Genomic DNA, 72,089 nt, shown 5'->3' with positions numbered 1-72,089 from the left:
GGAGAACAAAGCAGATCCTATTTATATTCTGGTCGTGTTTGTTCTTTTTTCTCTTTTTATTTTGTTGTTTGAATTTTCTAGTCTCCCTCAGAATATGCTTATAATTTCCTTTTAATGCACGGTATGCTTTATTTTTTTCATACGTTTGACTGATTTGCATTCCTTCAAAGAGGTCAGAAAAGGAAAAACGTTTCAATATGATCTACAAGGTAGTTTGGTGCAGAGACGGATCCATGATTTGAACCCTGTGAGTTCCCGTTTTCCAATTATCTGAAATAATATACGATAATAACTGATCGAGACAAAAGATTTCAGCAAGTTTTTAAATTTGGCTAGCTTCTCTTAATTTAACTTTATTTGTAGTGTTTTGTAAGAAGAAAAGAGAAACAACACGCATGTTGTTTTGTGAAAAAACCATTTAACTGTCAAAAATGGATTTGAACCCTCGTCAACAACCAACAGCAGTTTTTAGTACTCAGTTTCCAGCTAAAATTATTTCTACATTTAATGTATTTCTCAATACAAATACAGAACTCGGGCAAAAGTTACTGGATTCTTGAAAATTCATACTCAATACTGTATATCCGCCCCCGATTTGGTGTACCTAAAATAAGTTTGTCTTACTCAAAACAAATTGGGTGCTTTCTACTTCCTAATCAGGCTTTGAATTTAGAAGTACGCCTGTGATGTTAGTAGATAAGTAACTAATTAGTTCCCGCTTGATATGAGGGTTGGAGTAGAAAGTAACTTTACCAAACCATTGGAGTGAATTACTCTTGCAATAACTTTATTCTGCTTATAATAGTTTGAGTTATCTCTATATCAGTGACTATAAATGAAGCGAAAAGAATAACTACACTAAGGTACTATATATAAAACAAATACTACTCTCTTTTTTATGTTATTTTCTTGGATGCAAAAAGATCATTTGCACTTTTCGTTGGAGCTGAAACTAGTGTCAATCAATGTTCGAAAGCTGGTGATAGTAGAGGATTAATATTTCTACTTTTTCCATTTTATATAGTTATGAGCTTTGAAGGTGAATATGAATTCAGGAATGGGTGATATAGAGAATTATGCAATTAATCAGAGCAAAATTTTTATCTCTTATATCACGACCAAATTTACTAAAACTTCATATCTTAACTTGACTATATATTTTCTTTGTAATCGTGCAAAGTGCCGATAAATTAACTAGTTATATATAATTAAAGTGATTTTTGTTTTGTTTAAATTCTAATCATTGTCGGTGTTTTGAGCCAATATGATGTTTCACCTATTAAATACATTAGGATGAGTTTTCACACATTGAACATTTTTGGTGAGTATAATATAGTTATTTGTTGCCGATAGAAAATATTTATAGCAACAGGAAAAGAAAAGAAAGTAAATGAGTGGAAGAAAGGAACTTTTATTAGACAAAAAAGCTTAAGCTTAAAATTTGACATCTATCTACATGGATTCCACCAACAATTTCCCTCAAAATTAGAGAATATAAAAATAAAATAAAATAAAAATATTTCTTTAATCCTCTTCATTTTCACCGTTCTCCTCAGCTTGGACTCTGCTACTACCGATAGGATTATGTAAATTAGCAGTAGTGGGTAATACCTTCCTGGACGACGTCGTATCAACAAAGGTAGCTGAGCTCATCTCCATTTGACAAACCCTAACGGCCCCAAACAACTTCTCCGGCAACTCCTCCTCCGTCTGCGACTCCACACAAAACCCCATGTCGATCGTCACCGACGTTACGTACCCTAACGCCAAGTGCAAAATCGCGTTCGCAATCGCCGAGCTTCCGATATCCACGTCGATTTCTAAGTAGTTAGGGCCTTTATGATAGTAGCAATTCAACGCTTTTCCGAGTATACAAGCCGAGTAATTGCCGACCGCAGCTTTCACGATCCACGGTCCTTTCACGATCCGGTTCACTATTTTGAACCGGCTGTTACGGTACGCGTCATCGCCGTTGACGAACCGGTAGAGGAGCGAACCCGGTTCGAGCGGCTCATCGTCGTTTGTGGAGAAGTAGAAGACCGCACTGTGGTGGTCACGCCCTGGGACTTGGAGATTCACGGCGAGTATGAAGGTTTTGAGAGACTTGCCTTGGGAGTGACATTTCCTCAGCGCGTGCATTACGCGGTTGTCTTGTCGAGCGAGGACGTGGTCGAGCTTGGAGTTGGATCGGAGCCAATCGACGCCGGCAGGCTGTAGGAGCCACGCGCCGGACGGTACTTTCGCTTTCTTCGTTAAGTAGTTTGCACCTCGCAGGTTGAATAGGTCTCCCGGCGGTGATGCCCACCCGTTTTTTCCGGTGTCCAAATCCACATGCTTCAGTGATCCGCCGGCTATGGATTCTTCCCTCCAGTCACCGACGCCGCCGCCAATGGCGGAGGTAGAGACATGCACGGCAGAGCTCTGCTGGTGGAGATTTTGCTTCTGTTTTTGCTTAGTGGAGCACATTTTCCGGTACCGCTACTGTTGCGTATTGCGATTGGAGTGTAGTAGTAGCAGTAAAACTCCGATGAGAAAGGGCAATTGACTTATTTTGGGTGCATATATTGGAAGGTCGCAGAACACATCTGCCCTTGAGTTTCCAAGAAACTACGATAAAGCCACTTTTTTTATTTTTTAATGGGATTGACAGCTTAGGAAAAGGAAATAGCAAACGTTAAACAGTTGTCTATATATTTTCTTCTTTCAGCAAAACTTTGTTTCTATATTGGAATATATTAATGAGAGGTCCCTCTTCTATATGGCGGCCGGACCAGTGGAAAGCAAACTATGCATGTCAAGTAAACCGGCCGAGCTAAGAGATGGGACCATTGTCCACCAGTCCGAGTTGATGCAGGCTGACGCTGAATGTGATGGTTCACGGGCCGAGTTATTTTAGAACGGAATATTTGCACAAGTAGCCAGTGGGATTACTTCATGTCGTTTGAATTTTGTTCCTGTTTGAGGAAGTTTTGCAAAAATAATGTTAGTATCATTTGCATTTTCCTTATATTGTTAAATTGTTCATCAACTTTAGTTAATGAGCAAAACTTCACTTATTCAAAAATTTGCTACACGTAACAGAAATTTGGTACTATCTTTGTATACGGGTGAAACCGGGGCTAACACATACCCCGATTTCCCAGTGGGTAAGACAAAGCAAGGATATGACTACGTGGGATCGGAATCGAAGCTGAAAACTTCTTGTACCAAGGCCCGAATGGAGTGCTCGCCACCGGGCCTGATAAGACAACGTTCCCCGAATCTAGAACGAGCTCCGAGACCTCGGAAAGCATGGCAACGGTTGCACGAAACTAGCGGAGGGCTGTGATATCCGCATCCCACCGGATATCACGATGTAGATCTCGCCCGATGTCGGTAACGGATCGGTAATTGACGAAAAAAGAGGATTTTTACCTTTTTAGAATTGTACTAGGGATGAAACTCTCCTACTATATAAAGGGAAAGCTTTTTTATTCAGTAGGACACATTGTAACACGAAAACCAAGGCAACAAAAATTTATTTTTCTACTCTCTAGCTATTGAAAAGTTCTTATTTTACTGTTGTTCTTTACACACAATTGGCTTCGAATTGAGGGTCCGGTCGAGGGTAGAATCACTGTCCTACTTTAATCTGAACCCGGCCTTAACGCCACAATTGGTTTGATTATTCCTTTGTCTTTAACTCGTTTATCTAACATTCTTGATTATTTGTGTTGAATCTATCCACATATTCTTAAAACCGCGTATAAATTCAATTGTTTTCCCTTTTTAAGGGTAAATAGTTTGGCGCCCACCGTGGGGCTAAGGATAATAGTGGTGGTTTGATACAAATCTCCATAACACGCTCTATTTTACACTTGTTCTATAAGGTCTCAATTTCAGGTCAGCTTAAAAATGACAAATTCTCAATCTGCTCACTTGAACGTTGAGGTTGAGTCTGGCCATTATGGCGAAAATAACAATCTGGTGCCTAGCAACGAGGTGCCCCCTGCTGATCCCAACGGAGTCCCAGTGGCAAACCCAGTCGATGCTAAATCACAGGTGGCCGTCGATGCCAACCGATCTCGAGAACAGCGTTCGCGGAGGAGCCCGACCAACGGCTCAATGAGCGCCCGAAGGCAAAGGCGACGGGGTTAGCCTACGGTTAATCTTCGAAATGTTGTAGGCTCAACAAGCGGCGATACCACAGATTAAAGTGGAATCAAGTGAAAAGAAAATTGAGGCAAACGACAAGAAGGTGAAGACATATAATTCCAGGGTCGATCAAATTTCGGGAATACTCCCGATATTGAAAGGACCTGATTCCAAGAAATTTGTCCAAAAGCCTTTCCCTCCAAGCGCGACACCAAAGCTAATCCCGAAGCGATTTCGTATGCCCGATATTCTAAAATATAATGGAACCATGGATCCGAATGAGCATGTGACTTCCTACACATGCGCCATCAAAGGCAACGACTTTAAAGATGATGAAATTGAGTCGGTGCTACTAAAAAAGTTGGGGGAAACTCTGTCAAAGGAAGCAATGATATGGTATTACAACTTACCCCCAAATTCCATTGACTCGTTCTCTATGCTCGCAGATGCTTTTGTGAAGGCTCATATCGGGGCCATCAAGGTCGGAACCAGAAAATCGGACCTTTTCAAGGTTAAGCAAAGAAATAACGAGATGCTCAGGGAGTTTGTGTCAAGGTTTCAAATGGAACAAATGGACTTGCCTCCAGTTGCGGATGATTTGGCCGTTCAAGCATTCACTCAAGGACTTAACCCCCGAAGCTCCTTGGCTTTGCAGCAGCTAAAATAAAATTTGGTAGAGTACCCAGCGGTAACTTGGGCCGACGTCCACAACAGTACCAGTAAAAAATCAAAGTCGAGGACGGCCAACTCGGATCCCCTTCTGGGTCTGTTTATCCCATCAGAACCGACGACAGGTCTAAGAGAGTCGTCGATCATGAATCAAGGCCAATCCAAGAATGGTATCAACTATACAGCACAGATCGAAGGAGAAACGGGTCCGGGCGCAACTCTACAAGGAACGAAAAAAGAAGTGATCGAGGGCCCAATAGCCGAGGTCTGATGAGCAAAAATAATTTTGATAGGCCGCTCGGGGAAGGGAAGCACAAGGATTAGCAGAGTATAACTTCAATGTTGATACAGCCAGCATCGTATCGGCCATTGGGGGCATCAAGGAAACCAAGTGGCCTTGATCATTGTAGTCCGACCCTTATCAGAGAGATCCTAACTTGATGTGTAAGTATCATGGCACTCATGGCCACAGGACCAAGGACTGCCAATAATTGAGAGGGGAAGTTGCCCGGTTATTTAATAACGGGCACCTCCGAGAATTTCTGAGTGATCGAGCCAAAAACCACTTCAAGAACAGGGACTCCAACAAACAGACCGAACAAGAAGAACCTCAGCACATCATCAACATGATCGTTGGAGGGGTCGACGTCCCCCAAGGTCCAATAATAAAGTGCTCTAAAGTATCCATCATGAGGGAAAAGCGCACACAGGATTACGTCCCGGAGGGAACCATTTCGATCAGCGACGAGGATGCCAAGGGCATTGTACAACCTCATAATGATGCACTGGTAATATCTGTACTTATCAATAAATCTCGAGTTAAATGTATGTTAATTGATCCAGGCAGCTCGGCCAACATCATCAGATCGGGGGTCGTAGAGCAGTTGGGGTTACAAGACCAAATAGTGTCGGCGGTCCGGGTATTGAACCAATTTAAAATGGCATGCAAAACTACTAAAGGAGAAATAACCCTGCAACGGAAGACCACCGGGACGATCCAAGAGAAACAATTCTACGTGATCGAAGGGGACATGAGGTACAACGCCCTATTCGTAAGGCCATCTACGGAGATCAGCCGCAAAGGAAATGTTCGCAGTTGACGAGGTGATCCTGTGCCCGTGGTCTCGACATCAAAGAACACGGAGCCGACCAGGAAGGGAGAAATTAAATAGCAATCATCGATACCGGTCCTGACCAAACCAGAAGAGCGAGGAGTAGACGAGGAGGATGATTACGGAATTCCTAGATCGTTCATAGCTCCTGATGATTCTAATGCCACTAATTCGATGATCGAGGTGCTGGGGCAAGTCATATTGACCGAACACTTACCCGATCGAAAGGTATACTTGGGCACGGGTTAACCTTCGAGCTCAGGAAAAAACTCATTGAATTTTTTTTAGCTAACATAAATCATTTTACTTGGTCCAATCTTGACATGACAGGGATCCCGCTGGAGGTAACCACTCATAAGCTGAGTTTAGACCCGAAGTTCCATCCAGTTAAGTAGAAAAGGAGACCGCAGTCTGAGGTCAAACATACATTCATCAAGGATGAGGTATCTAAACTCTTTAAAATAGGGTCCATTTGGGAAGTTAAATACCCGAACCGGTTAGCTAACGTAGTGGTAGTACCTAAAAAGGGAAATAAGCTAAGAATGTGTGTGGATTATAAAGATCTAAACAAGGCATGCCCTAAGGATTCTTTTCCTTTGCCTAACATCAATCGGATGATCGATGATAAGTGGGGATATTGACTACTTAGTAGCACCTTTTAGCTTTTGTTTTAGTCCGAAAGTATTGAATTGTGTTCCCGAAACTAATGAAATTGTGCAAATTGCAGGAATGCTGGAAGTTTGGTCTCCCATGATGAAATCCGACTCAAAAAGGAGTGTTCCGAAGCACAAGACAATAAAGGGCACATAAGCAAAGATGTGCGGTCCGTATAAGAAATTTTGCGGCCGCAGAAGAAATTGCGGACCGCAGAATTCCATTTGCGGCCGCAACCCAAGCAGTAGAACCCAACAAGCTTTTCAGCAATGTATGGGCCGCACATGAATTGTGCGGCCGCAAAACTGGGCTTTCACTAACCAAGATTTAAAGTTAAGAGAATATGCAAGAAGACCAAGTCATGAAGCCTTTGTGAAGTGCGGACCGCACAAGAAATATGTGGCCGCAGAAGTTACCTTGCAGCCGCAGTCCAGAAATGTGCGGCCGCAGAATCCTCCTTCCTGCCAACTGAAGAAATCTGCGAACCGCACATGGAATTGTGCGATCGCAGAACCTCCCGAGGGGCATTTTTGTCCGCAATTTTTGGCCCTGTATAAATAGACAAGTTTTACATAATTAGGTCAAGTTTGAACATTAAAAGTTGCTCTAGCCGTTTCTTTTTACTACTTTAAGAAGTTTTACACTATTTTGGTGTTTAAACATTAGATTTCATCATTTTAATATTTTATTATGGGTTTAATTAGCTTTTCTTCTTTATTTTCTTCTAATCCCATTATGAGTAGCTAGATTTTATTAGGGTTGTGACCCAACCCTAGTGTGTAAACCTTAGGGGTGATTAATTTTATGCTTGTTTATGATTAGGTGCTGATTATTTAGCTTAATTCATGCTTCAATTTTAGAATTAATGGTTGCAAACATTGATTCATACCTATTTGACTTAGTATTTACTTGAGAAAGAGAAACCTAGTCTAGGATAACATGGCTAACAAGGAATTAGGTTAATTGAGAGATTGATAATCCTAATTAAAGGGTTCAAACTAGAGATAGTAAGAACCCGACTTGAGCTCATATCAACTATTTTATTTGATAACCATTTGGACTTGAGAAAGCCAAATTGGGCAAAATCACTCTTTGGCCGAGAGGTATTGAGTGGGTAACGTAGAGTTGAGAGCTATAATACACCCCAATCAACAAAATAAGTATTAACGTCCGTATCCCATTAGGCAAATACCTAGGTTTATGGTCATAGCCCTAGGACTTTAAACTATTTGGAAAAATATCAAAAACATTCATCTCTAGTTTATTTACCTTAGCTTGCAATCGTTAGAGTTATAGTAGAAGTAGAAATCAAAACTCTATTGTGGAAGTGCAATTTAGGTAGTCCATTCACTTGCTGCAAATATATACTCCTAACACTTATAACTCCTAGTGGATTTGACCCCGACTCATAGTTGGGTAAATATTATTGAATACTACCGTATCATATCTCTTATTGAGGTGTGTTGTGAACGTCATCAATCGACGCGACGGCCGGGCACGATATACTCAGTTTTCTCGATGCCTATTCTGAGTACAACCAAATTCGAATGGGCCCGGGCGATCAAGAAAAAACTTCCTTTATCACTAAATTCGACACCTATTTTTAAAACGTAATGTCATTTGGATTAAAGAACGCCGGTGCCACCTATCAATGCCTAGTAAATCGGATGTTCGAAGAACGGATAGGAAAATCAATGGAAATTTATACTGACGATATGTTAGTCAAGTCCGTGCGAGCAGAGGACCATTTGAAACATTTGTAGGAAATATTTGACATATTGAAGAAATACAATATGAAGCTGAACCCAAAAAAATGCGCATTCGGGGTCAGATCCGGAAAATTCCTCGGAATCATGGTATCCAACCGAGGGTTCGAGATCAATCTCGACAAAATCAAAGCTATAGAAGACATCACCGTGGTGGAAAACGTCAAGGTCGTTCAGAGGCTGGCCCGGCGTATAGCCGCCCTGGGCCGGTTTATATCGAGGTACTCGGACAAAAGCCATCGGTTCTTCTCACTATTAAAGAAGAAGAATAACTTTTTCTGGACCTCGAAATGCCAACAAGCTTTGGAAGAACTCAAATGGTATATTTCGAGTCCGCCCCTGCTCCACACTCCGAAGGCGGATGAACAGTTGTACCTTTACTTGGCAGTTTTCGAGGTGGCGGTAAGTGGAGTCTTAGTCTGGGAAGAGGAAGGTACGCAATTTTCTATTTACTATATCAATAGAACTCTAGGCGAGGCCGAAACAAGGTAGTCTCACCTAGAAAGATTGGTGCTCGCTTTGCTATGCGCCTCCAGAAAATTAAAACTCTACTTTCAATGCCACCTCATATGTGTCATAACCTCTTACCCACTGAGGAACATCATGCATAAACCCGAGCTCTCAGGTCGGTTGTCTAAATGGGCCGTCGAAATCAACGGGTACGATATCGAGTATTGACCCCGAACCACCATAAGTTTCAATTTTGGCAGACTTTGTGGCTGACTTTACACCGGCCTTAGTGCCCAAAGTTGAAAAAGAATTATTTCTAACCTCGGGGACTGTATCGGGAATTTGGACCCTTTTTACAGATGGTGCCTCGAATGCAAAGGGGTCCGGGCTCGGCATCGTGCAAAAACCACCTACGGAAAATATAGTTAGACAGTCTATTGGAACTGTGAAATTGACTAACAATGAGGCCGAATATGAGGCCATGATTCCAGGTCTCGAATTGGCTAAATGCCTTGGGGCCAAGGTGATCGAAGCTAAGTGCGATTCCCTCCTCATGGTAAATCAAGTCAATGGGACGTTCGAAGTAAAGAGGAACGAATGCGAAGGTATTTAGACAAATTACAGGTAACGCTGCATCAATTCAAGGAATGGACCCTACAGCACATGCCCCAAGATCAGAACAGCGAGGCCGATGCTCTAGCTAACTTGGGGTCATCGGTTGATGATGATGAATTCAGTTCGGGAATAGTAGTACAACTCATGAAGTCGGTGATAGAAGAAGGCCACGCCAAAGTAAACTTAATGAATTTAACCTGGGATTGGAGGAACAAGTATATAGACTACTTGAAGACTGGAAATTGCCCTCGGATCCCAAAGAATCGAGAGCCCTAAGTACCAAGGCTACCAGATTTAGCTTGGTCAAAGGGACATTGTTCAGGAGAACGTTCGACGGCCCGTTAGCCAGATGCTTGGCGTCGGGATATACCGAGTACACCGTGAGAGAAGTTCATAAATGAACTTGGGGAATCATTCAGGGGAAAAATCTTTGGTCCGAAAATTAATCAGGGCCGACTACTATTGGAACAAAATGGGTACGAAAATGTGACGACTGCCAGAGACACACACCAATGATCCATTAACCGGGAGAGCTACTCCACTCGGTCCTGTCCCCGTGGCTGTTTATGAAGTGGGGAATGGACATCGTCATTCCCCTACCATGGGCACCCGATAAAGCTCAATTCATACTATTTATGAACTGAATATTTTTCCAAATGGGTCGAGGCATAAGCATTCGAAAAGGTCCTAGAGAAAGAAGTCATTGACTTTATTTGGGACCACATAATATGTCAATTTAGGATACCGGCCGAGGTCGTTTCCGATAATGGGAAATAATTCATCGAGAGTAAGGTAAATAAAATTTTCGAAGATCATAAGATTAAGAAGATACTATCAACACCTTACTACCCTAGTGGGAACGGACATGCAGAATCAACAAACAAGACCATACTTCAAAACCTAAAAAAGAGGTTAACCGATGCCAAAGTGAAAGTCCTGTGGGCATATCGTACGACCTCGAAGTCTAGTACCGGGGCCACTCCATTTTCGTTGGTCTACGGGGCCGAAGCCTTAATACCAGTCAAAATGGGAGAACCGAGCCTCAGGTTCCAATATGCGACAGCAGAATCAAACGACGAGGCCATGATCACGAGCCTGGAACTATTGGATGAAAGGCGGGAGGCCGCCCTAGTCCATTTGGCTGCCTAAAAACAGCGAATAAAAAGATACTACAACCGAAGTGTCAGCCTCCTACACTTCAAGATAGAGGACTTGGTGTTGAGGAAAGTAACATTACACACCCGGAACCCAAATGAGGGGAAGTTGGGCCGAATTAGGAAGGACCATATCGAGTCGTCGGAATTACCAGCAAAGGCTCATACAAACTCGAAGCAGGAAACGGTGTGCAACTACCAAACAACTGGAATGTGACACACTTAAAGCGGTACTACTGCTACGGTACGAATCAACTATTCTTTGATCATGTTATGAATCGAACTAACATTTGCAGGCAACGACCAAGGATGGATGTGGCTATTATGTCTGAAAGCATGCGTTGCACTTCTTTTCCCTTGAACCAGCTTTGTCCCAAAAATGGATTTTTTGGCAAGGTTTTTAACGAGGCAACAGTAAAATGTGCTAACTTAGATTCGAAGACCGGTCTCAAACCGGAGTCAATGATAGTTTACTTCATATCAACAATATCCGAGCCCTCTCAAGATCGACCTCGAATACTGAGGGCCATTACCCTTAGATTAAAGTTTTTAGCAAGGAAAAAAGAAAAATCTTGTATGTTTGAAGCTAAGGCTTGGTGGCTAGGATTCGTTGTAAGGGCCAAACGGCCGTATGAACCGTATTCACATAGTCCACACTAGCATAATAAATATTTTATGCGCTTTCGATCATGTACTTTACACACTGAGAAATGAAAGAAAGTCTCGCCTTGCTATTACACATTTTCTCGCTTCTTCAATTCCGGATCATCACAACCCATGGGCAACCCCTACTCCTGGACTATCGAGCCCATAAGATACCCTTACTCGGGGACTATCGAGACTAAGGGCTGCCCCTACTCGGGGACTATTTCTCAAAGAAAGTTCGGACAACTTGGGTTACAAAATTCCGGAGGCACCAAACCTATTAGGCGGTGCCCAAATACAAAAGGCTACGACCACCCCAAAAGCGGCTCGGAGACGTCCGAAGCTTGTAATCACAAAAGTAAGGCCTTTATAAAAACTCGAAACCTGCTATAAGGTTACCCTCAGCAAAAACATCGTCTAAAATCACTTAAGCATCTCCGAAAAATGAATGCCTCGTAACTATATTTGATTCTATGCTAAGGCATCAAAACATTACATGAATAGAAATTATAAAAAGATGCTAGAAAAGTAAATACATGATATAGCCAGAAAGGAAAAATTTCATAAATATTCCAAAGTATATTTACAAAGGCCCAATAAAAACGGCATCAAAATAAACAAAACAAGAAAAATATATACATGAGATAAAAACTAAGAAAGTACTAAGGTATCTACGTCGGGTCTTCACCGGGGCCCAACTCGTTGCTAGAACTATTGGAGCCCTCGAATCCCTCGGAGCCCTTGAAACCCGCAGAGCCTTCGGCACCTTCAGGATCGTAGAGCTCATTTGCCTCAGCCTCGGCCTCGAGCCTTTTTGCTTCCTCGATCTCAGCTGATAGATCAAAACCTCGGGCATGGTTTCTTCAAGGGTCTATCTCCAGGACAGTCGCTTCACATATTCAACCTTTGTCCTTTAGGCGGGTCTCGACTGCCTCCACATCGACCTTGTATTGGGCCACCATTTCTTTAGCGTCGGCGGAGGTTGTGACCAATTTGGAATTCATTGTCTCATATTCTCTACCGAGGGCATCTCACTCTGCGACAACCGAGCTCAGTTGTACTCGGAGATCATCATTCAGTTGAAACCATTTGTCAGCTTTTTCCTTCGCCACCCGGAGTTGGTTCTCAACCGATGCCATCTCCGCCTTTGCGGTTTCCTTCTCCAAAGCCAGCTAGGACCATTCTGCCTTTCCACCCTTCGGCCATAGCCGGACCTTCATTCATCTCGGCTCGAAGCTGGTCGATCAGGTCGATCTTCTGTTCAACCTGTGAGGTTGTGTTGTTAGTCACCACGACTAACTACTAGTTTTTAGCTTCAAATATCTTTATCATTTCAACCAGGTCGGCATGTTCCCGCTTCAGGGTCAAAGCTTCCTTCTGAGCCCTGTCCAGCTCGGCCTGGAGGTCTTTGACGGCTCCTTCCTATTGCTCATTGAGAAGCATGTACATGTCCTTCTTTTGGACCTGCTCCTTGAGTTCAAACTCGAGTTGATGATTTCTAAACGGTGCCGAAGGAAGCTCTTATAGTGAAGCACCGAGGCCTACAAAAGAGGAAAATAGTAAGAGATATCAAAACTTAAGTGGAATTCACGAGGGAGTGTAAAAGTTTCGATGTCTTACCCGGTTCAGTGCATGTTGCGCCTCATTGAAAAGACTTGACGCGCCCACCTCGTTCATCTTTGCCTAGTCCCCCTCGATCACCAAGCATCAGAGGTAGCTGGCTATGCCCACTAGAGCGGATAGAACCCGAGCATCCTCCAGGACTATAAGAATGATTGTTGTCTTGCGGTCGGGGTCCACGCTCGATGCGGGAAACTGCTTTACAAGTTTTGGGCTCGAGCTCGGCCCGCTAGCTCCGGAGGGAATGTCCTTCTTTAGGATCTCCATGTTGCCCATCACAGAAAACGCTTTCAATATGGACATGTCCATATCGTCGAAGGAGTGGAGAGGGTCCTCTGCACCATGAACTCCTTCGCTTGACTTTTCCTTGCCCGCTTGGGCTTCTTCAAGAATGGACCCGGTATAAGAGGGTGTCTCAATGATATCAATTACACCAGTCGCCTCCTTCAATACAGGAATGGTTTCTTGGGAGGTCACAACATTTGCCTCCACTTCGGACTCGCAAATCGGAAGAGGATCGGCCTCGTGGCCCCTTTCCTCAGTCATCGCATGCTTCCCGGCAAGGGTCGATCCATAGGTAACAAAGATGTCGTGTTCTTCGGACTCATCCCTAAGCTGGAGAAGAAAGTCAGGGTTCGGTACCCTGGACCTAGTATTCTTCTTGGGCTTACGAGCCCGGGAAGCTGCCCTTTTTTTGTCTTCGCCTCAAGATCCGGGGAGCCCGAGGACTTTCTTTTCCTCTTCTTCTCCCCCGCGGTAGCCCCGGGCTGTTCCGTAACAGAGGGATCAATGAATAAGGACACATCCCCGTCCCCTTCCTGCAGCCTATGTTCAGTGGTCTTAGGAAAACCTTCGAATGAAAGGGAAAAAAGTCAACATTATGTAAGTTTGGGGCGTAATAATAACTATTTAGGGGAGATCCTTACCATGAGAATGGGCCTCCCATCTGCCCTTCGAAAGTTTGTGCCACGCACGCTCGAAGTATGACATCTGCTTGCAGATTCCTTCAATCCACTCCTTGAGTCGGGGGACCGCATTGGAAACTTGGGCAATAACTGTACGACCATAAATATGGGTGATGATAAAAGAAATAAAGAAAAATTGATATTTAAGGAAAGACTACACTTACGAGATGCATTCCACTTCTCGAGGAATGGAAGGAACTCGGGATGGATCAGATCTTCAGTTTTTACCCGAACAAAATGCCCATGCCATCCTCGATCTCGATCATCATTGATGCTCAAAAAAGAAGCCTTGCTGGCATGGCGAACAAGCTTGATTAGTCTCCCTCAGAAAATTTGAGGACTGTACAGACGGAGTAGGTGGTCAAGGGTAAACCGAGGAGATTCAGTGTTGTTCACAACATGGGGTAGGAGGATCACGATCCTCCAAAGGGTCGAGTGGATTTGCCCGAGGCACACCTCGTACCTCTTACAAAAGGCTAGAACTACTGGGTGTACCGGACCCAGCGTGAAGGGGTAAGTGTAAATACTTAAATACCCCTCCATATGGGTAGTAATATCGTCCTTAGGCCCAGGGACAACCACATCCTTGCCTTCCCATTTACAGTCCTCTTGGACTATGGGAAGGGTATCTTCAGTAATGGAGCATATGTATCTACATGCTCCTTCACCCAGTCTTGTTATGCGGAGGCCTTCTCGACCTTGAGGTCATCCCCGATTGAACAACCCCCGAGTATAAAGATTTTCATGGGGGGATCTAGGGCCGCCTCGGGAGCATCCACCTCGGCATCTATGGCCGAGTAGGAAGATGAAGAGGCAGCTTGCTGAGGAAATGATTTGCAAGTTTAGCCATTGTAATCTGGGAAGATATGAAGATTTGGAGAAAAAGTATGAAGATTTGAAGGAAAAGTATGAAGGTTTGAAGAAAAGGGTTTGAAGGTTTGAAGGTGGGATGAAGATCTGGGTTAGAAATGTAAGAACAAATATGAAGATTTGAAGATCAGAGATGAAGATATAAAGGTTTGGAAGAAGTTGAAAGCCGCTAGAAAATTCAAAGGTAAAAGTTATGATCGGAAAGCGAAAAAAGTACAAAAGGTCGAAGCTTTTATAAGGAAAAATATAATCAATACGCGACGTTTCACATTCGAAGGCAACCAGTGGGGGATCGACACGTGTCCAAAGTCAGAATGAAGTGACTGATGGGACGTTTCAACTTATTCGTCATCTCAATTGTAACGTACGAAGGAAGGAATCGGGGTTCATCTATCATTTCCCATCGCTTCAGCAAACCTACTCTCTGAGAAACGAGAGGACTATCTGTATACAGGTAAAACCAGGGTTAACGCATACTCCGATTTTCCCGGTGGGTCAGACGAAGCAAGGATATGACTACATGGGATCGAAATCGAAGTTGGGAACTTTTGTACCGAGACCCGAATGGAGTGCTCATCACCAGGCCTGATAAGACAACGTTCCCCGAACCTAGAACGAGCTCCGAGACCTCGGAAAGCATGGCAACGGTTGCATGCAACTAACGGAGGGTCGTGATATCCTCATCCCACCCGATATCACAGCGTAGATCTCGCCCGATGTCGGTAGCGAATCGGTGATTGACAAGAAAGGAGGATCTTTACCTTTTTTAGAATTGTACTAGCGATGAAACTCTCTTACTATATAAAGGGAAAGCTTTTTTATTCAATAGGACACATTGTAACACGAAAATCAAGGCAACACATTTATTTTTCCGCTCTCTTGCTATTGAGAAGTTCTTATTTTACTGTTGTTCTTTACACGGAATTGGTTTCGAATTGAGGATCCGGTCGAGGGCAGAATTACTGTCCAGCTTTAATTCGAGCTCGGCCTTAACGCCATAATTAGTTTGATTATTCCTTTGTCTTTAACTCGTTTATCTAACATTCTTCATTATTTGTGTTGAATCTATCCATATATCCTTAAAACCGCGCATAAATTCAATTGTTATCCATTTTAAGGGTAAACAATCTTCATTCTATTTCTCTTGTTAAATTGTTCACAAGTTTTGCCATCCAACAAAATTTGCTTTTTTATTCAAATGTTCACAAATTTTGCCCTACTAGCAAGATTTGATATTTTTGTCATTCTACCTATCTTGTTAATTATTTACAAATTTTTGACGAACGGGCTAAACATGCGTTTGTTGTTAAATTATTCACAAGTTTTGTTGAACTAACTCGATTTTTATATTATCTTCATATTTATCTTATAAAATTTTCACAAGTTAACTTTTTTAAATTACTATTCCCTTTGAGTCAAACTTCTTAGTTTTGATCATGAATTCGAACATAAAATCTTTAAATATTTTGAAATAAAATTTACCTATTTAAATTTTGAAACTGCGTAAATTAACAATCTAAAATATTTAAAATTATATATAAAAAATATAATTAAAAAACTCATTTAATTCTTGAAAATTCGAACGATATCACAGATACGGGAAATTAATTTGTGCGATCTTAAATTTGTGAAAAAGAAAAATAATTCTTCTCGATCCTTCAAGTCAATAAACGGTGTTTGATCAAATAATAACAAATTTATACGAGCTCTAATAATTTCTCTCTTGTTCTATTCCAGTCACAACCAATAACACACATGATCCTATATATTTCTCAAAAGAAATATTAAAATTTTAAATTTTCCATGAATGTTTATAAAAGTACTCAACTTAGTTTTTTATTAGAGCTCCAAGATTGAAATCAAGTTGTTGTCTAACAAAAATTAAAACATTTATTTAATTCATAAGGATTGGAATACGAAATAGCCTCAGATCAGCTCGAAAAGACGTGTTATTCAGCCAAAAAAAGAAAAAGAAACTTTTGGATATTATTAATGGCACTACGGGTTTTGGCACTAATTTTTCAATTCGTCATTAATATTTCGGCCTTTCATATGAACAAAGGATACAGTCGTAATTTGATGTAACGCACGGAAAGTAAAAGAGAATCCTTGTGACGTAGTTTGAAACTCTTGATGAGTACTCGTTGTTTGACTTCTTCTTTTTCACTTTGTTTATTATAATTTTGATTTGGCATATTTAATAAAAAAAAGGATGACTTATAAAATATTATGATATTATAATATATCATAATATTTGTGTGATCGTAAAACTTTTATTTTATTTTAAACAAGATATAATATTTGTATAGCTATATAAGTTTCTCAATAAGAAAATAGAGGAATATGTCAATCATTTTGGATTAAACTAATAAAGAAATGATGCCAAACTAAGAGGGACGGAAGGAGTAATTAACAAGATATATTGTTGATCGATAATGATTTATTATTTCTTTTTTTAGTTTTATGTTAAAATTATCAGGAAATTTTTATTTTTTACACATACGAGATTTGAAAATAAAATATAATAACATTTGCAGGAACTTTTTCTACAACTTAAATTATAAAAAGTTACACTCTCCATCCAAATATGTGGCAGTGACTCGATACGAAATTTAAGAAAGAAATAAAAAAATTTAAAGCTATGGTCTAAAAAAATTATAGATATTTGTGTGGTTGTAACTCAATTCATTAAGAGTAAAGTAGGAATTCTAAAGATAAATTATTTCTAAATAATAGAAAGAAAAGTAATATTCTTTTTAGCAATGACTAAAAAGGAAACATCGCTACGTAAATTGGAACGGTAAAATTGTATGGGTCAAAATCTGTCCTAAAATATTTAAGATAAGATAACACTAAAGAAAGAATTATCGAGTTATCGTTAGTCGAGGTGGACCAGGATGCAACAAGACTCATAGCCGAAGAGTCGACGAGAGCCGTGGTCGAGATGTCAATAATGGTCTAGGTCGAACATCGTTGATGAAGCTGTAACGACTAGTTTTCGAAATAGGATATTAAAGAAAATATTCTAGTAGATATTCTCTGCCTTTGTACTATTAGGATTTACTAGGAATATGTCTCATATTAATAGAAAAAGAGACAATGATATGAGGCATGTGATATTCATTTGTAAGAATACATTTTGACAAAAAGATTCTCTCTCTCTTACTAAGATACAAACGTCACCTTGTCACTAAGATTCTTGTCGATATTATTCCATACTTTTCCATCAGATCCGAGAATAATTCGAATACTCAAGGATTTGTCTGTCACTCATCATTGTTAGGAGAAACAACCATCTAGTTCCTCCTTTATTGGGTAAATCATTCCTTCTATTTACTTAAGTGCCATTTATTGTTATTCATTGCTATTAAATACTACATTATTACTCATGTTTTTTGGAATAGTTATTTCATATTGTTATCACAATTCGTCCAGATCTATCTGACGTTTATCACACTCTCGAAAGCTACATCTAGAAATATTATTGTTAACTAAGTTTAACACATAATCACATAAATTTAATTATTCGAACCAAGAGTCATATTTTTTGTCAAAAAATTTGGCGTCGTCTGTGGGTATTTCTTAGTTAAAGCTTTTAGTTTCTTCTAGATCTATAAGTAGCACGGGTCATTAACGTAAAAAAAAAGGCAAGCAAAAACAAAACCTCCTTTCTTTATGTGCACAAATCCCAACATGGCAAGTAACCGAGAAAAAAGGACGAAAGTAATAATTGACCTCCTAACCAAACTCATGAACGCCATCAACGAAAGCTGTGAAACGGCTGACGAAGGTGCGACGCCCAATGCCTCCCCTGGGCGAGATGGGTCACCACCCCCTTACTACAGCATCACAAAATCTCTTGGTAAGGGAGCCTCCATATCTGTGGGGGAAGAGACGCCCCCAGCGTAAAAAAGCTCCTTAAAGTGTAGCTAACTGACACGCTAACCAGCATCCTCAACAACCCGTTTAGGACACGACTACAGAGAACGCAAGGACATGCACGATACGACAAGCGGACAAGCAATGCAACCAGCCTTTTCCCCCACTAACAGGTATTACTCACAATGTCATTGATAGTGCAGGTGCCAACGCCCTTCCAGCCATTCTGAAAAGGATGGAAGAAATGGAGAATGAGAACAAGACTCTCCTAGATCAAATGAAAGAACACCAGAAAAGGGTCGTTAAATACCGGGCGTCCCCAAGTTGTTGCCGAAGAGGGATGCCGGCCAGTTCATCGAACAGCCGTACAGTGATGACGCAGCCTAACATGCTATACCAAAAACCTTTAAAATACCATCCTACCTCAGGATATATGAAGGCACAACCGACCCTGAAGATCATGCGACTCATTACGTCACCGCCGTAAAAGGCAACGACCTCGACAAAGAACATGTGTCTTCCATCTTGCTGAAGAAGTTTGGCAAAACCCTCACAAGACTGGCATTAACATGGTATTCGTAGCTACCAGCACGCTCCATTGAAACTTTTGAAGAAATAGGCGACAAGTTCGTAACGTTCACGCCGGAGCCAAAAAAGCCAAGGCGAGAGTGAACGACATATTTGTTGTTAAACAATCTCTGGGAGAGGGACTGAGGGACCTCCTCGCCGGGTTTAACCGAGTAAGGATGACTTTGCCAAATGTGTCCGAAGGGATGGCGGTCATAGCTTTTCAGAACGAGCTAAGCAGGGATGGTTCAAGGGCAACGAGGAAACTGTTAAGTCGGTTGATGAAGTACCCCCCCAAACCACTTGGGACAAAATCCACAATGCTTATTATGCCGAAATCCGTGCAGGTGAGGACAACCTCAACGGGCCAACCCACTGGTTAACCTCAGTACAAGTGGAATCAAGAAAGGATCGAAGAGACAACGCCGAAAGAGATCATCCAATTCCGCGACCTAACAGAGAACGACACCAACCATATATCAGAATGATCGCCGCCCCCTCCCCCCGCTACGAAGAAGGTCCATCCAGACCAAGGACAGGAACCCATCAGAACGACAGAGGTATTCCCCCCTATTATCTACTAACAATTTTTGTGTGTCACCTACAGAGATAGTCTACGCCCTGGAGAAGCTTAGACCGAAAGTGAAGTGGCCACCAAATATGAGATCGGACCCTAACACCAGAAAATTTGATGCCCTCTATGAGTTCCACCAAGAATGAGGGCACAAGACGGAAGACTGCATCGCCCTAAGGTAAGAAGTCGTAAATATGCTACGAAAAGGACACCTTAAACAGCTGCTAAGCAATAAGGGAAGAACCAACTTCGCCAGAGAACGCGAACATCAAGGATCGCCCAAACCACCCTCACCAGCTCGTACCATCAACATGATCATCGGCGCGACGCCTTTATCAACAGCGTGAAGTTCACCACTACCTACAAACTCAAGCGATCTATCACCCGCGAACGGTACGATGAACTCGAAGAAAGTATCATCTTCGATAAGTCAAGCGCCGACGGTTTGGCTTTTTCTGATAATGATACCCTCATTATTACTCTGTGAATTTTAGATACTGATGTTAAACGTATCATGATAGATGATGGGAGCGGGCCATGCGTTATCCATCCCCGTGTACTTACCCAAATAAAACTCGAGGATAAGATAGTGTCGCGCTGCATTACGCTAACTGGTTTTAACAATGCAGTTGAACGGACATCCGGGGAAATTACTTTCCCCGTTTTGGTCGGGGGCGTAACTCTGGAAACAACATTCCACATCATGGACTAAGACACCATGTACAACGCCATATTTTTGTCAAACAATTTGGCGTCGTCGGTCATTGAAGGCATTAAATATCCTAACATAGTCGAAGCCACAGGGTCAACCATAGAAGACCTCGACCCCGTTCAATTAGATCCCAACGACCATAGCAAGAAGGCCTATATCGGTTGCAAACTTCAGGACCCAGGTAAATTCATTCAATTCTTAAAAGCTAACGCAGATTTGTTTGCTTTCGGCCATGCAGATATGTCAGGCATCCCAAAGGAGATCACCACGCACAAATTAAACATCGATCCATCCCCCCATCCCCCCGGTAAGGCAAGTCAGGCGTAAATTCAACTCCGCAATCAATGATGCAGTGTGCGAGGAAGTGGAAAAACTGTTAGAAAATGGTTCCATCAGGGAATCGAAGTACCCCAAGTGGGTCACCTACATGGTAATGGTTAAAAAGAAGAATAGGAAATGGCAGATGTGCGTAGACTTCAAAGACTTAAACAAAGCATGCCCAAAGGATTTGTTCCGGCTACCTCACATCAACCAACTCATTGATGCAACAGTCGTACATGAGCTACTAAGCTTCATGGACGCTTACTCAGGCTATAATCAAATCCTCATGGAAGAAAAAAATCAGGAAAAAACCACTTTCATCACCCACCAAGGAACGTACTGCTACAAGGTCATGCCCTTTCGGACTGAAGAACGCGGGGACAACTTATCAAACATTGGTGATGAGGATGTTCAAGGATCAGCTCAGAAAGAAATATGGAAGTATACATAGATGACATGCTGGTCAAGTCCAAAAGGGGAAGAATATTACATCGACCATCTGAAAGAAACTTTCGACATACTCAGATGGTACGGAATGAAACTGAACCCGGAGAAATGTGCGTTCGGCGTAGCCTCAGGAAAGTTCCTAGGTTTCCTCGTATCATAGCGAGGGATTGAGATCAACACTGACTAAATCAAATCCATCGAGGGGATACCCGAACTCCTGACCACCAAAAAACAGGTCCAAAGGTTGACTGGCCGTATTGTCGCCCTATCAAGGTTCATCTCGCGGTCATCGGAAAGGTGCCATAAATTCTTTGGCATACTTAAGAAAGATAACGGACTCCAATGGACTTTGGAATGCATCCAGTCTCTCAAGGACCTAAATGCATACCTGTCGTCGCTGCCCTTGCTTTCATAACCAGAGCAGGGGGGGCGTCTTCTTGTCTATCTAGTTCTATCCGAGGTAGCTGTAAGTGCAATCCTAATTCGAGAAAACAAAGGTACGTAATCTCCCATCTTTTACATTAGCAAAACACTAGTCGATGCCAAGACGAGGTACCTGCACATCGAGAAACTGGCTTTGGCCTTAGTCGTAGCTTCACGGAAGCTTAGACCATATTTCCAATGTCATCCCATCTCGGTCGTCATAACTTTCCCCCTAAGAAGAATTTTACATAAACCCGAGCTATCGGGAAGGCTGGCCAAATGGGCCATCGAGCTAAGCGAGCACGATGTCATGTACCAGCCACTAACGGAGATAAAGTCAGAAGTGCTCGCTAACTTCGCCATCGACTTCAGCACAAAATAATGCTTGAAGTCGAAAGGGAAGTCATCCAAACTTCCGCCCAAACACAAGACCTTTGGGTCCTATACACTGACGGCGTATCCAACACATCGGGGTCCGGACTAGGACTCGTATTCGAAGTCCAACAGGCGAGGTAATTCACCAGTCCGTAAGGTGCCCGGACATGACTAACAACGAGGCCGAGTATGAGCCTGTCATTGTAGGTTTGAGACTAACACTCAAGTATGGGGCCAAACGGTTAAAACTACGCTGTGATTCCCAGCTCGTAGTCAACTAAGTCACAGGGACTTTCCAAATCAAGGAACAAAGATTGCAAAAATACCAGACCGAAATATGCAAGCTGCTGCCCGAGTTCGACGAATGTCAGCTCGACCAAATTCTACGAGCATAGAATGCTGAGGCAGATGGCCTCGCTAAACTAGTCGCAGCCACCAAAAGCATCACAACAGGAGACAAAAACGTGGTCCATCTCCTCAACTCATCGTTAGACCAAGTCGAGGTAATAACCAATAACTTAACTTGGGACTGGCGCAATCGTTTATCACATACTTGCAGGACGGCACACTCCCACGCAATAAAAAAGAGGCCAGGAAACTAAGAATGCATGCAGCCAGATAGAGTATCCTCCACAATGACCTGTATAAGAGAACCTATGGTGGCCCTTTAGTGAAGTGCCTTGGCCCAAACCAGACTCGGCGCGTCCTTGAATAGATCCATGGAGGCCATTGCGCGGCTCATTCTGACAACCAAGCACTGGTCAGATACCTCATACGGGCGGGATATTACTGGCCCACCATGAAAAAGGAGGTTGCAGACTTCGTAAAAATATGCGAACAATGCCAGAAGTACGCCCCAGTGATTCAACAAGCGGGCGAACACCTCCACTCGGTCACCTTACCTTGTCCATTCATCAAATGGGGAATGGACATCGTATGCCCCCTCCCGGCAAGGCGAGGTAACGTACGATTCCTTTTAGTTTTAACTGCCTATTTCTCTAAGTGGGTGGAAGCAGGAGCATTTGCCCAAATACGGGAACAGGAAGTAATCACTTTTATATGAAGCAATATCATATGTCGGTTCCGCCTTCCCAAAGAAATCAGCTGCGACAACGGACTCCAATTCACGGAAAAGAAAACTGCTAAATTTTTTGAGAAATGGCATATCAAAAGAATACTCTCAACCTCGTACCTCCCTGTGGGCAACGGGCAATCAGAGTCCTCCAATAAATCGATACTAAACATCATGAAGAAGAAGCTTGAGGACGCCAAGGGACTGTGGCTGGAAATACTGCCAGAAGTATTGCGGGCATACCGAACGACTCCGAAAATGAACAGGAGAGACGCCCTACTCTTTCGACTACGGGACCAAGGTGGTAATACCATTCGAGGTCGGAGATCCCAGTCTAAGGTACTCCCACGAGAGCGGAACAAGCAACAACGAGGGCAGAAGGAAGGAACTCCACGAAGTCGACGAACATAGAGATATGGCCTATATAAGAATGATCGCCCAAAAAAAAGCAAGCAGAATGCCATTATAACAAGAAAGCAAAGGTCAAGTCGCTCAAAGTTGGGGACTACGTACTGAAAGCTAAAACTTAAGCGAGCAAAGATCCAGGGAAGGCAAGCTGGGAACAAATCGGGATGGTCTATACAAAATCACAACAAAAGCAAATAAAGGATCATTTCAACTAGAAACAATGGAAGGAAAGCTACTACCAAACAACTGAAATATCAGCCACCTCAAATACTTCAACTTCTAAGAGAAAACGTGTCCCCCAAGTCGTACTCTTTTTTCCCTCGCTTGAGTTTTGTCCCAGCTGGGTTTTCTCAAGGAGGTTTTTAACGAGGCGACGAAGGGAACACTCCAAGTCGAAGTACACGAAGGCAAGGCCCTCGTTACTATTTCATTGTTCGACCTCTCACTACTCTCCAGATCGACCAATGAAAGAACTAGATAGACCGAGACTGGGACTGGAATGCCAGCCAACACCCAAAATTTGTAAATTTCTCCAAGTATGTAACAAATGCAACAATGTCAAGGCAATAAACTTTACACTTACCAGCGCATTTATCTCAAATTCAAGTTATGTTTGACCTCGATCGAACTAACACCTACCAGCCCTCGACTATAATTAAATTCAGGTTATGTTCGACCTCGCTCGAACTAACACCTACCGGCCCTCGGCCATAATTAAATTCAGATTATGTTCGACCTCGCTCGAACTAACACCTACCGGCCATCGGCCATAATTAAGTTCAGGTTATGTTCGACCTCACTCGAACTAACACCTACCGGCCCTCGGCAATAATTAAATTCAGGTTATGTTCGACCTCACTCGAACTAACACCTACCGGCCCTCGTCCATAACTAAACTCAGGTTATGTTCGACCTCGCTCGAACTAACACCTACCGGCCCTCGGCCACAACTAAGTTCAGGTTATGTTCAACCTCGCTCAAACCAACATCTACTGGCCCTTGGCCATAACTAAGTTCAGATATGTTCGACCTCGCTCGAATAAGAAACAGAAGCAAAAACACACAAGTACAGAAAATAAACCACAGAAAAGGAAACAGATGCAGAAAACAACCTTGGCATTCCATTTCATATTTAAACATTTTTTACAAAGGCTCGTGAAGACATCGGCAAAAATACACTAGCTTAAAAAAAAAAACTACTGGTTGCCACAATCAGGATCTTCTGCACCTCCACCACCCTGACCACTTATGCCTGGGCCATCTCGATCCCTTTCTTCATCATCACCTTCGCCCTCAGGGTATGCAGCATCATACCAGGCGTTCTCTTCAAGCTGGTCCACGCCCCCGTCCCCCTCATCATCACCAGCCTCAGGTGTGGCAGGATCATATCCACAAGCAACCCGAGCCTTGTGGGCCTTAACACGAACATCATCAAGGGCGACCGCAGAAATGGACCCCGCCTTACAAAAATTTCGAAACAAGTCAAACTGAGCTTCAGCATGAATCCATTCCTAATACAGGTCCCGATGAACGTTTGGGAAATCTGAAGTACGAGAGGAAGAAGATGCACAAGCAGTTGAGCCCTTTTAGCCTCTAAAGTGGCCACCCGATCATGGAGGAGAGAGTTGTCTTTCTCCAGCTCTCCGATCCTCTCCTCTAGTCTATCCTCTTTTAACCTTCACCGTAGATTGATTAATCTCCCGCTCGTCCCGGAGAATCCTATTCGCCAACTCTAACATCTTCAATTTTCTCTGAGCCTCCAAACGGGAAGACTCCACCTTCTCAAGCTCGCTCTGCTTCTCGGCGACTTCGCCATGAAGGACCTCTATCTATAGCCGACATTCTTCTAGTTGCCTGCATAACTCAACCACTTGTTCCTGAAGGTCACCGTACTGGGCCTCTACGGCCCTGCTGACCTCAAGCTCCTCCTCCCTACTCCTCAACGTCCCCTTGAGGATGCTACACTTCTCGATGACTCTCACCAGCTCATCGTCCTTCTCCTTCAACTCATCACAAAGGGCCTGCAGATTGACGCCCTCACCAAACCACCTGCGAAACTCCCGGTACTTGTCGCGATACTCGAAATTTTTGTTTTTCAGCCTTACAAATATTTCCCTACGCTTCTCCTCTCTTCGGACACTTTCAATCTCCAAAATCACAGTCTGCTAACACAAAAAGATGAGTAAGGCAAACATTAAAATGCCCCTGCCAATAAAGGCAAAAAAGAAAAGGACAAAACACTAAGCACTCACCTGGAGAGCGAGACCGGCTATGTTCCTCAACAAGGTGACGTCGTCTACTTCTTTGAGGGTCTTACCCTCAATTTTAGAGCAAAGAAAGCCAAGGGTAGGGACCACATTCTCCTTGTTCTTCAGCAAGTCGCGATCCATAGGGATCGCAATGATCCTCGTAGACCCCTCTAACCTCATCTCAAGCTGGGTAAAACCCTCCTCCATCATTTTCAGGTCGGCCGCATCAAAGTCAGACCCCGACTTGCCGCCTTCATCGGTAACATCTTTACCCCTCTCGTCGGTCGGCAAAGAAGCATCAGCGGTCGGATGGGATATTGATTCCTCCTCTCGCCTCTAAGTATCGAAGGGATCATCGGCCTATCTCTCTACCTCGGAAACCACTGAAGGCATACCCACTCCGGCTGCCTCCAACCTCGGGGACTCAGACTCCGGCTTGATGTCATCCTCGATAACTATGGTTGCCGTCTCGTGCATGGATAAATCACCCACCATTGAATCAATAGCCCGGGTAACCCCATCACCAGCATCTACAGACCTCTTCTTACGGGGAATTAAGTCCCCCTCACTCGGAACATGCTTGTTGTCTTCATCTATAAAATGACATATGGGAGAAACTGAGGTCTCTGCGGTCTCCATGGACGCAGAAAAAACGAGACCAGATGCTGCAACAGGAGGGATCGAGGTGCGAATAGAATTAGCTGCCGTCGTAGGTGGGGCGGAAGCCAAAGGCTCATCCGCTTTTCTTCCGGAACGAAGGGGCGGGAGCTCTCATCCTCCTCGAAGGCACCCTCGCCCATCTTAGGAAAAGCACAGGAAAAAGGGAAAGTCAGCAAAGTAAACGGAAAAGAAGGGAGTCAAGACTCCAATAAAATAAGTAACTTACCAGTCGAGGGGGGAGCCGGCCCAAACCTCTTAAAGAAACCCGGCCACTCACGAATCCCTTTGATGTGAGGGAGGAGCTGACCGACCTAACCAGAAATATCCTCGACCAAAGGAGGAGGCGAGGTCTTGGCTACATAACAAAACAACAAGATGTCAGAATCCACGACTAAGCAAATTAAACCAAGTACCTACATGCAAGGGAGTGAGGCGCTTACGAGTGCAATTCCAAGCTTCAGGGAAGCCGTTGACGTTGGCCACCACGTCCTCAGTTCAAACGAAGAAAAAGTTGAGCCACATCTGGCGGTTAGCCTTGTCATCCATCTTCACTACCAGGCACTTGCCTCCTCGGTAGCGAAGCTTCAGCATGGTCCCCCTATAAAAGCTGGGGGTGAACAAGTGCATCAAGTATCAAAGTATGATCTCGACCCCTGCTAGCTCCGCGAACTTGGTAAGCATCCTTATGAGCTTATCGATATACGGTGCGAGCTTAGCCGGGCAAATGCCGTAGAAATGACAAAATTCCTCCGCCAGCGGAAGGAGAGGAAGAGTGTAGCCGACGTGAAAGGGGTTGGCGTAGAATACGCAATACCCAGGATGGTGGTACTGCACCGCATCCCACCCAGCAGGATGAACTCGACGTGATCGGGAAGACCGTGTTTAGCCTTAAGCTCTAACAAATCAGCCTCCTTCATCGCCGACTTAAAGATTCCGGGTTCGGCTTCAGGCAATTTCGAGAAATCAGACCTGGAATCGGGGTTACGAGAAACTATCTCTTCCACCGTCGTAAAGCTTCTATCCTTAACAGTAGTGGGAATGTTCTCCGCATAATGAGGAAAAAGAACCGCTAGAGAGAACATGTCATTTCCCTCGCTGGACTCAGAAGGTACATTTGACATTTTTTCAACGAAAGAGGTGAAGGTATCAAACAACGGAGGATTAAAAATGATAAGAATCGCTGGAACAAAGGGAAAGGATGCACAACAATAGGAAAGGAAGAAGAAGATATAGGACTTCAATGCAGGAAGTCTGTAAAGTTAGGGATTACACCCTCACATCCCTATTTATAGGAATTCAGGCGTCAGAACCGAGAAATTGGCTCATCATTAACTGGCATCGGAATCGAAGCGGCATGACCAATCAGGAGCCCCACGTAAAACGAAGCGACGCATCGAAAATACGCATCATGATGACGCACGAGGTCATGACGTCACCTTTATTCATGGACAGCACAACTCCAAAATTTGCGGCTCACGAAGGGCCACGTTGCCAGCTCGCCCCAATCATTACGACCCGATCAGCTCATCCAATCGTTTCGATCGCAATGAACAGAATCCGCTCATTAAGCACGCCTGAGGCAGGCCTCAATAAGCGGAGGGACTAACTGTATGGGTCAAAATCTGTACTAGAATACTTAAGATAAGATAACACTAAAGAAAGAATTCTCAAGTCGTCGTTAGTCAAGGTGGACCAGTAAGCAGCAAGACTTATAGCCGAAGAGTCGACGAGAGTCGTGGTCGAGATGTCAATAGTGGCCGAGGTCGAGCATCGTTGATAAAGTTGTAACAGCTAGTTTTCAAAATAGGATATTAAAGAGAATATTCTAGTGGATATTCTTTGCACTTGTACTATTAGGGTTTATTAGGAATATGTCTCATATAAATAGAAAAAGAGACAATGATATGAGGCATATGATATTCATTTGTAAGAACACATTTTGACAAAAAGATTATCTCTCTCTTACTAAGATACAAACGTCACATTTTCACTAAGATTCTTGTCGATATTATTTCATACTTTTCCATCAGATCCGAGAATAATTCGAATATTCAAGGATTTGTCTGTCACTCATCATTGTCACGAAAAACAACCATCTAGTTCTTCTTTTATTGGGTGAATCATTCCTCCTATTTACTTCAGTGTCATTTATTGTTATTCATTGCTATTAAATGTTACATTATTACTGTTACGCGGCGTCTTCCTGAAGTTCCTTGGAAGGGCGATGTAAGGCTAAGCAACCAATGTCAGTACGGTTGCTGTCCGCCAACTGAGGTCCCCTCCGTACGCTAGACTAGATTGTCAGTGCTGTACGGAAAAACCAATGTCATGAGCAATTGAAAGAGAGCAGAAAAGAGAATTGAGAATGAAAGAAAGCTTGATTGCATTGAATGAAAGCTATTACAGAAAACAAGACGGTGTCGGGGGGAGAGACACCAGTACAGAGAATTGTTTGCTTGCTTGAAAGTTTTGATTGCTTGGTCCCCCTTAATAATGCTTAAAAAAATAAACCAAAGTTACATGACTAGATCTATGAAAGCTGGAAAATCACACTTAAAGAAAATGCAGCAAAACTACTCTATATTTACAATGAAAAGGACTTAGTCTTCTACAAAGCAGCAACAAGTCCGTTGGCAGCAACTTTGTCTTTAGCATCAGGGTCTGCGCGCGCGGCATTATCTACGCGCGCGGCACTGTTGGCATCTGCCTGTGGCTGGGCGCTGGCGATGGCTATCGGTGGGGCGACAGAGGCACATGCGCGCTTGTCACTTGGAGCTGCCGAGATCACGGGGCCGACCGTGGCGACGGGCGTTGGGAGGCTGGCCAGGACGCCACGGGGCGCGTCCAAGGGGTCATGGGGCATGGTTGGAAAGCCGCCCATGACATTCTCCCCCACCTGAGTTGGCGACGTCCTCGGTGCCTTCCTTGCAAGGTAATCATCAATCAGGCTCTTGTAGGCTTTGAGGTTTTTTTCCCTCTCCCAAGTATTCTCCTCTGCATCACATCCCTGCCATTTCACCAAGAACTCCTGGTGATCTTTTCTTGAGGCGTGAATCACTCGATCATCAAGAATAGCTTCAGCACGCCTTTTCCCGGTTGAATTGGGGCCTCGAATACTTGGTATTGTGAGTTGGCTTCATGAAGGATCCTCCATATCTTCCCGAAAAGGTTTCAGGAGACTGACATGGAAAACAGGATGGATTTTCCACCAAGCTGGAGTATCCACCCGGTATGAAACTTTCCCAATGCGTCTTTCAATGGACAAGGGTCCAATATATTTTTGCAATAGGCGAGGGTCATGGACCCCTGCAAACACGTACTGCTTTGGGATTTTGACCATCACTTTGTCTCCCACCTGGTATTCAACAAAGCGGTGACTCTGATCAGCATGCCTCTTCATCCGCTTTTGGGCTTTGACAAGATAGCTCCGTACTATCTCCAAATTTTGCTTCCATTCTTTTGAGAAGCTAGCAGCCCGAGGAGATTTTGACATGTTTGGTGCGTTCACTGTGTGTGGGAGTAGCGGTTGCTGTCCGGTAACAATTTCAAAAGCGCTTTTGTTGGTACTTGAGCTCTTTTGTGAATTGAAACACAGTTGAGCAGCATCCAGAAGCTTCACCCAATTCTTCTGCGATCCGGTCACAAAGTGCCGGAGATATTCCTCTAGCATGACATTGAATCGCTCCGTCTGGCCATCAGATTACGGATGAAAACTTGAGCTATGACTCAATTTTGACCCGAGGCACTTAAAGAGCTGGGTCCAAAAATTGCTAGTGAAGCGTGAGTCGCGATCACTAACAATGTCTTTAGGTAAGCCCCAATATTTGACGACATGAGAGAAGAATAGTCGAGCTGTATCTTCTGCTGATATATATTGTGGGGCTGCTATAAAGGTAGCATACTTGGAAAACCGATCCACCACAACCAAGATAGTTGTGAGATCTCCGACCTTGGGCAATCCGGTGATGAAGTCCAGGGAAACGCTTTCCCAAGGTCTTTTTGGGACAGCTAGTGGTTCCAAGAGCCCTGCCTGCGTCAAGTGGTCTGACTTAACTTTCTGGCATACTAGACAAGTCTTCACATACTGAGCGACGTCATCGACCATTTGAGGCCAATAATATGCACGGCGAAGTAATGCCATGGTGCGTTCCTCGCCGGGATGACCGGCCCACAAAGTATCATGGCATTCTGCAAGAAAAGCCCGTCGCAAATCTCCTCCTTTAGGAACATAAAGTCGGTTCCCTTTCACCTTCAGGAAATCATCTTCGGTGTATAACTGGCGAGTCTTACCCTGTCCTACCAAATCAACAAAATACTGTGCAGCAGGATCCTTGATGAGTAGATCTTGTATCTGGTCTTTTATGGTGGTGATTACTTCGCTTCCCTTTAGGGCGGCGAGTACACACATCGATGCTAGATCAGCTCTTCGACTGAGTGCATCAGCAACATGATTGGTCTTTCCACTTCGGTACTCCAGGTTGAAGTGAAATTCCGCTAGGAGTTCCTGCCACCTAGCCTGTCGACCGTTCAGCTTTGGCTGGGTCATGAAATGGCTAACGGTTGTGTTGTCGTCTTGACCATGAATGGGGCTCCCAGTAGATAATGCCTCCAAAGGCGTAAGCAATGAACGACAGCCAATAATTCTTTCTCATGGGCGGCATAGCGCCGCTCTGCATCCTTCAGTTTTCGGCTCTCGTACGCTACGGGATGCCCTTCTTGTAGCAATACTCCACCAAGTGCATAGTCGGAGGCATCCGTTTGCACTTCGAAGGGCTTGACCAAGTCAGGGAGGGCCAATACTGGGCTACTAGACATAGCCATCTTCAATGCGTCGAAGGCCTCTGCTCGTTTGGGGCCCCAATCCCACAGGGTGGCCTTCTTGAGAAGTTCTGTCAGCGGCACTACAACGAGGGAGTAACTTTTCACAAAACGCCGATAGAAGTTGCATAGACCAAGGAACGACCTCAAGGCATGTATATCCTTAGGAGGCGGCCATTCTGTAATGGCCTGAATATTCTGCTGGTCCATCTTGATCCTCCCTTCCTCGATGACATGTCCGAGGAAGTCAATTTGTTTCTAAGCAAAGGAGCACTTGGATAGCTTCGCATATAATTTGTGCTCCCGCAATCGGGCTAGGACCTTCCGCAAATGCTCCAGGTGTTCTTCCAGTGTCTGGCTATATACCACAATGTCATCCAAATAAACCACGATGAATTCATCAATGTATTCTCGGAAGACTTGGTTCATCAAGGTGCAAAATGTGGCTGGCACGTTAGTCAAGCCAAAGGGCATAACCAGGAAGTCGTACGACCCATATCTTGTCACACAGGTCGTCTTGTGCTCATCACCATCTGCAATCCAAACTTGCCAATAACCTGTCCTCAGGTCTATTTTGGTGAATACCGTCGCACCACCCAGTCTATCAAACAAGTCTGCCATTAGCGAAATAGGATACTTGTTTTTCACGGTGATTTTGTTTAGAGCCCGGTAATCCACACAGAGTCATAAACTACCATCATGTTTCTTTTGGAATAGCACAGGGGACCCGTATGGGGACTTGGAGGGCACGATGATCCCTGTGTCTAGCATTTCCGTCAATTGTCTCTGAAGCTCGGAGAGTTTGGGTTGTGACATTTTGTACGGCGCCCGGGCAGGTGGCTTCGCACCCGGCACCAACTCAATCTCATGGTCCACAGTTCGCCTAGGCGGAAGGCGCTTTGGCATGTCTTGTGGCATGATGTCTTCAGATTCCAGAAGCAGCTCCTTCACGGGTGCAGGAATGGGGCCCGAGGAGCGTTCTATATCTTCCATGCAGAGGGTATCTAGGAACATGGGTTCATGTCTTTTTACCCCCTTCTTCAACTGCAAGGCCGAGATGTTCTCGGCTGCCATCTTCATGGGAATGCACGGAATAATGCAGGGCTTGGCCCTATTTGCTCCCATCATCAGTAGCATGTCTGCATACGGTGCGGGCATGGTATTGGTCTGTCTCAGGAATTCCAACCCCACTATTAACTCAAAGTCATCTATGATCACTACGCGCAGGTTGAACTTTCCTTCATAAGGGCCAAGCTTCACTGGTACTTCTTTGGCTATTCCACCCACTGGTTGAGGTGGTGAGTTGATAGCCTTCACACGACCTTTGCCCTTTCCTACAACTAGTCCAAGACGCTCCACCTGAGTCGAGGCTAAGTAGTTATGGGTGGCACCCGTGTCTATCATTGCCCGAATGGGCTTGCCATTTACCTTCATGTCAACGAACATTAAGGTCCTCTCTTGATGAGGAGGAGTCCTCAAATTCGCCTTCTTATTTCCTTTCCTGGCAATTGGACAGGGGTCCTTCTTCTTGCGGATACCGGCACTGATTCCCGCTAAGGGCTCAGAAATGGAGCCAACAATTGCATTGAATGCACCTACTGGCTCGGTCTGGTCCGCATCATCGGCGTCGTCATCTGTCCCATCCTCAAAAGCTTGATGGGCGTTCATCTGTGAATGTGGGCATTCATTATTCCAATGTGGTCCTCCGTAATGACGACATCCTGAGGGGGGCTTCCTCCCCCGATCATTGTTGTTAGATGCAGCACTAGTACTGCCGGAAGAGAGAGCCTTGGATTTGGGTGCACTCTGGTCTCCTCCACTTCTGCTAGGGCCACCAGTGTTTGGTTGGCCCCCTTTGTATCCTCCTCGGACAGGCTATTGAGGCTTATCCTTCCGGGCTTCCACTTGGTAATCCCCAAGGCACTCTGCTACTTGGATTGCCTTAGGCAACGTGTCTACCCTTTGTCTCTGCAACTCCATCCGGGCATAAGGTTTCAACCCTTCCAGGAAGGCGAAGAGTTTGTCTTGTCCCCCATGTCACGGATGTTCAGCATGAGCGCGGAGAACTCCCGCACATAATCTCGCACTGATTTGTCTGGCGGAGCTCCCGCAACTTTCTCCTGGCATTGTACTCAACATTTTCGGGGAAGAACTGTAGGCGTATGGCTGCCTTCAGTTCCGCCCATGTCTCGAGGGCATCTTCACCAGCCTTGATGGCTTCGTACTTCACCCGCCACCAGAGTTTGGCATCACCCTGAAGATACATGGCAGCAGTTGCTACCTTCTTAGCTTCTTCTAGGCCTCCCACGGCATCGAAGTATTGCTCGATGTCGAAAATGAAATTTTCCACTTCTTTGGCATTCTGAGCTCTACTGTATGGCTTTGGCTCAGGAATTTTCAGCTTTTGTGCCATAGGAGCGAGGTTCACACCACCCCCAAATTGATTTTCGCCTCCTCGAAGTAGGCCTTATAAAGCAGCATTGACAACATTGAGTTGGCCTGTCAAGTTGTCTATAGTTTGTTGCATGGCAGTTACCCTGTCTGCCTCTTGTTCCCTGTTGGCTAAATCCTCGGCACGCTCCTGCTGGAGGACCTCAAATTTACCAAAAATTTCAGCTGCCTCTGTGGCTGTTGTTTACCGGTCTCCTTCAGAGTCGCGACTGATGTTTTCTATGTCAACTTCGGTCTGGATGAGTCTGCGGTCCAGGTCGACCAACCTTTACACTAGGCTGGTCTTTAGACCGGGCACCATTTCCACGATGGGCCGTAATGCGTCAACCGTTCCCTCAAGGGTCGCGATGCGATTCCCATAATTCACCATGGTCAGAAATGGTGGTAATTGTAATGTAATCCCTCATCCGATGTCGAGCCTAGGTTCTGATACCAACTGTTACGCGAAGCCTTCCTGAAGTTCCTTGGAAGGGCGACGTAAGGCTAAGCAACCGATGTCAGTACGGTTGCTATCCGCCAACTGAGGTCCCCTCCATACGCTAGACTAGATTGTCAGTGCCGTACGGAAAAACCAATGTCATGAGCAATTGAAAGAGAGCAGAAAAGAGAATTGAGAATGAAAGAAAGCTTGATTGTATTGAATGAAAGCTATTACAGAAAACAAGACGGTATCGGGGGGAGAGACACCAGTACAGAGAATTGTTTGCTTGCTTGAAAGTTTTGATTGCTTGGTCCCCCTTAATAATGCTTAAAAAGAATAAACCAAAGTTACATGACTAGATCTATGAAAGCTGAAAAATCACACTTAAGAAAATGCAGTAAAACTACTCTATATTTACAATGAAAAGGACTTAGTCTTCTACAAAGCAGCAACAAGTCCGTTGGCAGCAACTTTGTCTTTAGCATCAGGGTCTACGCGCGCGGCATTGTCTACGCGCGCGGCGCTGTTAGCATCTGCCTGTGGTTGGGCGCTGGCGATGGCTATTGGTGGGGCGATAGAGGCACATGCGCGCTTGTCACTTGGAGCTGCCGAGACCACGGGGCCGACCGTGGTGACGGGCGTTGGGAGGCTGGCCAAGATGCCACGGGGCGTGTCCAAGAGGTCATGGGGCATGGTTGAAAAGCCGCCCATGACATTACTCATGCCTTTTGGAATAGTTATTGCATATTATTATCACTATTCGACCAGATCTATCTAACTTTTATCACACTCTAGGAAGCTACATCTAAAAATATTATTGTTAACTAAATTTAACCCATAATCACATAAATTTAATTATTCGAACCAAGAGTCATATTTTTGGTCGAACAAAAATATATTGAATCATTTCCTCCTCTATTCATTGGTCATCTTAATTCAATAGTATAATAAATTATACACGGTCATGTATACGTGGATAAAAGTTAGACTCTTATTTGAAACTCTATTACAACATTGAAAAATTGAAAGTGTACTATAAAATAATAATCTTGAGTCTAATCCCAACTCTTTGGTGAAATCCAAAACAAATCGCGTAATCAGTAGCAACTACTATAGCTTTGGTCCGTTAGAACATTTGACGGATCACATTTAACGCCTTTTTTCTTTCTTTACCTTTAAAGAATCCTTATCTCCAGATCAAAAAAAAAAAGGTTTCTTTGTTGGTTCATTTTACACCATTCACTCTTACAGTTTATATTATGTAAGGTTTCGTAGAAAGACCATCAAAAGATATAATATAATGTATGAAATTCCTCCACTTTTAATTAGAAGTTTTATACTTGATTCTGGAGAAATTCTTAGTAGGAAATCTCCGGCCTTCCCTTTAATTGAACCCTACATAACGTGAATCTGAATTAATTGAATAAATTGATCTAGAATATCAAATGATTAAGTAAAGCAATTTTGTAGAAGTGATATCCAACTTAAACTTTCTCATAGAATTAATACATAAAATATATATAGAGAGAAAAAATTGATTCAAACTGGACACCACTACAGTGCAGGCTTAAATTTCGGTGAAGCAATACCGAGGAACTTTTTGGACATTTTCTTTGTCGAAAAATATTTTCAAATCATGTTTGATTAGATGAGTTTTAAAACATTTTAAAGATGAATTTTTAAATTTAAAAAAAGTGGGCTTTATCACTTTTTCATGTAAAATTTAGTTTTTCCGAATAAAATTGTTAGTATTTTTTCAAGTAAAATGTATGTTCAAATATAATTTTAAATTCCCAATACCTTTTTAAAAAATTATATTTTTAATGTACCAACGCCTACTTAATATGCCTGTAAATCTTCCAATTACTATTTTATTGTGAATTTATCAAAGAGTCTTTGAATAATGTACATAATTTGTTGTACATGAGTAGAGTTGCAACTTGTGATGGGCCGTGAGGTCCCACTGGAAGGATTTCTTTTATCTTACTAAATTAATTTGTGCATGTTTCTCTACTAAACACGTGAATTACGTGTTAGCACTTTCCCCTAGTTCCACAAAGGATTTAACTTTTTTTTACATGAACAATAAATATATTTTGACGTGTTGTAAAATATGCCCCACTTGTCTTGTTTCTTGAGTTAATTCCTTTCTTTTAGTAAAAATTATTATAAATATTTATGTTCTAATAATCAATTTTAGGTGATTAATAATGTAAAACTTAGTATTTTATATTACCAGTGTATACAATTCCATAATAAGTACGTGATCACAGGGACGGATCCACCTTGGCCCAAGCGGTGTTACGTGTCAATTTTGGCTATTGTTTCTCCATCTTCGCGTTGGTCAAACTCTGAATGTTGGAAATTTACGCTTTACATAAGCCCATTTTCATTGACTCTGCAATCTGCAGGCATTGGCTCAAACTTTGTTTATTTCTTTGAAACTAGCAACTCTAGTTGTAGTCCATTTGTTAAAAAAGTATACTACTTAATTTACATCTTCTTCTTATTTTGCCATGAAATCATGTAAAAATCTGGATCTTTTAGGTATCTTTCTGCATGTTATATTCCCAATGTGTTTTTTGAGTTTAATTTCTTGTTGGAACACTCAGGAGATTATACATCTAAAGAACAGGAAAAGAGAGAGGTGTGAGCCTGTGAGGAATTTATATTACCTGTATTGTCAGTCAAAAGAATCTAAAGGACTTTATCTTTTGACTAGGTATGTTCTTTTACTTAAGTTATACTCCATCCATTAACATTTAGATGATACATTTGAGAGTCAATTTAAAATATATTTTTTAGCATTTTGATATGAGAAAAATTATAATTTATAATATTTTTCGTATAGTTTTTAAATATTTATTTTAATTTTAAAATATTGAGTTGAATTAATCTAATTTAGTTTCAAAGTTTAGTTAAATTGACTCTCGATATGCGAAATGTGTAATCTAAACTAAAACAGATGGAGTACTAGTTTTAATATACGTGGGTTGCATGTGTAATTTGCGTCAATCAGTATAAAACGTATACCAGAAAACATATTGTTGAAAAATAGCAATTGACATTAAACTAGAGGCAATATTTATTTAAATAATGAAAATAAATGTTATTACATTGAACAATAGTTAAATCTAATATCTTGTGAACATGTAAAAATTGATGAATTTAGTTGAGTTAGTTATATAGTATTTGTTGTTACAAATATCTTATTATATAAGATACAAATATGTTATGTTGTTGCATCTCGCCTAACATCGCTTTATAAAATTATATTTATATGTTTGGTTTTAACATGGTATAAAATTTGTTCTTCGCAACTTAACTATTCTTATGCGTTCATTAAAAGAACATCAAAATAATAGGTTATAAGTTAATTTTCTCGTGAAAGAAAAAATCAACTATATTCATACTGTTTTAAGTCTAAATCCCTTTCTTGGCACGTTCAAGAGTTTCAATGACTACTCTGAAATTTTAAGAATTCACAGTTATAAGGATAATTTTTCAAAATAGGAAAAATAATATTAGTTTATCTAAAGTTCAAAATATTTACAATTTTACATAGTATTAGTGCAGCCTAATTTATTTTTTAAATTAGTATTGGCATATTAGTTGAAACTTCTAGAAATTTATACTTAAAAATTAAATCAAACTTTTAAAAAGTTTTTAAAAAATGAACGTGCATCGCTTATGTATCATGATTTGTAGGTAATCAATTATTGGTAATATTTGGAGAGTAAAATTTTTCAAAATAGGAAAAATAATATTAGTTTATCTAAAGTTCAAAATATTTACAATTTTACATAGTATTAGTGCAGCCTAATTTATTTTTTAAATTAGTATTGGCATATTAGTTGAAACTTCTAGAAATTTATACTTAAAAATTAAATCAAACTTTTAAAAAGTTTTTAAAAAATGAACGTGCATCGCTTATGTATCATGATTTGTAGGTAATCAATTATTGGTAATATTTGGAGAGTAAAATACTAATAATCATATACTTTAGAGGCTAAGAATAAGAAAATTTTAATTGCCACGTAGCACGTATTAAACTCCAAAAGCACTTCTGAAGTTCATAAAAGTTGGTCAAATAATGAAAAAAAATTATATAAAATAAAATTTTAGTTGAATTTGGACTCTTTAACTCCTAAATATTAGGACCTTCTACGTAGTAGTTCAAATAAAAAAAGATTAATTAATGAGTACAATTTTAATTAATTTTTAAATCCTAAATATTAAGAAAATAATTATATGACTATTTTGTCTTGTGTGAAATCTATCTTTAAAGGGTAAAAATCGTGAACGATATTTCGCTAAGGGTTTCGTATTTTTAATATAATATAAATATAAATATTGAGTGTTTTGGACATGATAGTGTTACTTGTTTTTGGTACATTGAAATATCTTGGGTCTGTAATTCATACTAACGGGAGAGATTGAGGATGATGTTATACATTGTATTGGAGCAGGGTGGATGAAACAGAGGCTAGCATCTAGTATTTCGTATGATAAGAATGTGCTACTAAGATTTAAGGTTAAGTTCTACAAGGTGGAGGTTAGACCGACTATATTATATGTGGGTGAGTGTCACCAGTCAAGAAATCCCATGTCCAGAAGATGAAAGTATCATAAATGAGTATGCGTGAGATGGATGTGTGGGCACACCAAGAAAGATAAGATTAGGATTAAGTTATTCGGGATAATGTGAGAGTGGCCCCTGTTAAGGATAAGATACGGGAATCGAGGCTGAGGTGGTTCGGACAGGTGAAGAGGAGAGGCATAGAGGCTCCGTTTAGGTGTAAGAGGTTGATCATTACGGGTCTGAGAAAGAGTAGAGGTAGGCCAAAGAAGTATTGGGGAGAGATGATTAGACAGGACATGACATTGCTTAAGCTTACCGAGGACATGACCCTCGATAGAAAGGTGTGGAGGTCGAGAATTAGGGTTGAAGGTTAATAAGTAGTTGAGAGTTTCTCCTAGCCTTACCAATAGTATTAGTACTATTCTTTGCATTTTTTTTATTCTTAGATCTTTAGTTCTGGTCTCTTCTATTATTTTATTACCTTGTTATTGTTGTTACTGTGTCGCTTCTGTTATTTTATTACCTTGTTGTTATTGTTGTTACTTCCTTTTCATTGTCCCTTGAGCCAAGGGTCTATGAAAAATAATTTCTCTACCTTCACAAGGTAAGGGTAAGATCTGCGTATACATTACCCTTCAAAGACTCCACTTGTAAGATTATACTGGATTTTTTGTTGTTGTTGTTGTTATAAACTACATGGTTTTAATCAGAAGAAACTTCCCACATTATCAAACTATCTCCACACTTGTGACCTCCATTTGTTAAAAAACCTGCACATTTGTTCGCCTCTCCAGACATATACAATACTAGCCTTATTAATTTCCAATAGAACACTTGCCGTTGATTCAGACACATTAATTGAAAACGAGATAGGGCCCAACTGTCACCGTTGTTTAAAATGAGAATACTCATGTCAAAATTACAGGACCTTCCCCCAATAACACCTATAACCTCATCTGTTGACGAAAGAATTTGAAGTAAAAATGAACTTTCTTTTCTTTGCCTATAGGAATTTCCCTAAAGCACGAGGCTGGTTCTGGATTCAAGCCTTATGGCCATTGCCTGACTAGTGGAAAGCGGAAAGCACTTTAACCCTCATTTCATTATCCAATTACTGTTTAGTTTCAAATGAAATTAATCTTAAATTAGTTCCGCTGGAAACACTTGAGATCAGTCTCTGCTTAAGTGTCATCTCAATTATAGGTTCCCCTGAAGTAAATAACATAAGTAGCACAAGTATCTATCATCTCTCACGTAATTCTGTACGGAAACAACGCCATTCTGACATGAAAAAAGATAGGCTCCGGCAAGAAACCAGATGTTGAAATAAATGAAAAATGTATTATCCACCATTTGTCGACAAAGTTGATACAAACCAGATAGACAAAAATGTTCAGACTCATCACTGAGCTTATCGTCACAAAGCTATAGACTATATAACCAACTCCAACGTGACCTTGGTGGAACTATACAATTATCTTGATTCTAGTAACGTTGATAAGATGAAACTGACCTTTGTAAAATCGCAATAACGCGTTTGCAGACCAGGCTCTCTTTTTGCAGTGTATAGTGTGCTTTCCCCTCTTGATCCTGTTAATGTTTGTAAAATGAAATTGATGTTTGCTGTGGATAGGACGCTCTTCTTTCCGTCCCACCATCCAGAAAACGAAGCAGATACTCCGTAGGGTCCAAAAGCAATACAACAGGCAGAGTGCTTGAACCCACTTTTGAGGCATAATATTTACAGTTGTTCTATAATCTTGAAGTTGACTTATATTCCCTACTCAAAAGCTCTCACTCAAGCATCCGCTGGGAAAAATAATAACAAGGGCATAACCACGAATACAAAACGAGAGCACCAACCTTGCTACATCACGATACTTCAGCTTCATCCGTATCAACCACCTTATGTAGTAGCCTAGAAATACCCATCCAAAAGCTGACCGGAAGTTGATTCTTGAAGTGACTGGACAATGCTGAACCAATGTCAAAAGCAAATTTCTGGAACTCGGGTTTCACCAGCATGCGAATCAGCATTGCTGACCACAAATCCGGAGCCAATTTCACTGCACGTCCTAGAGAATGAAACCCACTCACCACCCTAACCAGAATACCATGCTCCTGAAGAAAAGGAGTGATGATTCTCAACTTTGTTACCCGTGAAGAGCAAAAGGGGTCAAATAAAGTACCAAACCAAGAAATTAAGATGCAGACTGCGAAGTGGTCAACCAATTAAACAAGAAAACCACAATCCATCTGATGACCATGTAAGAAACTGCCTCCTAATTTGGGAGGGGTTTTAAAAAAAAAAAAATTAAACGAGAAAACGACAATCCATCTGCTGACAAAGTAAGAAACTGATTTCCAAGAGATATAGTGAATGTGACATCTCATGCAACCACTTTGCAATCAGTAAAACACAAACAGAATCAGTCAATTGTTTATAATAAAAAGCGAAAATTAAAAAAAAATGTCCATTCAAATTGGAGAGTAGTTTCATGTTGGAGTTTTTAAATTATTTTAAAATAAAAAATTAAAATAAAAAAAATAAAAAACTGCTTTCTTTATTTTTTTTAATAATTTTTGTTTTTCTTTTTAAAAATTAAAAGCTTATTTATTCAGAAAATATTATTGAGAATAATAGAATAAAATATAAAATATAAAAATATATATCTTCTATTATATTATAAAAAGAAAGTCGGATACAAAAATTAAAGTAATATGCTAATAAAAGTTTCTATTAACAATGCAATAATACTAAATATAGGATAATATGATAAAGAAAAATACATAACAAAAAAGTTAAATTCGATGCCTATATAAGTCTCATTAATTTAATAAAGATTTTATTCATTAAAAGAAAGATAAATTTATTGAGAAAAATAGGATAAAATTTAAAATAAAAAAATATTTCAAGAGTAATAAAATATATATCTTCTATTATATTACAAAAAGAAAGTAGTAGACAAAATTATTAAACAAAGTAATATGCTAATAAAAAATTCTATTAACAATGCAATAATACTAAATATTGGATAATATAATAAAGAAAAATACAGAACAAAAAAGTTATTCGATGACTTTATAAGTCCCTTTAATTTAATAGAGATTTTATTCATTAAAATTCAGATAATATTATTGACAAAAATAAAATAAAATTTAAAATAAAAAATATTTCAAGATTAATAAAATATATATATATATATTCTCTTATATTACAAAAGGAAAGCGAGCAGATAAGGGTGGCAAGTGGGCTGGTCCCGGGCCTAAACGGGCTAAGTGGGCCGGTCCAAACGGTCCCGGTCTCGGGCCGATCCCAAATTAAACGGGCCAAACGGTCCCGGGCTAGGGACCGGCCCGGGACCAGGACCGGGACCGTTTGGTCCCGGGCTAAACGGTCCCAGCCCGCGGGCTAAATGGGCCCAACGGATTTTTTTAAAAAAAAAAAAATTAAATAGATATTAGAGACAAAAGGATGTTAAAAAAAATATCTAAAGCAATGCTTTGTAAATTTTATTATAGAATTGTGACCTAAATTTTATTTAATATATATATACACTATACTATATATACATCTTATATCGAATATAACTTTTATATATATATATATACACTCTTTTTAGTAGTAACATGAAAGGACCAAAGTATGGTACTTCTTAGCTGGTATAAATATGGAATGATAGAAGATCAAATTTTAGCTCAACTTATACTAGCTAAAAAGTACCATACTTTGGTCATTTCATGTTACTACTAAAAAGTATATATATACTAAGTGTATAGTATATAAGCTATATAAGATGTACATATAGTATAGTATAGTATAATATATATATATATAGAGGTCAGACCGTTAGAGGTGGAGGTCAGCCAGTTAGAGGCTTATATAAGTTGTATATATAGTATAGTATAGTATATATACTAAATGTATAATATATAAGCTATATATATATATATATATATCGAATATAGCTTATATATTATACACTTAGTAACAATAAAGTAAACAATAGTAGCAATTATAGAAGAAAATTAAAGAGAGATTGTGATAGATTGATGATTTTGTAAGAAAAAATGAAAGAATGATGGGGTATTTATAGTTGAAAATAAGGAAAAAGTGTAATTATAAAAAGTTTGGGATTAAAACAAAGTTTGGGGGGGGGGGGTTAAATGGCTATTTTATAAATAGCCAACGGCTATTTTTGACAGCCCAACAGCTATATTTAAAAAAAAAAATAGCCGTTGGGACCGTTTGGCCTACTAAGGACCGATCCAGTCCCGGTCCCTGGCAGGCTAAATGGTCCCGGGCCTGGCGGGCCCAAATCATAGGACCGGCCCAGGCCCACTAAAACCGGGCCAAACGGTTCTAGCCCGTTTGGCCCGCGGTCCCGGGCCTGGACCGGCCCACTTGTCACCCTTACGAGCAGACAAAATATTAAACAAATTAATATGCTAATAAAAATTTCTATTAATAACAAAAAAATTATTCAATGACTATATAAATCCCTTTAATTTAATAGAAATTTTATTATTGGGTATATCATATTGACAAATAAGATGACAATTGAAATTTATTAAAGCAATACGATCTAATATGTTCAAACAAGCCCGATCACAATCTAATTTAATTTAATATTTTTTAATATTGACCGCGAATCGCGCGGGTACGACTACTAGTTAGGAAAATAAAGTACCAACCCAAGAACTTAAGATGCAAACTAATTAAACAAGAAAACGACAATCCATCCGCTGACAAAGTAAGAAACTGATTTCCAAGAGATATAGTGAATGTGACATCTCATGCAACAACTTACAATCAGTAAAACACAAACAGAATCAGCAAATCTGTGCGTATCACAAAAGGGAAAACAATTTGTTTAGGAAGACAACAAATTTGCTTCTAATTACTTAATTAATAGGATCTCTTCGTTTCTATTAGATTGAATATTTGAAGTTCAGTAATGAAGGTTGGTTAAATTGCTTTGTCGAGTTAATAGTATCAACAACAACAACAATCCAGTATAATCCCACTAGTGGGGTCTGGGGAGGATAGTGTGTACGCAGACCTTACCCCTACCCTGGGATAGAGAGGTTGTTTCCGATAGACCATCGGCTCCCTCCCTCCAAGAACTCCTCACCTTGCTCTTGAGGTGACTCGAACTCACAACCTCTTGGTTGGAAGTGGAGGGCGCTCACCACTAGAGCAACACACTCTTGTCAAAATCGAGTTAATAGTATCATGTTTGAATATTGAAATCAGATTACAATGTTCACAATAATAAAATGCACCTTATTGTTTTGATAATAAGCATTGTTGCTAAAGATGAGCATAAATAAATAAATCAAATATACCTCATTTCCAAATAAACGTCTCGCTCGAAGCTTCTCATCAAGAAGATTATTTAGAACTTCATCTTGATAGAAAACATCAGCTGCTTTAACTATGTCCCTGACAAGGAATACAAGGACCCTTGAACCCTTGTCTGACAAAATAAATTGGAGAAGATCTTCCGTAGCAGAGACTACGGCCCGTATGTCAAATGATCCTAACGGATTTGAATAACTCTCTTGAGTTTCTCCTTCTGTTTCAGAAGCCTGCTGAGATATTGCTGCAATCTGCGGGAAGATACCACATTTTAAACAATTCACATAAAAGAGTGCTCTAATTAACAGGAGTCCTAAACAGCTCATCAACACCTTTATCAGTCTCAACCAAACAGATTACAGAAGTTGAAGTATTAGAAAAGATATCAAGCTTCTGAGGATCATCTTTTAATAGCAAAATGCATCCTACCCAATGATATTTCTATTTGGACACATTAGACAGAAGTGCTTCTTTTACCGATCTAACAAAGAAAAAGAAAAGCTGACAACTTCTACCGAGTACTCATGGCATCATACTATTTACAAGGATCATATAAAAAGAAGACCTAGATAGATCAGACAAGGTTTTCACGTCTCATAATTTTGGAATCCAGCAGAAAAGAATTAAAACTACCTCCTTTTCACGATTTAGTCAAAGGTAGTGCAGGAAAGACATAAGCTTCCATTTTACTACCTGCAATTCCCCACAAAGGGTTCTTAAACCTCAAAGCACAAGCTAGCTACTGTCGATTATTCTACTATACTGACATGCATTACACAATACCTAGCCACCATTACACACTTACACTGGCTAAAGCATATGAATTTCTTTGGAGGAAAATGAGGTACCTATTTTCCGGAATAAAGCTGTGATAAAAAGCTGTGATACGGAAGCACAAAATTCCAGGAAAAGGAGACGAAGTCAACTAAACAAATCTTACAGAAGGAAGCTGTTGTCAATGTTGCACTCGTGTCGGATCCAAAAACACACTACTTTTGAAGGATTGGACACGCTAAGTTGCTCGGACACGGGTACGGATGTCCGACACAGGTGCGGATCTAGAGGTTGGATCCTTCGAGGTGTAAATTCTAAGATTCAGGGATACGAATCCTAGTTCAGATACGAGTGCGGGGATCCGGGTAAAAATAATTCAAAAAAATAAAAGTATCTCTAAATTATGAGAGATTTTGTAGAATACTTACCTATAGCTTGTAAAGTGTGGATTTCATTTTTATTCTCAAGTGGTAGATAAGTAAAGGATTGATTTCCTAGTAAGGGATGCTATTTTCTTCAAATTTACCCTAGTTTTGGTTTTGATTTCGGGAATCAAATTGTATCTCGTCTGGAATTTTTCCGTCCATCGTGGTCAAAGTACACAAAATTGTTTGACCAAATCCAATACAGATCCCATACCCATACCCATACTAGTGTCGCATTGACACGGGTGCGGCACCTAAACTGCCGTGTCGGAGCAACTTAGTCGACACGAACCCGGCAATATTTTCGAAGAGTCCGCGCAACATAGCTGCCCGGTTGTCTATTATTTCAAGTTGGATGACTTGGTTGCCTCTTATAATGAGCATAAATTAGGGAATGTCTTCAAATTTTCACCCTGCTACTATTTTTTCCTTTTGGGAGCATGGAAAAAATTTAGCTTTTGTAAATCAAGTTGCCAATACACTTAGACAGTTTGAGAAGCTCTATCATGTCTAAGCTGATGCTGGCCTTGCTTATTCGGGATTTTTCCTGTCGTGAAAATTACTCATTCTTCCTGCAAACAAGAGCAACAAAATTGAACCTTCCAAACAAAGTAGTGACAGACGAAGAGTATATTGGTAATAACAAGAAAGCTAGGAGCCAAATATAATAGTTTTTGTAAGCAGTTTGGAGAAATTAAAAAAAAAATGAGAAAGCAACAGCTAATAAGTTCTTTGAGAGTCAATTAATTAAGCAAAAGCAAAGCTGTACACGTCATAAAAAGGATCAGCTAATCAAACATGTAGAAAACATACATTTCAATACTGCATACAGAAACAAGTATAACAACAAATAGAAAAATCAATGACCCACCAGTCTCTCTAGCCGATTCCACCTTATAGTGCCATCATTGCGGATGAGAAGCTCTCTCAATATTCTCCTCATATCAGGAGTTGAATCTACCAAGAGTCTTCCGATAACAAAAGGATATGCACTTTCAACAACTTTGAAATCTGGATCCAATGCTTTTGCCGTTCCTTCAAGAGATCCAAGCGCTCGTATCACCAAAGCATAGTCAGGAGGAAGAGAAAAGTTGAACTCATACATCACATCATACAATTGATTCATTATGCCCTGAAATCATTTGAAGTGCCATTTAGTGCTTTCAAGGTCATGAAACAAGCTAATACTCCTATGTCTCGTTGAAGAAGATATCCATGGGGGTAAAATAAGATTGCAATTGGTCGACCAAATTTCGGAGGAAGAATCATCATACAGTACAATGACGGTTCATCCATGACATATTCCTTGGACAAATATTAGGAAGTTCATCACACAACTCAGGACATTCAATCAAGCAGCTAAATCCAATAGACCTGGGATTGGTAGATTGGTAGAGAAATAGAGTATAACCTTATAATGACCCACATAAAAAATGTAACATTTGGTTTGTATCTCACACCAGTTAATATGTGTTTTAACACATTGTACCTCTATCTCACTTATCTCTCAAATGGTATTAGAGCCTCTATGATAGTATGATTTACCAAGTACATAGGCGTTTACACCTACTGGCAATGCCATCAACAACAAGCCTCAATTCCAACCTAGTTGGAGAACTATATAAATCCTCAATATTCACTCCGCTCCGCTGGACTCATTTTATTCCAAGAATAAAATTCTATAACACTAAAAGTTTTCTATTTTCTACGTGCAATACAAATCTCTAAACAGATTACAAAGTGTCTTGGCAAATATCAAGCCTAGTGTAAGTGTACTAATACAACTCAGCCTAAACCCTAATAATTGGTATCACCTATATGAGTTTTTTGCTTCCATTGTGTTCTATTTTACATTAACTCGGCATTGATTCTGAAAGATGGTAGGTCTTTCCAGATAATTGTTGTTTTAAGTCTATCTTGTCCACTTTCATGACTTCCAATCGTTGTGGAGTTGTACGTAAAAACAGATGCATATGGAGGTCTACGGTGAACAAGACAAGACTAGACCATCCTAGCATCCTTCACCAAATTTATCCTCTGTATGTGCTACTTGCACCTTCTGCCAGATGCTATCGTGATACTATCATTTCTGATCTTGTCTAATGTTTGTATAAGCCGACATCCACTTTGGAACAACATTTTTACGAAACTAATATGTGGATATATAACATTGCTAATCTTGCAACATAGGACCTGGCTTTCACTTTGATAGGGATACTTCTATCATATAACACTTCTCACTAACTCCTCCATTTTCAACCGTCCTTCTCTAATCATATGTGTACATCTTCATGTATCACATACTATTCTCTTGTAACATTAAGCCTAGATATCTTAATTTTTGTATCTAAACACTGCAATGTACCATCAATGACAGTCTACTCATCTATGATAACCCCTCCGAACAAGCGCAAACTACTTTTGATGAATAAACATAAATTGTACCAAGTCAAGTTTTGGCAATGTGATCTTTCTCTGTGCTTTGATAAAGAAATATCTCATCTAATCTCAGCTCTACTTTATTCTTCTTATGCTGGCTGACATGGAGTTTATGTATTTTGTCCTACTACTACTAATCCCAAAAATCTTACTCTCAAGAATGCAACTCCAAGGTCCAAACTTTTGGTTGATTCATAGAGATTGTCACCACCATGGCTCGATAAATGATTGAGAAAATGTAAGGAATCCATATAACCCTCCAAAAGTATATATGTGTAAGAAAGCAAAATGAAAACTAACCACCAAAAAAGCACTAGGAAACTACTTCCCAAAGAAGCAAGGTGGATATTCGTAATATATCTTCATTAGGGGGTGCTTGAAACTGATGAAGCTGCTCACCATTTATTGAATTGTATCGGGTTATGAGTATGACTGTTTAGCTGATTGCAACATGGAAGGAGCAAATGGAATGAGAGCAGACAATGGTTGGTAGGCCACACACTTGTATTGACGGCCTAGAGGGAGAAGGAATTTAGGGGTTGTTTGGCTGGTTTCACGAGGAGATTCATCTCCACATAAAATCCAATATTATTAATACAATACTCCATTGCTACTTCTCTTTTTTTGATCAAACTGAAAAAAAATTATTTAAGAGCTCAGTTGACTCTAGAGCTACATCATACAAAAATAACCAAGTCAAAAACAAACTTAAAGATAGAGATTGCATAAGCTATCAGTAGATAAGACCTTAGCATTAGGAAGGGTAAAAGACAAGGACTCTTCATATAGCAGCAATCTATACCTACTAACAAGGAAATCTATTCAGCTGCTCTAGTTCTGCATTGTCTCTGTCCCACAATATGCAACTGCAAGACAATTTCTTCGAGCCTGTCACCACTCTCCCTCCCTATGTGCTTAAATCTTCGACAGTTCCTCTCTACCCAGATATGATACACACAGCTGCAGCAAATAGGAAAACCAGAACCATGAATTTAGGCCTGCTATTGCTTATCTGAGAGGATAACCATCTTACCTCTGTAATTTTTTATTTTTTTTGATAACCTGGTGTCTGGGCCAACTTGCGCGCACCTTGACTTATTCCACGGGATACCTGCCACCTCCCACCAGCAACAGGTACCAGGTACCAGGTAACTCTATCCACCAAGGCTTGGATAGATATAAAGAAATCACTTAGTGTTTCTTTCCTCCACTGGGATTTGAACCTGAGACTTCGTTGACCACTAGGCCACACCCTCGTGTGCAACAATCTTACCTTTGTATTCCCATCACCAATTTGTCTACCTATGCCCATACATGAGAGCAATGTAAGCCAGGTACAGAGTAAAAACACTCAAAAAACAAGTGTCAATGTGTCTCCTCAGCATTGTAAGAACGTAAGACAGAGTCTGTAGGAACTTGAATACCCCATCTCCCGAGTCCATCCACTGTTGACAGTCTATTCTGCAATGCTAACCACAGAACCAAATGATGTCTAGGGAGTAGACCTTTAGCCAAAATCAGTTTCTTCCAGGGAACTTTTGGATACTGTGGAAGGAAAGAACTATAAGCCCCCTTGATGCTGAAGTTACCTGCTATAGTGAAACTGTCCAGCAAATCACTTAAGCTTACACTACCAGCCAACCAATTCCTAGCATCAAAAGATATTTCTAACCAACCAGCTAGCTTGTTTAGGTGGGGAGACAGATGTGAGATCCTTCCCTTTTATATAAAAGATGTGAATCCATTTTATCCAAAGCTTGGTTAAGCAGGAATCTATCTACTATTTCATGTGGGATAGAATGTGGAATAAGTATGCGGGTATTGTAATACACAGACTAAAATAACTAAAATGACAAAACTAACCCTTACAATAGTAAACAAACTCTCATTTTATTCAAAAATGAACACATTTAATACATTATATACAAATTTAAATGCATCAATGCAAACATCTATCAAGGAATAATCCATGTGTTACAATCCTAGCTTACTAATTCCCGGATAACTCGTTTTTAAACCAAACGACTCCGTACTGTTTTAAAGCTTTTTCTTCGTGGTTTTCCCTTTTGGGCGATGGGGGTGAGGGTTGGGGGGGTGGTTTTAAAGCTTTTTCTTCGTGGTTTTCCCTTTTGGGCGATGGGGGTGAGGGTGGGGGGTGGCTCCGCTTTAAACTCGGTTTGCAACCTTTTTTTTCCCTAGATAAACTAGATTGCACTGTTTTAGTCTTTCTCTAGAGCTCTACCACAATACTTACATATATAGATGGAAGGACGAACTTGGTAGGAAGCATTCTCAAGCCAGGAAAGAGAAAAAACATACACACACACACACACACACAGAGGGAACAGGTTAAGAACCTGGAAATCTTGGGATTGTTTGGTTCCATCACCAAAGGACGCTTGCAAAGCGTCTGAAACAGATTGAATGTCTACTCCATCAGGTAGAAATCCCAGTGAAAGAAAATCATTTGCTAAACCCATAGAATCTCGATTAACGAAGTGAACAAGCTGCAGTGCACAGCACTTATCAACTATCAAAAATGAATTTATTATGCAACCTTTTGCTTACAGAATAAATATATTAGAAATAGCAAACCTCTTGCATAAAAATAAATAGATAAATAATTGCAAACCTAGTGCAGTCATCTATAGAAACCTGTGTTTTTACCAGTGTTATAAATAGCGCTCGCCTCAGCGCTAATAGCGTGAGGCGAGGCGAGGCGAGACAGTGTCGCCACAGAGCCTCTGTTGCGTTGCGTTTCGAAATAGCGCTCGCCTCTGCCTGCGTGGCGAGAGGCGACAGTGTCGCGAGAAGCGACCATAGCGTCGCCTTTTGTTTTTTTTTAAAAAAAAAAGAAAAAAAGCAAAGACTCAACAAAAAGGGTCGTGATTAGGGCTTCACAACATATCTTCTTCAACTTGAACAAAACAACAGAGCTTCTTTGACGTTCTGAACTCGCGAGCCATCGTCTTCTTCTTTCAGAAGCTTGAGGTTCCAGCCATTGAAAGTCCAGGTGTAATAAACGAAATGATATAGCTTGGAATTATGCTATACAAGGCTCATCAAGATCCGCAATTAAATGTGTGTTTTATGAAAAAACATATAATGGTGGGATAACTCGTCACAAGCAACATTTGATAGGTGGATTTAAAAATGTAGTACAATGTCCCCTTTGTCCGCCCGAGGTTAGGGAGGAAGTAAAAGCGTTTGTTGATAAGAAAAATGTGACAAGAACTCAAATGAATTTTGAAGCATCGGTGAATCTAATTGATGAAGATGATGAAATGGATGAAGATGGTGAAATGAGACCTCCCCACCCAAAAAACTCATAAGATATCTTCAAATAGTTCTAGTGGGTCATCCACGACGGCACGTACAGTGACAAAAGGTCCTCTCAATCTTTATTTCTCGGCAAAACAACAAGAAAAGGGAAAAGGTGAAGAAGGTCTAGGTTTAGAAGCCAAGAAGATTTTGAGAGACCGCGCCGTAAGTGCCTTTGCAGCATGGATGTATGATGCAGGGCTTCCTTTCAACTGTGTTAACTACAAAACTTTTGATAAATTCATTGAAGCTGTAGGACAATATGGCCCAGGAATGAAGCCTCCTAGCTATCATGAAGTTAGAGTAACTCATCTTAAAAAAGAGGTGAAGAAAATAGACCAAATTATTGAGGAGCATAAAGTGGAATGGAACAAGTTTGGATGTTCCATTATGATGGATAAATGGACAGCACGGAATGGAAAAATGATCATAAATGTGTTGGTGAACTCTCCAAGAGGAAGTGTTTTTCTTGAATCTCACGATGCTAGCAACTCTTCTACAGATGGAAACAAAATGTACAGCTTGTTTAGAAAGACTATTGATAAAATTGGAAAGGAAAATGTTGTACAAATTGTTACAGATAATGCTAGTGAGAATGTTAGTGCGGGTAGGATGATGGAAGCTATGTATCCACACATTTATTGGACTCCATGTGCTGCCCATTGTATCAACTTGATGTTTGGTGACATATTCAAGGAAAACCCATATGCTTCAGGTAACTTTAATATAGTTATTTATACTTATGTCCTATCCTATTAAGTATTAACTATAAAATTGTTATTGTTACTTTTACAGTTTTCACTAAGGCCGTCAGGGTATATTCTTACATCAGTCAGAGGCCGTTGTTGTTGAATTTGATGAGGAAATTCACAAATGAAAGAAATTTGGTGAGACCGGCCAAGACTAGATTTGCAACGGCTTTCTTAACTTTGCATAGTTTTTACTTGCAAAAGAAAAAATTGAGAAAGCTAGTTCTTTCAAATGAATGGAAAGATAATAGATATGCAAAGGAAGTTGCGGGAAAAGAAACTGCCAAAGTTCTTATTTCTCCATCATTCTGGAATGACGTCGTTCGGGCTCTTAAAGTTGGTGGTCCTTTGATTAAAGTACTTCGTATGGTGGATGGGGAGAGAAAACCACCAATGGGCTATCTTTATGAGGCTATGGATAGAGCCAAAGAGACTATTGCAGCGTCATTTGAGGGAGATGTTAGAAAATATGAGAAAGTTTTTGAGATAATTGATATCAGGTGGGAGAATCAACTCCATCGACCTTTGCATGCAGCAGGCCATCTTCTGAACCCGGGATTATTTTACAAGAACACTAGAGATGAAACTTTGGCTTCAGAGGTGTGGATTGGATACCATGCATGTCTTGAGAAGTTGGTCCCTAATTCAGCGACGATAGATCAAATAGGGGAGGAGTTTGGTAGGTACTCACAAGCAGAGGGCCTATTTGGTTTACAAGCGGCCATTAACATAAGGTCGCCAGGTAACTAACTTTAATATAGATATCCTTATAACTTTAAATTAATTTATTTGATTTATACTTATTAACTTTTAAAATATTTTTCTATAGTTGAATGGTGGAAGCAATTTGGACATCAAACTCCAAACTTGCAAAAGTTTGCCATCAAAGTACTAAGCCTAACTTGTAGTGCATCTGGATGCGAGAGAAATTGGAGCGTATTTGAGCATGTAAGAAGTAGATTTATTATATTAATATATTTTATATTGTATTATTATTAGTATCGATTAATTAATCTAAACAACTTATGCGCAGATTCACTCCAAGAAAAGGAATAGGCTTGAGCTATCGCGTCTCAATGATCTAGTGTATATTAAATACAATAGAACATTGAGGCGACGTTATGAAGCTCGCGATACCATTGATCCAATTTTGTTGGACAACATTGACGAGGCAAATGAATGGTTAACTGGAGCCCCCCAAAATCATGAAGATGAACAAGTGTATGAAGGAGATGATCTTGATTGGGGTACTGTTTCTATGGCGGTTGGAGTTGAGGAGAATATCTATGGTCTTAGAGGGAGTTCTTCAAGTTACAAGGGAAAGGGAGTAGCAAGTTCAAGCCGGTCCCTAATTGATGAAAACTCCGAGGATGGAGAAGATGATAGCCAATATAATGCTAACATTCATGAAGTTGTAGAATTTGAAAATCTTGAAGAAGAATAGACGTTGCTTGTTTTAGACTATTAGACTTTAGTTTATGAATCTACTATGAGTCTATGACTATCTATTGAGTCTTTAATTTTTGAATGATATATTTATTAATATATTATTGTTATTGAGTTTTTAGTTATATGTATATAATATTTTATGTTTTTGTATAAATTGTCGCTTCACATCAAAAAGGCGAGCGCTTCGCTGCGCGCCTCTCGCCTCAGTGAAGCGGGCCCTCGTCGCTATTTGTCGCCGCACGCTATCCAAAACACTGGTTTTTACCGACATTAATTTCTATCATTATATTTGTTTTGGCTTAAACTGGATTTGAGGCAGGCAATGGGACGAGCTTTTTTCTTGTCTGGAAAAGGACAAGTATCCTTGTGGGGGAGGGAAATGAGGGTTTAGAGGGCATCGTTACTGGCAAGAGCACAAAGTTAAGCATGGGAAGAAAATGATGAAAAACAAGTCAAACGAAGGAAGAGAGAAGATACATGAAAGAAAATAAAGGAGCAATGGAATATCAATGCATCAGAGAGAAATCGGGACAAAGAACTAAGTGGGCTGGAAAGAAGGGAGAAAGAAAGAAGCTCGAGAGATAAAAGGGATTAAAAGAAGAGGTTTGGTCACACAGGCAAAAGTTGAGAGGATAAACAAAATTAAAATGCTGTAAGGCCTCTAGACCTGTGATTTATATTTAGAGGCCCAACGCATTTGCTATCACAGCATTCAAGCATAGAGGCAATAAGAGCATATACATGCTTCACCACTACACATTGTCACCTAGCCTTATAGAGTCTACATATCTTTAGTTTAGTCCCATCAATTTCAGCGTTCCAAGGACAACAGATTTAATTAACTCCTTTCCTTCCTTTCTTTTCAAAGAGAAAATCTCAAAGAAGGATGCTCAGGCAGAATAGGAACAAAAACTAGTTCGAAGGAATATCTAAAAAGTACATGCTCGGCCACTCCAACCAAAAAGAAAATAGTCTTTAAGAATCCCAGGTGCCCCGAAGAAAATCCAAATAAATGATTTTGTGAGGACTTTATAGTCTTTAATGTATTGCAAGAAACTGCTTTTTGAAAAAGAAATCTAGTAGAAGAAACAGAACTGAAATAAATAAATAAAAGCCTTCCTTCTCTAACGGCTTAAGCTTTAAGTATCTACAGCAGGTATAAGTTGTCTTTTCTCCACCTTAAAAAAAGTAAAGATTGTTCATTCTCTAACAAATTCAACTTAAATGAAATAGTTGATGGACCACAAGACACGGTGATATACAATAAAACAGGATCTCAAAGACATTCAGAAAATCTAAAGAGCAATGGCTGTCAGTAACTGCAAGCAATTAATGAAGCTGGCCAATATTAATTTGAGCTAAAGGTGATGACATAAACCCGAACAGATAATAAATTCTTTGACCACATGAAATGCATCCTAACTATAGCCCAATACTCCTACTTAACACAAAGTCAACCATGAATGATGAGAATTTATCACGTAGAGCTAACCACTTTAATAAGTCCAACACGATAATGGCGTGGAATGTCCCCCATCATGCCAAAGTCAAAATAGGCAAGAGCTCCGTCCTCAGTAGCAACTAGGTTCCCAGGATGAGGATCAGCATGGAAAAAACCCACCTCCAGCAACTGTCTCAATGAGCAGTATAAACCCTGATAAAACAAAGCCATTTTCACAAAGCTTAAGAATAGCACGGAGAGGAGTAGATACACTCTACTAAGAAAGACAGCTACCATTTTTTTTGGGGTGTTTAAGAAAGATAGCTACTAACCTGGTCAATAAGTCTCTTCCTATTTAGATTTGCCTTCCTCAAACGACTTTCATTTGTCAGCTTAATCCCATCTATCCATTCCATCGTAAGCACCTCCTTACGGGTAAAGTTCCAATATATTTTAGGGACCTTGATACCATCATGTTTCTGACACCCGACATCATCAGTTGCTGCACTTCCTGGGACAGTTTTCTCTTTATGTGAACCGAAAAGCTAAGTTAGCATAAACTAAAGTGAACAACATTAAGGAAGTATTTACAGAGCATTAAAAAGAAATCACACGCATTAAGTTCACTTACTTTATGGTTTAGAAAATATTAATTTTATTTCTTTTTTCTTTTTCTTTTTTTTTAAAACCCTCCAAATTAGGAGGATCTATAGTGTTTTCACACTTCCCCTCCAGCGTGACTCGAACCCAGGACCTAACGGTCGTGGGTGGAGGTGCTTTTACCAACTGAGCAAGCCTCACTTGTCAAGTTGGAGACAGACCCTAGAGTCTAAAATGTTTCAAGTTGAGTATGACCAAGACAGAATACTTGGAGTGCAAGTTCAATGACAGGACCAATAAAGCGGACGTGGACGTGAGGCTTGATATACAACTCATCCCCAAGAGAGATAGATGCAAGTACTTGGGGTTTATAATCCAGGGTGGAGGTGCTTTTACCAACTGAGCAAGCCTCACTTGTCAAGTTGGAGACAGACCCTAGAGTCTAAAATGTTTCAAGTTGAGTAGGACCAAGACAGAATACTTGGAGTGCAAGTTCAGTGACAGGACCAATAAAGCGGACGTGGACGTGAGGCTTGATATACAACTCATCCCCAAGAGAAATAGATGCAAGTACTTGGGGTCTATAATCCAAGGAAATGGGAAGATGACGATTGCACATCGTATTGGAACCGCGGGGGGTTGAAACGGGGGCTTGCATCCGGTATTTTATATGATAAGAATGTGCCACCTAAACTTAAAAGGTAAGGTCTACACAGTGGTAGTTAGACCGACTATGTTCTATGGGGCAGAGTATTGGCCAGTCAAGAACTCCCATGTCCCGAAGATGAAAGTAGCAAAAATAAGGATGTTGAGATGGATGTGCGGGCATACCAGGATTGATAAGATTAGGAATGAAGATATTCGGATCAGGCTGGGAGTGGCCCCCATGAAGGACAAGATGCGGAAGCGAGACTAAGATGGTTTGGGCATGTAAAGAGGAGAAGCACAAAAGCCCCGATAAGGTGTAAGAGGTTGGCCTTGGTGGGTCTTAGGAGAGGTTGATGTAGGCCAAAGTAGTATTAGGGAGAGGTGAAGGCAGGATATGGCATGCTTCAGCTAACCGAGGACATAACCTTTAATAGGAAGATATGAAGGTCGAGAATTAAGGTAGAAGGTTAGTAGACAGTCAAGTGTGTTTCCTTCCCATTCCAGTGATATTAGTGCCAGTCCTGTATTATATTATTGTTAGATTTCTATCACTACATGTTCCTTTTGCCTCGTTTTCTTATTATCTTGTTGTCGTTACTATTTGTTGCTATTGTTTTATTTTAATCTTTCCTTGCGGCGAGGGTCTATTTGAAACTACCTCTCTACATTCACGGTAGGGTTAAGGTCTGCGCAACCCTATCTTCCCAGACCCCACTTATGGGATTATACCGAATTTTTTGTTGTTATTGTTTTTGTTGCTCTACAACTAAGAGCCCATTTGGATTAGCTGAAAAAAGGTAGCTTATTAAGCACTGGTGCTTAAAAGCACTTTTGAAGTGCTGGAGCTGGATTTGTAAATAAGCAGTTACATGTTTGGATAGAAGTACCGAAACTGATTTTCAGGTTGTTGAGCTGTTTGGTAAAATATTCTTTTTATTAAAATGACTAAAATATCCTTAAAGCCGTTATCGCTATAAAAGAGCTGATTATTCCAAGATTGTTAATTCAAATACAAAATAATTTATTTTCAATTCACTTTCTGTTTTATATTGATTACAAGAGATAATTTTTAGGTCAAATACATATATAAATACTCCAAGGTGGTACATATGCTACATAGAAAAATCAAAGCAATTTAAGTAAAATAGTGAACAGTCCCTAAACCCATTTCCTCCTCATCTCTATAAACAACCAGCATAAACACAATGCAGACCCACAATGTGCACCAAAGGAGAGTCTCTGATTTATAGCCAGTTGAGGTCTTCTTTTATTTCCTTTTTTCTCTTTTCCTTTATGCGATCCAATAAACGACATTGTTGACAGCTGTGGTCTTCGTCCCCGTCGATGTGGTTGTATGACTTCATACCTATGACTATGTCTGACTGGAACTATCTAGACATGTTTTCTTCATATCTATGGCTTCAGAGGTGGAGGAAATAAGAGGAAAAGAAACAGGCAAACAGCAGAGATGGGAGAGGAAGAAGAGAAAAGGAAACAATTACCTAGGGAGGGTATTGTTAGAATTAGAAATAAGAGTGAATTCCGAAAAAGAACTAAATTTGTGTATGGGATAATAAGGTAAAATTATTGTTCCAACTAAAATAGCTCTTAGGCCAAAAAGCAATAAGTTGAAGTTACCAGCTTATGGCTTGTTTTAAGCAGCTTGTAACTTGTTTTAAGCACTTTTACTTATTTTTTAAAAAGCTAAAAAGGCTTAAAAGCTGGTTTGATCAGCTTAAAAGCAATCCAAACACCCTCTAAGTGACGCATCATAGGAAGGCAGACGGGAGATGAAATAAAGGGAAAAGAACAACAGAAAAAAAATTAAGGAGAACAAGAGCAAAATAGAGAGAGACCATTCACGAAGTCTTACTCATCAAGTCAAGTAAAGAAGTGCAAAAATCCCCATTAAGATGAAATTATCAAAGAAAAAGTACAAATCTGGAATCAAATTTATCTATACTCGTTTATATGAATTGCCAGTTTCGCTTTATTTTCTCCAATGCTAAACAACATCAGCAATACCCTTAGCATCCATTTTGATTAGTCGTCCAGGAGCATGAAATCTCATTTTCATTCATCATATACATGTACTCTTGTATATTTGCTTCTGTGTGATATGATTTGGATTGGATGCCTGTGACCACGCCGGGCGAATTCTGTTGTTATGCATGTGCCTGTGACCATGCATTGTGTTCCCGAAAACTGATGAAATGTGCTAAATTGCAAGAATATTGGAAGATGGACTCCCGAGATGAAATCCAACTCAAAAAGGAGTAATCTAAACTCAAGGCCATAAAAGGCACAGAAGCTCACAAGTGCGGACCGCAGAATATCATCTGCGGCCGCAGATGATGAAGGAAAGGCCAGCATACCTTTGTGCACTTTCCTTAATCTATTCATCCATCTTTTGATAAAGAGATTGATTTCCTTAATTTATTCATCCATAAGCCCATATAAAGAGAATTTAACCAGCATCTATCCTAAAATTAACTGCAAGGTTATCCTTAGGAGGTATTAGCTTCTTTATCATAAGCTTAGTATATATGTGCTACAACTGGAAATTATTCACAGCAAACAAAAATCTTAGCTCATTGCTGTGAGTTCAAATACATCAACAAGGAAACATATTCTGTGTATCAAAAAGTAATATCCTGTTTGACTTTTACATTATGGAATAATTTGTGGAGCTGCTATCTGACTACACATCTTTTTATGACTAGTCAGCACAAATGTAGAGTGATTGATTAGCTCTCTCTCTCTCTTTAGATATTAGGAAGGGTAGAACTATAGCCCATTAAGCTTTTGATGGTAGAAAAATAAGGTCATTAGAATATCCAGTTGGTCTTTAACATTATCCTGTCAAGACCCAACATATATTCCATGACAATCAATCTACATTTGTACCGACTAGTTATAAAAATGGAAGGGAAAAATGTTATTCCATGATATCACCAAAACTACTAAAGCAATGTCTGGAAGAAACTTACGACTGCATGCATAAAGAGATGCAAATCTTTCAGCATTTTGTGCTTCCAGGATGTAGTCAATTTCTTCAAACATGTGTCTCACCTATTCATTCAAGCAAAACCTAAGGGGTTAGCAAGTATATAATAGACAGCTATTTAGATAAAGTGCAACATTGTTCCCATATGTACAGACAAATGGGGAAAATAAGAGGATAATGAACCAATAGGGAAATGAGACATAAAGGTTGAGCAAAAGCAATTACTTAAATACAACTTTGCCAGCTTCTTCGATTTTAATCTCTTGACACAAAAAAAATAGGTTAAGAACTAGTGGTCAAATGATAGTGTCATCGATAGAGTAACTTTGAGATCTTCTCATCTTCATTAAAAGCTATTGGTTGAGTTGTTCAGTTTCTGGTTAGGATATTTTTTTTAACTGTTGCCGCTGCTTCATTGAGCTGTATCAAGTACACTTTGTAAATTTGACTAAAACATGCATTAGCTAGATCAGAATTCATCTCACAATCATCCCAAAGAATCAGCTTTAGACTTGTAATGTACTCTCTGAAATAAAGAGAGTCTTGATGTATAACCCATCACACCCACCGACGCATTGGCTGCCAGATATCATCTTTCGAAGTACAGAAACATAAGATGGAAATTTGGAATCTCACCATCTCATTGACAGCTACTAACAGATCCTTACGAGCTTTTGCAAATCTTTTTAGTTGGCCACCAATCATGTGAAATAACATAGCATCAAGTGTCAGTAAATGTGACATATGCGGCCTCTGGACCTTAACAGCCACAAGCTCTCCAGAATGCAAATGAGCTGCAAAACTTGAAGTCAAGAAGAAACATTAAAAGCTTGTGTACCCCTGAAGCCCGGCACTCACTATTCCAAAACCCGTTACATTCCCCTTGTAGATTTATTTTCGACACAAATTAAGGGGAAAAGGAACGCAGGAAAGGAAGATATGGTAAAAGGTTTGGAGAAATGAAGAAAATGAGAAGTAATGAAACGCCATAGAACTAGTTAGAGAACCACTCATAGAGAGTGGCAGAGAATCACAAAAAATTTCAAGTTCTAACCTTTATATACTTGCCCCAGAGATGCTGCGGCAATTGGCTCCTTGCTAATGTCAGCAAATACTTGTGAAACGCCAACACCCAACTGGGACTCGATAGATCTTCTTGCAACATGAGTTGGAAATGGGGGGATTTGATCCTGGCAAGATGTGAAGACAAATTGAGAATAATACATTCTGTTGAGAAGTCTAATCCAACTTTCAAGGATACAAAAATTCTTCTCCTATTTTGAGTAAGCAATAAGGCTGGACTTTTTAAGGTTTTTACAGAGTACACATGTAAAAAAGAAGGCCAAAAGGTGGAGATAAAGCCAACTTTCTTCTGAATGGAAGTTTGGGACCGGATATCTTTTTTGTAATAAAAAATATTAAAAGATGGACAAACCAGAAAGAAATGTAATAGTAAGTTGAGAGATGATCCCTATCAGTATCATTGAAGCATTAAATTTACCTGTAACTTCGCAAGTTCTTGACAATACACTTTTGGTAATATGTCTGGCCTTGTGCTTAAAGCTTGTCCCAGCTGTTATTCAAACAATTGCAGAATTAACCATAAGACCTTTTTCCCGGCTGGAGACAAGTTACAAGCTCCTGTTGGAACCGAGGGCTGATGCACCATGTAAGCAATCTGAAATTACAAGGGCTCGGCAGCCCATTTAACCACATAGAAATGATATCACACAGGGACTACTCTTTTAAAAGCTTATCAGAGAATCAGATATGTAACCAATAAACAAAAAGAATAACAGAGCAGCAGAAAATTTCATCTATTATGTACTTTCCAGGTTTTGCACCTCTCAAGCACAAAGAAGAGGGAAAAACAAAAGCACCCCGCTAAAGCCTTTCATAAAACTAGCGAAAGTGTTCTTCAAACTCATTAAAAAAAACCTTATCTGCACGTTCCTCAATCCCGCAAGATTGCAAGATGCGTTGAATAGAGGAAGAAGAATGAAATAAAAGATAAATCACGTTTTTGAAGCATGAGCTTAGAAAAACTAATCACCAATGTTTATTTTCAGCATATTGAGTCCTTTAAATAGGACTTACAATGAGTAAAATGAAAACTAATCCTAATTAAACTAGAATAAAAATAAGGTTAAGAATAACATATACTAACTAAAATAGGAAAAAGAATTCTAGTAGGAATGGAATACCAACTAACAATCCTAGTTGACTAGAACTACAAATGTAATCCTACTAAAACAAGAATCAAATTCCTAGGAAACAGGAAATAAGAACTCCTAATCTTTATGGATAAGATAATCTTGAATGGATTATAGGACTTCTTGATTTCTTGGCCTTCTTGATCTTGCATCAACTATCAACCTCATTCTCCTTATTAGTAGGTGTTGAAGAGGCATCACTGATCCAATACATCCTCTTGCCATTTCATAGATGCAACAAAATAAACCTCAACTCCCCATCATTTGAGCACATCAAGAAACCAGGGGAAGAAAATATAATGTTCAATCCTATCCAATCCTATCCCAAGCAAAACCAATTGTGCCATTGTTTGATTCAGATACCTCACAAAAGCTTCAAATGATCTAATAATTTAATCAAACTACTCCATCTCATTAGGTTCCATCTAATAATTTAATCAAACTACTCCATCTCATTAGGTTCCAAATCTGATACCACTCCAGCCAGCGAAAAGGAAACCAGAGGAAGACAGACTCGTCCTCTCATTTTCCATCTTAAAGTACAGGAATAAAGACTACAAGCTGTAATCCCCTTTTTTCGCTTCATATCACATCACATGCACTTTTCTAGAATTTAATGGCTCCCCCAATGGATATCATCCATTAGTGAGCCAATTTAAAGAATGGAACCTTCTTATAGGTCAATTTAGACGGTAGAATTGATAAGATTCTTTTTGGAAAGGCAAAGCATTAATAAGATGTTACGAATGTTCCTGATTCTTGATAGTGAAATTTTCCACCAGCAATACAAGGGATAACATTTGACATACATAGAAAGTCCAAAGCGAGGAATAGGTTTGTGGAACACATTTGACCTATAAGTCAACAATTTTCCTAGATCAGAAAGACCCTAAATCTTTTATTGGATAGACCTTGTTTTTCAAAACTTCTAGTAGGCAATGTAGGTCATCCAAAATTAATCTAAGTTGCTCGGACTCACTTCTAGTAGGCAATGTAGGTCATCCAAAATTAAATAATTAATAGTAGCTGATTAATTTTGTACTACTCTTTAGGACCAAAAAAACCAACTTCAAGAATGAACTTATCTACATGATAAAACACTATAGTTCTTATGCTGTCATGCCACCAGAGAACTTCCACAATCTCTAGCTCACTCCAACAATTAATTCCTACAGATGCAAGAACTACACGTGATAATTGAGTTATGGAGCATGCAAAGCAATGTGTCCCAACTACATATACTTTAATCATTCTTTTGCCAACAAGGAAGCAATAAATGCACTCTTTGCACAATATATACACGCAGTTAGCGCCACCTACACCTATTTTGCATCATTCCTCTGCCAATGAGGAAGCCCTAAAAGTAGCTTTGCACAAGATGTCCTATAAGGAACCAAGTTTAGCTATTCCCTGAATATGTATTTCATCTTCACCCACTCTTCTCCTAACCCACATGTTTGTGAATAGTATTTCGAGGCAGGCAATTGGACTCTGTGATTAAATCAGAATTTCTGCAAAAAGTGGTAGCGCTAGTTTCTGAATGACTTGTTTTTTGGTCTTCTGTCATGCTTGTAGCCTGAGCTTAAACATCCTTCAATATCTGTATGTCAATGTATGCCACAGTCTGAAATGCAAATTGAGAATGGAACAAAGTGGTGCTTCTGGCTTCCTGGCAGTGTCAGGCTTAAGCCAAGAAGAACCTTAACAAGCAAAATTACTATTCTTCTATTTATGCTCCTTCCATGTAATGACAAGAAATGTCATTGCTCCTATAGCATCAGCTATAAGCATATTGAAGTTGTTGAAGGGACTAAACAACTAAAAATGTGTTCTCTCTAACAGCTTAAGTTTTTTAGATGACATGGCCACTCGATTCAATATGGTATCAGAGCAGGTACAGGTCATGGGTTCGAGTCTCACCACCACCCATTATAAAAGATGAATTTCCACGTGTTTGGCTAGTGAAACTTTGGGTTATCTGATGATGTGTTTTGTGGATTCGAGCCAAGTGGGAGAGTCTACTATCGACGATCAGATCACATGGTCAATAAATGAATGAAGCTTGCACATGAATGGGCGTGTGAAGAGACTACAACAACAACATAAACATACCCAGTAATATCCCACCACACCGTGGCGTCTGGGGAAGGTAGTGTGTACGCAGACCTTACCCCTACCTTGTGAGGATAGAGAGGTTGTTTCCAATGGACCCTCGGCTTAGGAAAGCATAAGCACCACATTAATGAAAATATAGACAAGAAGGAACAGTACCAAGAAGCCATATAAAGCAGAATAAAAACAACCAGATAGTAAAGTGATCAACAATGAAAGAAAACAACGGTTAGTCATAAAAACCTACTACCAATAGAAAGCGAGACTGCGTGCCAATACTACTGTTATGAACACTCTAGACTACCTACTCTACTACCCTAATCCTCGACCACCATACATTCCTATCAAGGGTCGTGTCCTCGGTCAGCTGAAGTTGTGCCATGAGTGGGCATGTGAAGAGACTAAGTAAATAAAAGTATGTTCTTTCTAAAAGCTTAAACTTTTAGATGAGATGGTCACACGCATCAATAAAAGCATTATCCTCACACACACCCCTAAAATCAGAACTAAGGACAGAAGCAATAGTAGACTACACCACAGCAGACTGATATGAACACTTAAACAAGCAAAACTGTTTGTGCACTGACAAGAAGAACATTAGTCAACCACACATCAAGATAATCATAAGCAGAAAGTGTAACTTGCCTTTATGTAGAAAGGTCCCAAGCAGATAAGAGTTTCACGGAACTGCAATAAAAGATAACTAGCTCATTGTTAAGGCCGTGGATAACCAATTAACCACTTGAAATTCAGAAATGATAGAAAGAAGTATAAATAATCAACAGTCATCAGATAACTTTCCCTGAAAAGCATCAAATTTTTCTCTCGTCAAATACTTTGATAAAAAGTGTGTCAATGTGAACCATAAACAACAGTAAAGAACAAATCTACACGGAAACTAGAAAGCCTTTGTCTTAATAAAATCTGACATCCAGTTTAGTGAATTTTATGAAACTACATATCAGATGATATGTGAGAGGACAAAAGATTAAGCTACGAGTAAACCCGCAAAAGTAACTATCAAACCAATACCACCGCCCTCATCTGGCACAAAGTGCAAGGCAATTTAATCCATACTTTTCACAACCAAGCTCTTTAAGGAGCAGCAATTGTATTACTCACAGACCTAGCCCCTAGATGTCAACTAACTGATGATAACGGCATAAGAACTGCAGGAACAGTGATTGTTTGACAAACTCAATGACAATAGTGATTGTTTGACAAAAATGCATGTGGAAATTCCCATTCAAATTACTATAATAAGTAAATACCTAAATGAAGGTGCTCCCAGTTAAGTTGAAAAACATATATAGTATTCAAAGAAGTACATTTGAATACGGTGTCGCCCATTTTTCACAATGAGGTTTCTGGCTAGCCCCAGGAAAGAAAAATTACGAGCGGAAGTTCTTGGGGCAGAGACGAGTCTGTATCTTTCTTTATTTCTTTAGTTTTTTCTGTCCACAGCAATAAGGGAAGGGGCTTTGAGGCACTCGACCTGTTATGTGGGTTAAATAAGTCAAAGCATGTGAAGTTAGTGCCAGTAGCCTTATAAACGAAGTTTTAGAGGTTTTGCTTTCCTCAACTTCTCCATTTTATCATAGAAAGATTGCTAGAAAGCACTGAACAAATAATGGTGGGTCATTTCATAGCTTTCATGCTCTAAAGCTGAAAATTCCACTTTCTGATCCATTCTATGCCGTTGATCGAAAAGAAAGCACAATGTCATCTGTCAAAATGCCTATAGGATGCCTCCCAAGCAATAATCAAACCTTTTAGATAAAACTTCATTGGAGAACTGAATATACCTTAACAGCACGTCTTCTTAAATCATGGACAAATAACCGCCAAATGGTTAACTTCAACACATAGAATGAAATGATTGCTGCTCTGTACAAAGCCAAGAATGGGCCAAAACGATATAATGACGAAAGGCTTTTCGACTTATAAGTAAGTGCATGACCAAATTCGCTTTCTAGTGATTCTTTTCTCAACTTAGCATACTCAGCAGTTGGCCTTTCTCCATGCACACTGGAAAAACCGGTAGAAAAGCTGCACCAAAAGCGTATTAACTCATGAATTAGGGGGTGACAAAGGAAACTCCTTAGGAAGAAAATATTCCACCACAGACTGTATGCACAAATGTTAGACTAGAAAAATAAAAACGAGGGTGGTGAAGCCAATAAACTGATCAATAATGCAAAAGAAAAGTACAATGGCGTTTCCGAGGAGCATTGAACTGGTTCAGAAATCAGCCACATATCAAAAGAGAGGAGAAAAATCACATATTCATTCACTTACTATTTTGGGGTTGACAAATATGATCCCACAAAATTGTCATGCTTTCCAGTTAGAATAACCTCAGGAAAACTACTGGATGAGTATTCGCACAAAGCAGTCTCAACTGAGCAGCCAAAGCGTAGAGCTGCAAAGAAGTCAACGATGGAAGAGTGACCACGTAATTTCTTGTTATTAATTAACAAGTTGAGTGATAACATCATATCAGAACCTGACTTAAAAGCTTAAACTTCATCAGTAATAGGCAGAGGATAATGACAGCTACTGCTAGAAAATTAGCGAGAAAATATGGGACGCTCAATTTAAAGCTACAACAGTCAAATTTTCACAAGCAAGTGGCTGGTCCTAAGGGAGGAGATACAAATCCAAATAAAGTGAGCGAGTTCAAAAGGGTCCGATATAAAATATATTGAACATGTAAAATTAAACCATGAAGAGGAAATTCCACATGGGATTTCACACTCTCCGTATAGCGCGTACTTTTTACCTTAGTTATGAATGAGCTAACTAACACCATCACATGGTGTATGCTATTTGCTAAGAATGTTGTGTCATTTGACGAAATCAGGGAGAGTGTCAACCCAAAACTTGAACTGTAGAGAAGCACTCTAGAAAGTAAAGGTATTAGGATAAGTAAAAGTGAGATTGAATATATTTACTGCTAGTTTAGACAGCATAAGAAGAGTGAAGGTGAGGTGAGATTGCAGGGATTGCGGTGTCTAAATGCAAACAATTCAGATACCTAAGCTCGATGTTCCAAAGAGAATGGGGCGATAGATGAGAATGTTACAACGGAGAATTAAAATGGGATGATTAGCATTATATAATAGGCAAACAATATTTTGAATGATCACTATAGGATAAAATTAGCCAGCCAATTCCGTGAAGAAGATTTCACACCTAAAGGACTACAAACAGCATATGCCTAAGCACGATTAGGGGAATAAAAATGGCAATTACTTGGGGACAGCACTGCAAGATGCCGTCGCTTAAGGCATGAAATGATACTCCTCATTGGCTGCTGATGGGATACAACGATGAAATGAAGAAGACAATTTGAGTGTTCATATAATAACCTTCTCCAGCGGTGTCTCGTAATTCAACTGCATAAGGTGTTTGAGAATATGCCTCTGAAAACGGTAAATTCAGGTGGAGCGATTGAATTGAAGCTGCGGCAACGGTGCTTCGTTTTGCTGCTTTGCCGCTGCACACTGCTTAGACTTGGGGACCTAAGAATGTGCCACGTTTTACATACGTGGCTCCCAAGGACAAAGAGAGAGCCCGTTTGAACATAGAATGAATTTCGAAATCAGTATTCCTTAATAAAATTTTCAATTTTCGCTTCAAGATTCATTTAGAAAATTTTCGAAAAATTATAAAAAACTATTTTTTAAAATTTTAACTTAAATCACTCACAAAATTTCAAAAACAACCAAAAATTATATTCATATCCAAACACAACTCTAAATTTCAAATACCATTTTAACTTGAAATTTTTTTTCTCCTATTTTAAAATTTTACAATTCTTATGTCCAAATGCCCACAAAGAGTGAGAGTGAGCAACAACTCACAATGTTAAAAGAAAAGAAAAACTGACAGTGTAAATTTGCCGTGGCAAATGTACGGGTTGAGTCGGGTTTGAATGGATTGAAAATGGGCATATTTCAGGAGGGGCAAGAATGAGTTAAAGATAAATGGTTGAATGCATATGTGAGAAAATCATCTAATTTTAGGAAAAAATAAATCATCCAAACAAGAAATACAAGAGCAATGGAGAATGTAGAGATATGTCGTTATTGTTATAAAATAAAGACCGTAAAGTAAAGACAAGTATAGAGAAAAACTGATATATTATTCAAACTTCAAATTTATGTACATAATTATCACGCCCCAAATCTGGGGGCGTGGCTGGCACCCGGTGCCTTATTGGCACGGGCGAACCACTCTGTAACTCATGATCGTTCGACCAAAACTAGAACATGCATAGGTCGAGTTGGCTAAACTCATTCTTTCTGTATCCATCATGGGCCAACATAGCCACAAGTCGTAATGTATAACTATAAGTGGAAAACGTTGTATCAATGAACCATTGTTCTTAAAACATGAATACATATGGGTCGTCAAGGCCTCTGACATACTGTACATGATGAACATATGTCTACAAAGCCTCTAAGAGTATTTGACATCAAAATATGGTGGGGACAAGGACCCGGCCTACCCATAAGTCTATAGCAAAATTCTAACACTATGACTTATAGACTCGGTTGCACTCCGAATGAAGTGGAGTCTAACCGATCCTTCGCTGAATGTTAACCTCATCTACTATGAGGGCTCGTCAAACTGATTATCTATAACTGCAGGCATGAATGCAGCGTCCACAACAAAAGGACGTCAGTACGAATAATGTACCGAGTATGTAAGGCATGTAAATCAGTGTATAAAGGACATGAATGAAACATGAAATAAAGGACTCAACCTGTAAGTCTGGATAGCTTTGTAAATCATGAAATATTTATAATGTCATGCATATGCGTATAAATATCATATAATGCATAGGTCTGTGCGTACATAACATCATCAAGCCTCTGAGGGCATCTCATCATATCATCTCAGTCTCTGTGGGCAAAATCATCAACGTATACCAACTAATCAGGTGGTGGTGCGTATATAATGTCGTAACCTTTTTCCATATCTCATATACATATAATATACGCGTATATAACGCCATCTGGTCATGGATCAATGTACATGTATAAATGAATGCAATTCATAATGAAGTAGGTCAATAAGATTTCTCGGATAAATTTTATCAACTACGTATTTTTCTGAGACCCGTGAACATATGATATAATAATAGGACACATAGGAAATCAAGAATATAGGCACTCCTAGTACTTCTATGAATATAGTAATTTATGAAAGTTGTATGTTTGTTTTGTTTGTATCATATGGATCATGCCAAAAATAAATAAGGGATAACCTTAACATACCCGGTCTTAACCCCACTGGCTCAAGAGCTCAACTCATATCAGCTAAAGAAAACCGACGTGAGTATAATCATTATGTTCTTCGCATTCGCCTTAGTCGTAGGTCTTAGTATCTTTTTGTTGAGAAGAAATGTAATTTACCCTCTAGAAAACGTTGCTGCTCATATTTTCCTAAAGAAAATCTTCTCCACCTTAAGATGTTGAGAAAATATATATAGTGTCTCTATGTATATATAACACTAATGTGCAACACCTTCAATATATATATAGGAAGTCAACAAAGTAGTAAAATCTATCTTTAAAGGGGCCTTTAACCACTTACACATGTCATTAATAGAATACCCATTTGATTAGTCATCCAACCCCATTTAAACGTGTACACATATAGTACACATATTTCTTATCATCATTTGCACTTGTGTATGTATAGATATTCCACCTAGTTGTGTATGTATAGATATTCCACCTAGTACATAAACTAAAGAGTCACCATTGGCTTAATTAAGAACCCCATGTGCTGCTACTTTGGGAGGTCCATTAAGCTTATCCACAATTTCCTAATAAGCTTGTTAATTTCTCACTAAACTAATAACTCACACAATTAATTTTAGCACACAATTCACTTAAATACTAATATATTTCATATACCTTATTATCATGGTCATGTGATATAGCACTATTCCATAAATATGAGGCGTGACAAAAGTGGTATCAGAGCAGGTCGTTTCCTAGGGAGTTTACAAAGCCATGCTTAGTAGAGTCTCACTTATGAGTGTGTTGCGCGCCACATTTATAATTGAGAGGCTATAGGACATTTAGGAAATGTTACCCTTCTTTTGTTTTCAGATCGTGCCATAGAATTGAGTCGTAAGAAGTCAGTATGAAGTTTCCGTCGGATTTTGTATGCACCAGAGGTGCAAGTATCATAGTAGAGTTTTAAGGCGTGGATGCAATTTTCACCAATGTAGAAGGGAGGTTATGAAATCGATAGAAGATACGATGCGAGATTAAAAGATAAGTAAGGTAAAGGTGAAAAAGATATGAGATACTCAAGTGCAGAAGGTTGTGAATAGTCCAGACTTCATATAAAGGTTGGGTTTTAATTTAGTTTACATAGGAGACTCTAGCAAATGAGTTACAGAGTGGTTCGCTCGGGCCAGCACGGCACCAGGTGCCAACCACGCCTCCCCAGGGTTAGGGCGTGATAATAATGAACTGAAAACTCCTCTATTTATAGAAAAAAGAAAGCTGATGTGTAAGCTACTTGTAAGTTGCTGTGTAAGTTGCTTGTAAGCTACTACTGCAAGCTGTTGTGCAAGCTGTTGTGCAAGCTGTTGTGTAAGCTGCTTGTAAGCTGCTACTGGTACCGGGGGTAATATTTATCCATAACGAAGTACCAAAATGATAAGCTTCTTCAGGAGACTTATTCCCAATAGGGTACTAAATAGATAAGTATATTTACGGCGGAGTCTCATATGGATAAGCTTCTTCAGGAAGCTTATTTACAACAGAGTATTAAATGAACATCCATAATATAATATATTTATAACAGTTATTCATTTTGACTCGTTTTTAACTATTTTATAGCGGATTAAAATAATTTGGCTCATATTTTTTTATTTATATTTTAAATGGGTGGAACAAAGGCAAGTTTATGAACTAATTGGGCGGTCAAATAAATTGAAAATTTCACATAAAAATAAGAAAATATGACATTGTATAACCGTTGTAAAAATAATAACCGAGAATATATATAAAAATATATTTGTTTATATATATATATATACATATGGTATGTTATATACTAAAATTATACAAATTTTATATACTTTTCCGGCTACCATATGTAAATAGTTTCTGGCGCGGTCTAAAAGTGATAATACCCCTAAAAATAACTCAGCACCCTACCTTGTAATTTAATGGCCCATATACAAGTTTACAAACATACAGTCCAAAAATAATAGGCTCATATCCGAAAAGGAGGCATTTTTTGGTTTTTTGAATTCTGAAAATCTGAAGCGGGATTTTCTCTGCTTCTTTCCATTCTTCTTCCCCAAGTTTTTATACCAACCTATTCCACCTACAAAAATGTTATTTAACACCCAATGCAAGTCAAGAAACCTAGAATTTCTTCTTCCTCAAGCTCAAAATAACATAAATCAAATACAAAAAATGAATTGTTTTTACTTCAATTAGAGATTTGCCAGAGAAAATTAAGAAAATACGAATCTTTTGCTACGATTCACGATTTTCACCCCTCTTTTGCTGCAATTTGTGATTAACTTTTTTTCAATGGAGATTTATCCTATATACCTCTTTCATAGTAGTGGATAGGATAATGACAATAACTTTGTCAATTTTGTTGGCAATAGTGTAGTTATCGAGTCTACTTTCAGCTTCAACAATTTGGTTAAAGCAATTTTAAACCAAATTAGAGTTGATTTTGAGTTGAATACATTAAAAATTAAGTTTCTTTCAAATGATGGTTTGCCGCCTATCCTAATTTACTATAACACTAGTGTTCGGGTATATATTGAATTAAAAAAAAAAAATTTGAACTTCACCAAGTAAGGAGATTCATGATAATTGTTTGATTATTAAAAGTTTGTGTCGTATAGATAAAGGCAAGTATGTAAATGATATTAAAGATGCATCCGCAGTTGATAGCATTGTGTCACGACCCGAAATTTCTACCTTTGGTACCGTGATGGCGCCTAACATTTCACTTGCTAGGCAAGCCAACATTAGAATAATTTAAACCATTTTTAACAATTTATTTTAATTAAATAATAAAGAACCAATAAACGGAATAATATCTGAATTTAAATGTGCAAACCAAAAATACTACGATCTCTAAATACCATCCCAGAACTGGAGTTACAAGTGCACGAGCTTCTAGAATAATACAAACAAGGGTCTGAATAAAAATAAAGTTGTCTGAAAGAAAGCATACAACTAAAATAAAGTAGAAGGGGACTTCAGAGCTGCGAACGCTGTGCAACTATACCTCAAGTCTCCACTGATAGCTGAATCCGAGCAATCTACTGATTGCCATTGGGACCGACTCCAAAATATGCACAAGAAGTGCAGAGTGTAGTATGAGTACAATCGACCCCATGTACTATGTAAGTGTCGAGCCTAACCTCGACGAAGTAGTAACGAGGCTAAGGCAGGTCGCTTACATTAACCTGTACGCAATAATAATAATAATAATAATAATAATAATAATAATAATAATAATAATAATAATAATAATAATAATAATAATAATAAGGTAAGACAGGTAAATCATATCAATAATTGAAATTATTTCAGCAGTCACAATCAATGATTTCTTTCTTATTCTGTTGCGGCGTACAACCCGTTCAAATAATAAAATTCTTCAATAAATTTCCGTTGCGACGTACAATCCGCTCCAAAAATATAAACTTAAAATATAATCCGTTGCGGCATGCAACCCGATTCCCAAATATATTCATTTTCATTTCCGTTGCGGCGTGCAACCCGCTCCAACAATATAATTTAACAACTCTTAAATGTAATAAAAATACTCCAACAAATACCACATTTAGTAAGACATTATTAGATAACAAAGCACACAATATTTATAAATTATTTATAAAACAAGTAATGACAAGTAACAATTAATTATGG

The 72,089-nt window shown here is 39.8% G+C and overlaps 3 protein-coding genes across 7 annotated transcripts; 1 reads left to right on the top strand and 2 right to left on the bottom strand.

The window, feature by feature from the left end:
- Positions 1 to 1,395: 1,395 nt before the first annotated feature.
- On the bottom strand, positions 1,396 to 3,055 carry LOC107819464 (protein ENHANCED DISEASE RESISTANCE 2-like). Its single transcript, XM_016645566.2, has one exon. The coding sequence runs from the start codon at positions 2,464 to 2,466 to the stop codon at positions 1,525 to 1,527; it is 942 nt and encodes a 313-aa protein (XP_016501052.1). The 5' UTR covers positions 2,467 to 3,055; the 3' UTR covers positions 1,396 to 1,524.
- A 36,879-nt stretch (positions 3,056 to 39,934) lies between these two features.
- Positions 39,935 to 66,770, bottom strand: LOC107818246 (uncharacterized). 4 transcript variants are annotated; one of them, XM_016644207.2, is made up of 14 exons: positions 66,409 to 66,768; positions 65,452 to 65,575; positions 64,959 to 65,202; positions 63,799 to 63,840; positions 60,330 to 60,401; positions 59,883 to 60,018; positions 59,465 to 59,622; positions 58,812 to 58,893; positions 54,906 to 55,084; positions 54,625 to 54,786; positions 49,971 to 50,120; positions 46,046 to 46,306; positions 43,963 to 44,226; positions 39,935 to 40,734 (listed from the first exon to the last, which is right to left on the bottom strand). In XM_016644207.2, the coding sequence occupies exons 1-14, from the start codon at positions 66,461 to 66,463 to the stop codon at positions 40,486 to 40,488; spliced, it is 2,178 nt and encodes a 725-aa protein (XP_016499693.1). In that variant the 5' UTR covers positions 66,464 to 66,768; the 3' UTR covers positions 39,935 to 40,485. The 4 variants fall into 4 exon arrangements, with proteins under 4 accessions (XP_016499693.1, XP_016499691.1, XP_016499694.1 ...); XM_016644205.2 differs by having other exon boundaries at positions 54,906 to 55,099; positions 66,409 to 66,766; XM_016644208.2 differs by lacking the exon at positions 49,971 to 50,120 and having other exon boundaries at positions 54,906 to 55,099; positions 66,409 to 66,767.
- Positions 50,159 to 54,618, top strand: LOC107760072 (uncharacterized). 2 transcript variants are annotated; one of them, XR_012705863.1, is made up of 3 exons: positions 50,159 to 51,649; positions 51,730 to 52,631; positions 52,717 to 54,618. XR_012705863.1 is itself a non-coding variant. In XM_075246077.1 (2 exons), exons 1-2 carry the CDS (start codon positions 51,121 to 51,123, stop codon positions 52,431 to 52,433), a joined length of 1,233 nt encoding a protein of 410 aa, XP_075102178.1. In that variant the 5' UTR covers positions 50,159 to 51,120; the 3' UTR covers positions 52,434 to 54,618. The 2 variants fall into 2 exon arrangements, 1 of the variants encoding a protein (XP_075102178.1); XM_075246077.1 differs by having other exon boundaries at positions 51,730 to 54,618.
- Positions 66,771 to 72,089: the final 5,319 nt, after the last annotated feature.

This window comes from Nicotiana tabacum, chromosome 23 (assembly GCF_000715075.1).
Source record: "Nicotiana tabacum cultivar K326 chromosome 23, ASM71507v2, whole genome shotgun sequence".
Taxonomy (NCBI): Eukaryota; Viridiplantae; Streptophyta; class Magnoliopsida; order Solanales; family Solanaceae; genus Nicotiana; species Nicotiana tabacum.
Note: the sequence above shows the minus strand (reverse complement) of the source record. Positions and strands in the feature narration are given on the sequence as shown.

Coding starts and splice junctions, on each gene's coding strand:
- LOC107819464 (XM_016645566.2), bottom strand. CDS start 2,466: ATGTGCTCCACTAAGCAAAAACAGAAGCAAAATCTCCACCAGCAGAGC.
- LOC107760072 (XM_075246077.1), top strand. CDS start 51,121: ATGTATGATGCAGGGCTTCCTTTCAACTGTGTTAACTACAAAACTTTT. Junction 51,650..51,729: donor GGAAAACCCATATGCTTCAG/GTAACTTTAATA, acceptor TTACTTTTACAG/TTTTCACTAAGGCCGTCAGG.
- LOC107818246 (XM_016644205.2), bottom strand. CDS start 66,463: ATGAGGAGTATCATTTCATGCCTTAAGCGACGGCATCTTGCAGTGCTG. Junction 63,841..64,958: donor TAAGAAGACGTGCTGTTAAG/GTATATTCAGTT, acceptor CTTTTATTGCAG/TTCCGTGAAACTCTTATCTG. Junction 40,735..43,962: donor GACGTTTATTTGGAAATGAG/GTATATTTGATT, acceptor CCTTTTCTTCAG/GAGCATGGTATTCTGGTTAG.